The sequence below is a fragment of the Sturnira hondurensis genome, unplaced genomic scaffold (assembly GCF_014824575.4).
Source record: "Sturnira hondurensis isolate 20B ecotype Veracruz unplaced genomic scaffold, ASM1482457v3 Scaffold0004136, whole genome shotgun sequence".
In the NCBI taxonomy this organism is placed as follows: domain Eukaryota; kingdom Metazoa; phylum Chordata; class Mammalia; order Chiroptera; family Phyllostomidae; genus Sturnira; species Sturnira hondurensis.
The window spans coordinates 31,624,942-31,695,395 of NW_028076767.1; the positions used below are offsets into that span (position 1 = coordinate 31,624,942).

General features: G+C 51.3%; 1 protein-coding gene across 2 annotated transcripts; it reads left to right on the plus strand.

Annotated features, from left to right (window-relative positions):
• Positions 1-4,494: 4,494 nt before the first annotated feature.
• Positions 4,495-46,701, plus strand: STK35 (serine/threonine kinase 35). 2 transcript variants are annotated; one of them, XM_037044300.1, is made up of 4 exons: positions 4,495-4,921; positions 5,507-6,107; positions 18,768-19,517; positions 42,162-46,701. In XM_037044300.1, exons 1-3 carry the CDS (start codon positions 4,658-4,660, stop codon positions 19,478-19,480), a joined length of 1,578 nt encoding a protein of 525 aa, XP_036900195.1. In that variant the 5' UTR covers positions 4,495-4,657; the 3' UTR covers positions 19,481-19,517; positions 42,162-46,701. The 2 variants fall into 2 exon arrangements, with proteins under 2 accessions (XP_036900195.1, XP_036900196.1); XM_037044301.1 differs by lacking the exon at positions 4,495-4,921 and adding an exon at positions 4,962-5,238.
• Positions 46,702-70,454: the final 23,753 nt, after the last annotated feature.

The following is a 70,454-nucleotide window of genomic DNA, read 5'->3' on the forward strand; positions in this document are numbered from 1 at the left end:
CATCTCTCCCTTGTAGTTGTTACGAGCTGCATGGTGCCAGGCAGCACGACATGCTCATTGTTTCTGGAGATGGCCCCTCGAGGCATCTACCTCAAGCTTCTGCCCTTCAGAACCTCCACGGCCCTCTGAAGTCCTCCTCCTAGACCCCTGTGTCAGCTTCTCTTCCCTTTACCCTCCGCCCCCCACCCCTCTCAGCTCCCCGGCTGCCCCTGCCATTTCACATGGCACAGCCACATGCCACCACCAGCCCTGCCTCCTCATTTCCTGCCAACCTTTCACTCTGCGCATCGGAGCTGTCCCAGTCCCCTCTCCCAGTGTCTCTCCTTCTGCAGTCCCCCCCTGCTTTCCCGGGGAACCATCCCCAAGGCTGTCCTCACCCCCTGAATTAGGAGGATGGGAAGGAGCATTACCATTCTGCCTTCTCCCTCTGTGACAATCCTTAAGATAGTGTCCTACTTGAGTGTCACCTCTCACCAAATACACCGCTGACCACGGTGCTTGAAATATTGCAAATGGTGGGCAAATCCAAAGTCCTCCCCGTGGCCCACAAGTCCCTGCCTCTTGACGGTCAGTCCCCCATGCTCCCATCTCTTTCCTCATTTCCCACGGCTCCTCCCCATTCCCTGTCTCCAGCCACATTGGCCTCCTCGCAGACTCCCATCTCAGGGCCTTTGCACTTGCTCTCTCCTCTGACGCGAACTGCTCTTCTGGTAAATCTGCCTTTGGCTGATTCTTTTACTTCGTCAGGTCTTCTGCTCAAAGATCACCTTCTTAGCGAGGTTTTCCAAACCATTCTAAAACAGACACAGTCCCTTGCTATCTGTCCCTTAACCCGCTTTATCGTCTCTTATGACACTAATGTGATTTGGAACCCTATAATCTCATTCTGTCTTATCGTCTCTGTCCGTCCCTCCGAGGCAGGGGCCTACTGGAAGGGCCTCAAACCTCACTGCTGCCCTTCCCTTTTTCCTCCTCCTTCTGTCACGAAATATCGAGTTCCAGCCAAGCGCCCAGCACGTTTGAGATGCCAGGGATACGGAGGCAGGCAGGTTGTTGAAAACGCTTCTCTCGGGAAGGGCTGAGCAGGGTGAGGAGGTGTGGAACGCCTGGGGGTGGGGAGGGGTCTCAGTTCAAACTCCATCTGTGTAAGCTCCCTGTACCCTGGAGCTAACACAGTAACTACATCCCAGGGTTGGCATGGGAATTCTTTGTTCCTTTCTGTGCCGGACAGACAAAAAACCTGAGTAAAAGTTGGCGATTAGCCATAATAAGAAAAACAGGTTACTGCTAGAATTTAAGAAAAAACAAAACCAAAAAACAAAATCCGCCAAGCCGTCAACAGATTTTGCAGTAACCTGGTCCTTCGGGCAGCACACAGGAACATTACCACACCTTGGGTTCTCCTGGGACTTCAGACCCATCTCTCTTAAAATCTCAAGTCAGGAAACTAACGGGAACAGAGACCCTACTGGCCTTGCTCTACCCGCAGGGCCAGCGATTAGACTGTGGCCAGCTCTACCTGCGCGCCACGCAGCCTCTGGTCCTTCAAAGCTCCAAGTGAAGAGATGGGTGTCCCCCAGCAGCAGGGTTATGCTTTTCCGCCTTTTCAATCGAGTTGATTGCAGTATAATTTACATGCAATAAAATCCCATCACCCAGAAAATTCCCTTGTGTCCCTTGGTGGCCAATTCTCACCCCAAAGACAACCCTTCCTGTGATTTCTGCCACCACGATCAGTGTTGCTTCACTTTGTAATAGCAGACTTGTATGTGCTCTTTTTCTCCCTTTTTTTTACTTTTCTTGTGGTAAAGCTGTAAAATGAATGTACTAAACTACACCTGTATAATGTATACAATTTAATGTGTTTTATCATATGCCCCCCCTTGAAACTGTTAGCACAAGATGATTTCTAGATGATGAGCGTATCTATCACCCCGAAAAATTCCCTCCTGTACCTCTACATCCCACCTTCCACCAACTACTGCCGTGCTCCATGTCACTACAAGCTGGTTTGCATTTTCAAGAATTGTTTGCAAGAATGAACACTTCTATGCCTGACTTACTTCATTCAGCGTAATTATTTTGACTGATCTGTGTTGTTGCTTGGATGCTTTATTCCCCCACAGCCCCTACCCCGCCCCAAGCAGCATTTCATAGTATAAGGAATACCACAACCTGGTTATCCACTTATTGTTGATAAACATGGGCGTGGTTCCAGTTGGGGACTCTTGCGGGAGAAGCCACTATGAGCATTGTTATGCAAGTGTACTTGTGAATGTAAGTTTTCATTTCTCTGGGGTAAATACCAAGGCATGGAATTGCTGGGCTCTGGTAGCTGCATAAAAAACTGCCAAACTCTTTTCCTCAAAGTGGTTGTACAATTTTACACTCTCATCAACTGGCTGAAGCTTCGCATCTGTCTTGTTCCTGTCTCTCAGTTTCTGTGCTCATTCTCTTTCTGAAATGCCTTTCTACCAGTTTTGGCGTGGCTGGCTTCAGGTCTTAGCCTGGACGTCATATTCCAAAGAGACTGTTAAGACTGAATTGTGACTGTCCCCGCCCTGCTTCTACCCAAATTTGCATGTTGAATTCACCCGCCTTGTGTGCCTTAGAATGTAACATACTTGGAGACAAGATCTTTAAAGAGATTAAGTTCAAATAAGCCCATTAGGGTGGGCTCCTAATCCAATATGACTTTGTACTTCAAGAGGAAAAGATATCCCAGGAAAGGTCTCGTGAGGACAGTCAGCAGGCAGGACATCTGAAGGCCAAGGAGAGCGGTCTCAGGAGACACCAAACCTACCAACACTTTGATCTGGGGCATCTAGTCCCCAGAACTGTGAGACTGGATGTCTCACCAGTCTGCAGTATTTTCTTATGGCAGCCGTAACAGACTAATACAGAGGCCTTTCAATCACCATTTTTCAACCATAATATAATAATAATTGATTCAGGCAAGAATCATCAATAAATGCTAAAACCAATGGGTAAGACTCTGGTGAAGAACATGATAGTCTCAAAATATTTTCCTACAAGATGCTAAATTACAAGGAAAAAATAACTTTTCTGTGGTGTACCATGGCAGACACCACCTTAATCCAATGATCCAAGTTAACCTCACTGACCTTGGGGCAAACCAATGCCATGGGGGCTCCCACTGAGAGGCATTTACAACACAACGTTTTGTGGTATCTGTGACAAAATGCATAACCTAATATAATCTAATATAACCTTTCCTCATAATCTAATCAAGAGAAAAGATCAGAGATCCAAATTTAGGGACATCTGCAAAACAACTCTCCAGTACTCTTCAAAAATATCAAGGTCATGAAAGACAAAGAAGGGCTAAGGAACTAAGTTCCTTTCCATATTAATGGAAGCTAAAGAGACAGGTGATCCCAATTTGGGTCTAAATGCAGCAAGTGATCACAAATTGGGTCTTTGGGACATTGTTGGAACAACGAGTAAACTTTAAATATGGAAGCTATATTAAATAAAAGAATCATATCATTATTAAAGGCCTTGATTTTGATCGTTTTACTGAGGTTAGCCACAAGAATGTCCTTGTTCCCAGGAAATATACACAGAATATATGGTGAGAAAGAGATATGTCTGAAACTCACTCTAAAATGATTGAGAAAACAAATTCCTGTCTTACTCTTTCACACACAGGACATGATAATGAAATTGCAGCAAAATAGAACAACGTTATTCTGGTTGAAAAGTATATGAGAATTCTTCACCATTCTTGCAATTTACACATATTCAAGAATAAGTAAAATTCTTGCAATTTTACATATAAAAAGAGTTACAGTCTTTAAGTGACCACACTACCAGAAGTGTCCTGTCCCCAACCCCTAGGCACTCTCTAGTTCACTTCTCCATTGTCTTCTCTTATTGTCAAAAGTTATCCTGTATTTTTAATCATATCTAACTTGTGTGCAAAACCCTGCCCTACTTTAAGTGCCTTAACTATGGAACCTCAGTGAATCCAACTCAAGTTTATTACCACGCTCAAGGTGACCTACAGGATTTAACTCCCGTGGCACCGAACCTCAACTAAGGTAAAAAACAAACAAACAAACAAAAAAACTGTTGTTCGCTGCTCTTTCCCCAGCAACGTAGCAGGGCGCCCAACACGTAGGAATTCAGTAAGTATCTGCAGATTCAGTTAACAAATACTGGGCATTTATTTATTAGGCATTGGGGTACAAAGGAATGAACTAAATATTTTTTTAAAAACCCATGCAACCCTGGGAGGTAAGGCTCAGTCTATCTATTTTGCAGAAGTGGAAAATGAGGCTTGGATCTGAGAAATATTTACCCAACGTCCAGGGGCTAATTGGAGGCAGGGTGTTAATCCGGGCGGTTCCCAGGAACGAGCTTGGAATCAATCAAACCGACAATCCGTTTAACCAATCAGTATTTATTGGGCACCAAGTGCGTGCAGTTCCCCTCACGCAGCACAGAGGAGGAGAGGAGAGGAGGCTGCGGAGCGTAGGCGGCAGTGGAGACCCGCGGTCGCAGCGGATCGAGGGAATTTGGCGCCTACTTTTTGTACTTTGGGTGTTCTCGCCTGTGATTGGGCGCGGTCTGCGGCTGCTCCGTCGACCTGGGCAGAACCCTGGCGATTCGGTCCTCGACCCGCCTCCGGGGAATGGGCCACCAGGAGCCCCCGCTGGCCCGAGTGCCCGCGGGAGGTGCCGTTTATATAAAGAGGTTATGTAAAGGGACCAGCTGGCGCGAACACGCGGAGAGCCGCGGGTGTCTGGACGCCGGGTTCGGCCCGGCGCGCGCAGCTGCTACGTCCTGTGAAGCGGCAAGTTCCGGCACACGCCGGGCGCGGGCCACGGCCGCTCGCGCTGCGCCATACCGAAGGCTGCCCAGTCCCGGCGCCCGGAAGTGGAGGGGCTCAGGCCAGGTAGGTACGGGTGCTGTCTGCGGCTTAAAAGTAAGCGCCGAAGCTACAGCTACCCCTCCCGCGTCGGGCCCTTGGGAAGGGCGGCTGGGCCGAGGGTTTGGCGCGCCCTGGAACGCCGAGGCTTTAAGCGAACTCTCCACACGCCACCCTCGGGGACTTGGGTCCTTCCGCTGTGCTTCGCTCGGACTTACTTCAACGGACGGTTTACACGCTGGAAAACGCTAGGCGGGACGCAGAGAGGGGGAATCCCTGCAGGACCCAGGCGGGAAAAAAGATTTCCACAGGCAGATTGCGTCTTAGGGAGATTTTCATAAATGGTGAAGATGGTAGTCCCTGTTTTTACAAGTCCTGTACGATAATTTAACTGGGAAGGTGTGTGGGGGGTGTTACTTTTCTTTCCGGTTCCCCTCAGAGCCACCGTCTGTGGTTTCGTCTTTCCCGCTTTCCCCTCCCCTCCCTGTGTTTCAGCAGCGGTAGCTTCGGTCTTAAAGGGGCCGCGGAGGCCGGAGGAGGTGGGGCGCTCTGGCCGGCGCTCCTGGCCTGCCCGCCTCGGCCTGGTCGTTTAACCGATTCTTTCACTCGCAGATCACAATTCAAGCTCCCGCTCCTCCGCGTCCCGGGGCTGGACGGAGGGATGAGGCAGGGGGGGCCCGGGCAGCGCCGTTGCTGCTCCCCCCACCGCCCGCAGCCATGGAAACGGGGAAGGAGGACGGCGCCCGCAGAGGTACACAAAGCCACGAGCGGAAAAGGCGAAGCCCAGTGCCGCGGGCGCCCGGCGCGAAGCTGAGGCCGGCGGCTGCGGCCCAGGCCATGGATCCGGTGGCGGCCGAGGCCCCCGGCGAGGCCTACCTGGCGCGGCGGCGGCCAGAGGACGGCGGCGAGTCCGCGCCGCCGCGCTACAGCCTGTTGGCGGAGATCGGGCGCGGCAGCTACGGCGTGGTTTACGAGGCAGTGGCCGGGCGAAGCGGGGCCCGGGTGGCGGTCAAGAAGATCCGCTGCGACGCCCCAGAAAACGTGGAGCTGGCCCTGGCGGAATTCTGGGCCCTGACTAGCCTCAAGCGGCGCCACCAGAACGTGGTGCAGTTTGAGGAGTGTGTCCTGCAGCGCAACGGGCTAGCCCAGCGCATGAGCCACGGCAACAAGAGCTCTCAGCTTTACCTGCGCCTGGTAGAGACTTCGCTCAAAGGTAGGACCCCCGCGGGCCATTCCACTCGCGCGTAGGGCCTTAACCACTGCTGTGGACTGCTCGACCCAAAGTGGTCGCGGGACCGCTAGGCCCTGGTCCTGTCACCTTGGGCCCAGACACACCCTCCTTTCCGAAGCCCAGGCATTGGGGCCCTGGTCTCAGTTTTGGACCTAGGATGAGTCCTTAGCAAACGTTACCTGGTATTTTCATACCAAGCGCTCGCTAAATTCTAACTATTGTCTTATTAATTGCTCAATATGTGTGAGCCATTATTAACGAACTAAAATTGGTCGAGGAGAGGAGGGGGTTGGGTTCTGGGTTGGTGGAAGCCCCCTCACTCTCTAGGGCCTCTTTCCTTTCCCTCCCAAAGCAAACAAAAAGAAAAAAACAACTTTACTGGACCTACCCGGTCTCCCTCCCTGTCTGGTTCCAAATATCCTCACAGCCCCCTCCCCCAACTCCACCCGCCAGACTCTTGCTTCCTAGTCTTTTCTCCTGAGACCACCAGCGCTTCATCCCGGGGCAGTCAAGCAAACTGTCGGTTTTCTGGCTGCCTCCTCTGGGGCCTGCCGAATAATAACCCCACAGGTGGGCCCGGAGCTGTCACATAACAATACCTAACATCTTTTCCCTCCACTTTACATTCTTTATCTCTTAATCCTCTGAGGCTGGCATGGAAGTGGTTTTATTTATGGGAAATAAAACCAGAGAGCCCAGGGGGGCTTTGCGGTCCTCGGCACTGCTAACCCTAGTTTCCCAGTTTTCATCGCAGTTACAGAGTGTGTTCGTCCTGAGTCTTCAGGTCTCACGTATCTTGTACCTGCTGAAGGAAGCCAAGGATTTGTTCAGAGAGGAGAGGGCCAGTGGCCTGGGAGGGTCTGAGTGGACTTTTTCAGGGGAGGGGCTGTTAATATGAGTCCCAGCTATGTCATAGATGTCTTCCAGAAGTGACTTCAGGTAATAATTTTAAAAGTCAGTTCTCCCCTCTGTAAATGGAGAAATTAAGGATTCAATGTGAACAAATATAATTCGATGAAAGTTAATCACCTTATAAAGGAAGTTGTGTTGTACTCCTGGTTTCCTTACACTTTTTATAGATCAAGTGATACGAACCCAAATTTGTCTTGATTCGAGGCCTAGGTCCTTTCCAGTGGGGTAATGGTGCCTTTCCTACCCCCGGATGAACTAGAGCTGACCTTTAAGAATGGTAGGATTTGGGGTGGAGTTGGAAAAGGCATTTTGTTTGGAGCTTTTGCCTGACTTGAAGAGCCGGCAAACAGCCTAAGAGAACCCCCTGTCCCATTTCAAGTCAGTGTTCCACAGTGAGTTGGGGAACATGATGAATATTATCTAGAGTCCTTTTTGCTTCTTATGCCCACCCCTACCCCATCTATCCTGAAAAGCTCACCCTCCCCGCAGTGTTTTGTTTTGAAAAGACTTTCTGGTAGATATTCTTTTTTAGCTCACCTGTATTTTACAAGCTCTTCACTTCTTTCTCAGACTGTCCTGCACTGACCTCGACTGTGGTTAATGAATGGTCTGGACCTCAGTGTACCTGACTGCCTCGGGATGTGAGAATTTGCTTTGCTCAGCAATCCCCTTCTGCTCTCAGTTCATTGATGCCAGCCTTGAAACTACAACCTGGGTGTGAAGTTTTTTCTCTCCCTTCGTATAAATACAATTGACCCTTGAACAACGCAGGGAATGGGGGCACTGACCTCACCCCCACAACACAGCCTAAAATCTGCGTGTAGCTTTTGACCCTCCCCAAACTTAACTACTAATAGCTTGCTGCTGACCAGAAGCCCTGCTGATAACATAGTCGCTTGACGTGTATTTTGTATGCGTATTATATATGGTGTGATTACAGTAAGGTCAGCTAGAGAAAAGAAAATGTTAAGAAAATCTACATTTCTCCCAGGGTAAGGAAGGAAAAGTACATTTACAGTATGTGTTGAAAAAAATCAGTGTGTGAGTGGGCCTGTGCAGTTCTAGCCCTTGTTCAACAGTCAATAATACTGTTAAAACTTTCCCCACCTGTGGGATTTGTTCCAACTCCACAGGAAACAGTGGGCTTTGGAGTTAGACTCAATTTTAGTCCTGGCTTGTCTAAACTGACTGCGTGAGCCTGGGACAAGCAGTTTCAAACCTGTGGGAGCATTGCTTTATCCCCAAGACAAGGGCACCTGTGTCGGCCTGCGAGTGCCAGTGAAGGCTCCAGATGAGGAGGAACTCACAGCCTCAGTACGTTCAGGCTCTATTCCGAGTCTTCTACCATCATCTCCTTTGAGATTCACAGTGCTCTTGTTCGAGTTTCCCAGACGGGTTCAACCATGGAACACATCCTATTTCCTGTGTTGTCAGGACACCAAGTTGACAGAAACATTGGTATTTTCTTCCTTCCTTTGTGCACTAAAACAGGCCTAGAGAACTAAAGGTTTTGCTTTAGGTCACATACTTGAATATGTCCTTTTCGGTAGTTTAGAGTCTTAAATATTTTACCCTCTGTTACGGGTCAGGCAATGTTCTGGGCTGGGGAGGTGGAGGTGATGGCTTTACTCTTTAGTGCTCCACTTATGAAACTAACATTGAAATGTACATGTCAAGTGTGACTTTAGAAAGTGGTAAATAGGCATGGGTGGGTTGCCATTAATATTAAAGTGGAAAACTATTTTTTTTGCTATGAATATTAAAGTAGAGAACAAAGACCCAAATTACTCCTTTTTCTGGGCTTCAGCTTCCAGAGTTTAGCGGTCTTAATCTGCCCCCAGGGTGCTGACTTTACAGCGTACTGATATGATTCGGAAACGTTAGAGCTGGAGGGAATCTTAGAGATAATCCGATTCAGCCCTGTTATTAAATAGATCCTTTGTAGCCACCTCCCCCCTCCCCCCATCTTGGGCAAATTAGGATAATCTTGAAACAGACCAAAAGTGTTAATCTGCCTTAAAGTCACAATTGAATCAGATCCACCTATAGGCATACCTTGGAGATACTGCAGGTTTGGTTCCAGACCACCACAATAAAGTCAGTCAAAATCTTTTTTGCTAGTGGAGGGCCTTCAGTTGGTTTAAAAAAAAAAAGTCTGTGAAGCGCGATAAAATGAGGTAGGCCTATACTTTTACTGAAGCCCAATAGCTCTCCTGTATTTTGTAAGCACTTCACTTTATTCTCAGACTGTCTTCTCGCCGTTGGTAATGAATGGTTTGGAAAAGTTTGAGGACCTGTAGAAGACTGAAATGCTAATCAAGGTCACAGGAGGAAAAAGCAAATTGGCTCATTAACAAGGGCTTTGTACTGAATTAACAGGAATCAGAAGTTGGCAGAGGAGATGGGCTTGAAAGAAGGCAGTCTAGGACCGAGTTGGATGGGTAGGGAAGACAGAAAAAGGTGGAATAATTTATTTCACAGTTGGGCCAAATAGGAAGTAGTGTTTTTCCCTCCATCATCGTCAGCTCTGTAGTGAATTCTCCAAGGCGTTTTCATAGACTTCACAGATTATTTGACATATAAATAATCCAATATCCAAGAGAAAGGGGAAACTTCTTAGTGCGGTTCTTGGTCTTCTGCGACTGCATTTAATAGACGTGACTGCATTTAATAGACGTCCGTCTCTGTCCTTTCTTTCTCTCTGAACACACACCAGACAGGTCCTACCCAGAGCATCATGCAGACCACAGGAGCTCCAGAGTCAGTAGCTCCGGAGTCAGGTCTTTGCTGTCTGATCTGGCCCTCTGTTTCCCAGGGAAGGAAGCGAAAGCCCATACAAGGCACCGGACTTGCCCCGAAGGAGTTAGGGGTAGCATTCAGACCAGCCCCCAGGCTCTTTAAAACCAGCAATCCTGTAAATTATTTGGTTGATGAGTTGGTGTCTATTGAACTTTAAATACTTTTTGCAAAAAGGAGTTAAGGCATCAGCAGTTCATTTTTACCTCTTTGTTTCCATTGCGAACGGACTCTGTCCTGACAGCACCTAAAACTAAAGTTCAAGATTACTGCCTCTTAGGAGACAGCTGGCGAGCCTGAGCTCATTGTCAAACTCAGAAATTCTGGTTCCCTCTCTAAATCCCACACTGATCCTAAGGAACAAACAGACAAACAGACGGAACCAGAACAAACTCTCAAGGCTCATGAAACCAGCCTGGAAAGCTGGGAACCTGGCTTACTGAACTTGGTAACCACTAGATCTGCTTTACCAGTTATTTGATGTTTGTTGTTCTCGGGTTACCTTTAGGTGGCTTGACATGGGTAGGAATCTGGGCCTTTGGGTGACAGTCTTGTCTGCACCAATGCCTAGTGATGACTGTGAACTAGGCACTGTATTATAAGAGGCCATGCAGAGGCTCATTTGGGCAGAAAAGATGTGCCCACATGACCACAGCCCAGGGTCACGAGTGATGGGTGTTCTAGAAAACAGTAGAAGTTTCCTCTGGGAGTGTAGAGGCAAGGGGAGACGGGGATGGAGGTACACTTGGTCAGCTGGGTGTGGAGTGGTGGGGGTCTGAGCAGTGGGTTGCTCGACAGCCTGCAGACTGCCCCCAGCCCCTTGAATGCCTCGGAAGACCTTAGTCTCGGCACCAGACCACCCCTGCACAGGCCTCTGGAAAGCAGCTCGAATGCTCTGCTGTCGCCTGGTGCCTCGGAGTTTAGCGATCTCCTAGAGAAAGGTAGAGGACTAGATGGCAATTGTTGGCTATGGTGACAGTGACATAGATAAAAGGTGGCATTAGGGGCCTTAGAAGTTAATGGGAAACGGTGCAGCACTGGTACCAACTTGGAGTCAGGAGGTTTTAGTCCCAGTGTCACCCTGCTAATAAGAGCTAAAACTTACTGATTGTGATGTGCCAGGGCTGTCCTGAAGGTTCTGTGCCTGTTAACTGACTCAGTCCCCAAAAGCTTTGGAAGGCAGGACTGTGATTAGCCCTGTTTCACAGGTGAAGCACTGAGGCTGGCGAAATGGCCCAGGGTGAAAGTGCTAGCCCAGCCGGGAACCAAGGCCCACATTCTAGATTGAGTCCAAGTTCCTTAACAGCTGTGCTGTACTCTTGGGCCGGGGGGCTTAGGTTCTGAATGGTTCTGTTTTTCTGGGTTGTTAAATGATTGTAATTATATTTTACACAGAAGCTGATGGCTACTATTTCTTTTTAATCATATATTAATCAGCATTTGTGGCACTGTTGATTTCTCTTGGTGCCTTCACTAAATGTCTCAGCTGCCAGGGACCTTTATCTCCTCCTTTCTGATTTTCTCTTGAATGCCTTGGGACAACCAGCAGACTTCTCTCCTGCTAACAACTGCCTTCTTTCTGTGCATTGGGGAGTTTAGATACCAACAGCCGTTACTTAATTGAGAGCTTTGGCTAATTGGCATTACCTTTGGGTAGGACTTTTGTAGCATAAACTTGCAAGAAGAGCTTAGCTTCTTCATAGACATCAGTTTATTTTCAGCTCATTTGGCCTTTAGGGTCCTTGGGGACACCAAAAGACTTTCAAATTTGGGTGCCTTTAATTTACATATACTGCAGTCCCTGTTCTGGAACTGTCTCTCCTCCTTTTTTAAGCCCCCCAGCTCACAACTCTCACCTTGGTTCATTCCACCCAGTTGAGTGCTGCATGTCAGGTACACTGTGGGAAGCCCAGAGGCATCCTTTCCATTCTGGGCACCCCGACTGCTGGAGGAGATGGACACATCACACCAGATGGTACTTCACTGTCCCCTGTGAGAGGTGCTCTGGGGGGAACAGCTGCAAGGAATGCGGACTAAGTTTAGGTCAGGGAAGGATGAGCTGTAAGAAGGTGAATCAGGACTGATCCTGGCTAGAAAGTCGAGGACTAAGGTACATGGGAAGGCCTGTTGAGTACGGAGAGAGAAATGAGCCAGGACTGCCATGGGCTACTCCCCACTCTGCCTGGCCGGTGGAAGTTGCATTTTGACAAGATCCCTGGAATGTTCAAGTATTAATTGCTAACCTTTCATAGTATTTTCATATTTATTCTCTCCTTTAACCCATTCCACTTTAAGTTGGTGCTTGTGTAACCTGCTCTTATGCATGAGAAAGTAAAGATCCATCCAAATCAAACAACTTGTACCACACTGGTGGAGGGTCAGGCTCTGGATTTACATCCAGATGCACTGTATAGTTTCCTTGTTCTTGACATGCTGCCTTCTGACCGTATTGGACAGCTGCCAGTGGTGTCAGACACATCGCCATCATTCGCACTCAGCAGGGGCCTGCTGTGGTGCTCAGGTGCTGTGCGAGATGCTTCCTGTCAGTCAGGCCTGACGACAGCCCGGGGAGGTGGGAGTCTCATCCCAGTGTATGGAAGATGAAGCAGATCCATAGGGTCTGGGGACATTTGCCCAGGGCCACCTAGCCGTGGAGGTGGAAGCGTGGGGATGGTGTTGACCCCAGGCCTGGCGGCTGCCTCCCTATCCTTTCTGCTAGGCCTGCAGATTTTGAACTGGCCAACTGGCTTCCGCAGAACACTGTATATTGCCCTGGCAGTGACCCCGAGGGGTCCATTTCTAGTGCACAATGACATTTGACTAATCTTAGGAAGTACATTGAACACACCCTGCTGTTGACACTGGGCCCAGCCTCTTGTGGTGACAGCCCAAGATCATTGAGGCCCGGCCCAGTGTCTGGTCTGTGTGCTCATCCCCCCCACCCCCAAGACAGGCTGAGATGGTCCTCGTCTTCAGCAGCTTCTGGGGACTGACCCTCAGCTGAGCCACTTTGAAATGTATCGATGTGTGTATGCTCTTAAAACCAACCCAAACCAGGGATGGCTGCAGTCGACCAATTCAGACTTCATTTTTCTAGTTTCCTTTCCAGTTCTTTTCCCTCAGCAGCATAATTTTATATTCTTTTTTTAAACTTCACATTAAATTTGCTTATGAAGTGTTTTTTAACCTAAATAAATTTTATGGAAGTAAAATATGGCCTTCTAAAGCATTCAACCAAGTAGTAATCGTAAAATGAACTTTAGCTCCTCCTGGACAGTTGTTTCCAGCTCTTTGCTTGTACCATGCCAAATGGAATACCTGCCCTTTCTGGTTGTTGCTGCTTGGTGTGCCTTTGCTGTTGGTGGTGGGAGTTTTTGTTTTTGTTTTCTTTCTGGTTCTCTTCGCTTAGAACAAGTTGCTTGAGGGGGATTTGTTGTTGTTGTCAAATGGAGTGAGCGTTTCTGAGATTGGTGAGCCATATCCCCTGAACTAGCATCCCCACATATTTAAATCAAAATCATAATTAGTGTTCTCCTGAAAAATGAATCTGATCGCTGTGTGGCTGGACCATCAGCACAGGGGGCTTGGGTGAGCATTAAATTCCTTGAGAGTATCCTGTACATAAGAGTGGACTTAAGGAGCTTAGGACAAAGTGGAAGTAAAACATCTCGGGCAGGGGGAGGGTTGAGTTCTGCTGCTGGCACTCAGAGGCAATATCCCAGTTAGGAATCCAGGCTGCGGAGACTCTGGGTCCTGCTCCTAACCGGCTGTGAGGCCTTAAGCAAGTTATTTAATCATCTGAGGCTCAATTTCCTCACCTGTGAAAGGGGATAGAATTATCATCTAATTAGACAGGGGTTGGGGTAAGAAAAGAGTACTGGCTGGAGTACCCTCTGGATTCTGCCTCTCTGTCACACAGGACATGTGATAAGTTACTAAGTTCTGTGGATTCCAACCCTCCAAGACCTCTTCCTCCCATCTCCTTCTCACCCCCTCCCTTGCCAGTCTGACTCTGGCTTTCTAACCCTCCTGATGAGTCTCTTGGCCACCAGTCCGTCTTCCATCCCCAACTCCTCGTGCCTCCAGGGGGCTCTTGTTTCATCAATTCTCAGACATGCTCTTTCACATAACGTCTCTGAAGTCAGAACTGAACTTAGTCAATGGCATACCGTGGTGTTGTCAGCAGCCTGTAGATCTTACTTAAATGGTTATGTCTTAAAATCGATGGCTTAGGTTCGATGAGCAGTATATCTTTCTAAAATAGATCAAGAACTTCAGTTACTTCCAGTTTCTTAGAGTTGAACTTCCAATCCTTGTGTCTGCCAGACACCATTTCTTATGACCTGACTTCAGCGTCCTCGTCCCCAGCCTCACATGTGCCTCTCCCCGACTGCCTGTGCCCTGTGATTACCCCAGATGGTTTGGGTCCTTTGCTGGAAGCTCACATCCCTCTGTACTCTGTGCTCACACGCTTCACCCTGGGAGACGCAGCTCAAGGACCATGCTTGCCGTGGCGCTCCGCCTGCTTTGCTCTCATCCTTGCCTCCTTTCTCTGTTCCTCAGGCAGGACAGCACGCTGTTGCTTGTTCTCAAAGCTGTGGCCAGTCTGCTTTAATGACCATAGACCTTTACAAGGCAGGGACCACCTCTTAAGTCATCGCATATCTGGTATCTGACAAGCACTGTGTTCTCAGGAAGTGTTTTGGTGGAATGCACTGGAGCATGGAAATCCCTTGGGAGTAGGTTTACAAAATCCTGGATGTTTCAAATCCCTTTCTCAGAGGTGCCTGCCTTTCTATATAGCGCATACTGACTTACTCTTATGCTGAGTGTGCTGGCCTCGAGTTTCTACATAGAGAGGCCACATTTTGGGGAGACTTCAACATTTATTATCCACATGAGTAATGAGATCTCATCATTGTGAGACACCTATTTGGTTCCCCGCCCCCAATTTCCTCTTTCTCCCCATGAAGTTTGGCATAGGGTATGTTTTATTTGCTTTTTATTTTCCTTTGGCATAGGATATGTTTTGAAGTCCAGAGTTCATTTCATGGTCTCCTGGCTATGGGACTTGGGGGAAAGGTGATAAAACCATCCTGAAGGTGGATCTGCCTCTCTTTAAGTGAAGTGCATTTCTTAGCCCCTGTGACCTGGGAAGAGAGCGCAGTCTGGTGGAAGAGATTTGGCTGTGGAGGCTCATGTCCTACGGTACCGTTCACTCATGGCAGTGGTCTTGGGCAAGTCGCTTAATCTTTCTAAACAGTGTCCAGTGAGAGGAGACAGCGCACGTAATGGGCCTTTAAAATCGTGCCCGGAACTCAGGAGCTCTCAAAGGTTAATCTGCCTCAACTCCTCACCCTCAACTCCTCCAAGTAACATCCTCACTGTTTTCTACCCCTCCGGGAAGCCAGATTTTTAACTCAGTAATCTTTTAGAACTGTCAGTATACCGAACAAGGTAATTTTAGACCCTAAGTAAAGTTTATTTTTTTTTTCTATCAGTTCAAAAAACTGTACATTTCTTTTGGGGATTCTGCATGAGTCTATTCCGGTTATAGATCCTGAAACTGGGGGAATCACCTCAGGCCAGCTCAGGGACCCACCGGGTCCGCTGAGATGGACTGGAGCCAAGGCTTCATGGGCCCCTGGGAGCCCCTGAGAGCCCCTACTTGGACTGATGAGCCCAAGTGACATTTAGGGTCTCTAGGAATTAGTATCATTTCAGAACCAGTGTTTGGTAATCCCTAAAAGTCCGGCCATTTTCCCTTCTCCAGTGCAGTTACCTTGGTAAAGTGTAAGACTAGTGCCTCCGCTGCTCAGAAGAAGGGAGGTCCCTGGGTGGCCCGGCAGGGTTAGTAGGCCGGCATTCAAGCTGAGCACTAAAGTACACATTCAGATTTGGGGAGGGGTGTTTTTTAGATAGGGATCACCCAAACAAACAAAATAAAAGAGAGCAGCCCGGCCTGGGGGCAACATGGGTTTTGTCTATGACAGCCTGAGAAATGGGACGTGTAATCATCCACCTTCACTTTCTGATCTGTTTCACCTTTTGCTTATTAATACATGGCCTGCAGCACTGGGGTTCTTAACTCAGTGCCATCCTAGGACTCGGCTGCGGTCCAGTAGGAACAGTGATATGAGTAACAGTCAGAATGTGATGCCCTCAAAGTATCTTGCACTTGGTAAAACGTATTTCATGCCTGTGACCTAACTCACAGAAATATGTGGGGCAGGTGTCATTCTCCTTTGGTAGATTACAAGACTGAGGCTCAGAGAGGGTCAAGGACTTGCCCAGAGTTCCAGCCACTATGCCTCAGTCTCCCAGTGTTCCCTTTGAACTAGGAAACCATTCAGTAAGCCCATGGGACTCCTTGCCTTCTTGTCTGTGCTCCTCCTGTTCTTCAGTTTGGCCTGCTTCTCAAGAGAAGTCAGTCGAGTACCAAATCCCCTTCCTCCATCTCCCTGCGAGTAAGTCAAAGGCCCAGGTAGGCAGTCTGCTTGAAGGAAAGGACTAGAATTCTGACGTGCTGCTCAGGTTTCTTAGTGGGCAGCTGAGGGTTCCCGTGAACACCTGCCGCAGCTTCTCGTGAAATACACCTGTGCAAAGAAATCCTTTTTATCTCCAGGACAAGTAGGCACACCCGCAGTTTTCCATTCTGTCTTGCTCACGGATGCGCTGTCTGGTTCTGAGAATGGCGTTTCCTCGCAATAAACAGCCCCCTCCTGTAGTGTCCCCCGAGCTTAGCTCACTTCCCCAGAGCCAGCTCTTCAGTCCCGAGGTCCATCTGCCCCACCCACTCACTGACATGGGGCGCTTTTTTACCCGGTTTCTTTCCCTGTATTCTCATAACCTGGACTTACATTGTCGTCTGTTTTGCAGACTTGTTTTCATTTTACTTCAGTTGCCATAGTTCCCAACTTTGTACATAAAGTAGTCATCATTCCCCACCCTCTCTTTCCCCGCTGTTGCAGCGAAAAAGTTGCACTGTTTGCTGATGTACCCTTTGCAGACGGGATCTGATGGCTTTTTAATCGTTTCCTTTCTGGCTCTACCACCAGCAGACATTTCTTGGTCTCCTGTTTATGAGTCTTTGTTCTGGAGTCTAGATTGATTCCGGATTCACATCACCACTTCATTTTGTAGTGTTTTAGACAAAGAACCTCAGCCCGCCGGAGCTGATGACCTAGAAAGAAGAACATTATGAGATGGGGAATGACTGATTAAAAAAAAAATCTGCCCTAAACTGGTTCTACCTGTATTGCTTTGATTGTGAGTAATACAGATGAACAAATTATATAATGACAGGGGAAATGAGGCCTGTTGGGTCATGGTCAGAAACCTAAGGGTTTTGTCTCGTCCATGTTACTGCCTTAACCTCGAACTCTCAGACCACCACTGGGTTTGGTAGACTCTGTGCCTTGGTAATTTCAGGGCCATGCAGGTTGGAAGTGGGGGGCATCTGGATCACCAGTTTTCTTTATAATAAAGTAGAGAAAATGACAGGTAAAAAAAAGAACCCTCCAGGAGTGGGTGTATGAGGATGCTCAGCCCTCAATTTTGGTAGGATGGAGACACCATAATGGCAATCAGAGGACTTGTCTCTGGGCCCTGGCGTAGTCACGAATGATCCATGTGACCACCTAGGGTGGGCCCAGCCATCAACTAGGCAAGACCTCTGTCTCCCTGGGTGGAGCCTTTGGGGGCAGTGGTAGTCACCAAATAACTTCACATAGGCATGCAGTATGCCATGAATTGCTCTCTGAAGAATGTAGATGCCAGTCCCCTGCTTTCCTGGAGCTTCTGTGGTTCAAAGGGAAAGACTTAGAAAGATAGAGCTAGAGTTTCAAGGCAACACAGTTTGATTCCACCTATACATTTATCTCCCTTGGACCCCACTGTTCCCACCAGACTTGTATTTACACGTCCCGTCTGTTTGTTCCTTTGTTCCGTTAATCCATCCCATCTCAGCCTAGAGTTCCCTTCTTTCTTCTCCCTGCCAACGTGTACTGCCTGTCCTTTATTGGTAACCTAAGTCCTTTCCCTTCTGATTTCTTTAGATCTGGCAACTCCTACCCACCTTTCACTGTTCATAAAATGACCTCGATGTAGATACACAGCTTCCATAGTTGCTATTGTAGATACCAGTTATCTCCTCTAAATTAAGCTTCATAGAGATGGGCGTGTTGTGCCCTCACTGTGCTAGGCATACAGTGGGCTAACAGAAAACACCGATGAATTGGAATGTGCCTCTGGAATAAACAAATTTGTAGTGTTGTTCTAGATGCATTGACCAGAATCATCATGCAGGTCAGGAAAGAAAGAGAGGAGGGAAGGTCATTTGTTCAGCATGGAGCAAGAGACATTCGACAGGCTTCTTGGGTGCTTTGCCTTGTCTCAGCCGCAGCCCTGAGAGATACGGGAGGTGTGGTTCTGCCTATTTGGAGACAGTGTACAGAGTGCAGTGGTTCCACGGTCAAACTTAAGTTTGCGTGAGCCTCAGGTTCTTCATTGTGTAAGTCGGGGATGTTTCCTCCCGTCTCCTTAGGTGGTGAATATTAAGTTGAATGTCATGTGCCAGTGCAGGCGCCCTGTAGGTGGTTACACATGGCCATTTACAGGTAAAGAAGAAGTTGAAACTTGTAAAGGCAAACTAAGTTGCCTCCTGGCTGTCCACCTAGTCAGCAGTAAACCAGAGTTGGAACCCAGGCACCCTAAGCCATCGTGCTGTGTCTTGTTATCTTCCGACTTCCCTGTGCGAGTAGAGATGGGCTGGCCTGTGTAGAGTTGGCTTGTGCTAATGGTGCCGATCCTCTTGGATTGGACCAGTTGTCACCACTGTCACTCTTAACTTGAATGTACTGCATTCCTGTAGCCTAAAGGTGGTGTGAATGTGCCCCGCTCACTCAAGCTCTTTCCGGTCTTCCTTTGATTTAGGAGAAAGGATCCTGGGTTATGCCGAGGAGCCCTGTTATCTCTGGTTTGTCATGGAGTTCTGTGAAGGTGGAGACCTGAATCAGTACGTCCTGTCCCGGAGGCCCGACCAAGCCACCAACAAAAGCTTCATGCTACAGCTCACGAGCGCCATTGCCTTCCTGCACAAAAACCACATCGTGCACAGGGACCTAAAGCCAGACAACATCCTTATCACGGAAAGGTCTGGCACCCCCATCCTCAAGGTGGCAGACTTTGGACTAAGCAAGGTCTGTGCTGGGCTGGCCCCCCGAGGCAAAGAGGGCAATCAAGACAACAAAAATGTGAATGTGAATAAGTACTGGCTGTCCTCAGCCTGCGGCTCAGACTTCTACATGGCCCCTGAAGTCTGGGAGGGACACTACACAGCCAAGGCTGACATCTTTGCCCTGGGCATTATCATCTGGGCAATGATAGAAAGAATCACTTTCATTGACTCTGAGACCAAGAAGGAGCTCCTGGGGACCTATATCAAACAGGGCACTGAGATCGTCCCTGTTGGCGAGGCGCTGCTAGAAAACCCAAAGATGGAGTTGCACATCCCCCAGAAACGCAGGACTTCCATGTCTGAGGGGATCAAGCAGCTCTTGAAAGATATGTTAGCTGCTAACCCACAGGACCGGCCTGATGCCTTTGAACTTGAAACCAGAATGGACCGGGTCACATGTGCTGCTTAAAATTCAGGGCAAAGCATCTTGGGTGTTTTTGAACTAGGTGAGTGTACTCTTTTTGTTGTGCATGCAGTCTTCCTGGACTGGATTTCTCCCCCTGGGCCCTGGGGTGGGCCCCACGGAGTTGGGAAATGCAGGATTAAAGAGAACCAAGTTATCAAAGAGTCCCCACATCCTAAGCTGGAGATGCGCGGGATTATTTGAGGAAGGGTTGGAATGTCTAGAGAAGTTTGCTGAGTGCAGTTGCATTTGGGCTGAGTAGTCTGGAAACGCATTTTCTCATCAATTAATTAATGCTTGCTGTAGCAAGTGTGCGGAAAAGGCACGGGCAGTTGTTTCAGAGGATAAACACTGTCCCTGATGGTATCCCCCGCACTCGCACATCCAGTTCTACGTAGTCAGATCATGCCGTAGTCAGGCGCAGTTTTGTTTCCAGCCCTAACATGAGCATTTCCTCGTGTCATACTTTGAAAGTATGGCTTTCAGTAATCGGCATTCGAGTATATGAATCACAATGTAGCCATTTTCCTACTTTAGATATCGGATTGTTTCGCCATTTTTAGACACTATAAACAGTGTGTGAGTGAATATTCTTATTTGAAAGTCTTTGCTTGTTTAAATTAGTGCCCAGGTTTGTTGCAGGCTTTCACTTGTCAGGTATTGTGCTTGGCTCTGGGGTAACAATGGTAAGCAATATCAGAAACTTGCCCCATCCTCGCAAATTCTGCAGCTTAGTTGGGGAGAGAAACATTGCTCTGTATTTATCATAGTTGCTTTGCAGCAAAGGAGAAGGAATATTAAGGAAAAATACCTTTCAAGGGGTGGTGCCCAGAGATGTGAGTAGGGAAGTGGAGACGAGGAGCATTCCAGGTCTAGCCTCTGACCTGAAGCCAGATGGACCCTAGCACAGTTGAGAGACTTCACCAATTTGGGCTAGTGAAGAATGTAGTCAGGCAGAACAGGGACCAGACAGGACAGTGAGGGCAGAGCTGAGGCAGGAAATCCAAAATGCATACCAGGAACGGCGAGTTCAAGTTGCACAGAGCCTCAGGCGTGAGCCAGGGAAATGAGGTCAGAATTTAGGTGAAACCTGGGGCCCTGGAATTTGACCTTGACTTAGCAACTTTGGGAGCCATCTGTGGACCAGAGCAGAACATTGCAGCATTAAGAACTTCAGCGTGTACAAATTGAATTGAACAAAAGACTGGAGACTTGGAGACCAGTTAGATCGATTTTATTCACACTAGTAAGGGATGCTGTTGAACCTGAAACTGAGCATCACTGAGGATAGAGGAGTGCCTTGATCGTCGGGGCAGAGAATTGGCAAGACAACTGACTGGATGTGGGCGTAGAAGAAAGTAATAGATACGGAGACTAGTGGCAGTGGATACAAAGGCTGGCCAGTGTGCTGGTCAGGTTTGAGTTCTTTTTCTTGACAGAAATCTCCAGCCTTGTTTTGTGGGTGGTGGGGATGGGGGAGAGAACATTGATCACCATATTTGCTAGGTATTTTCACCATTTTATTTCTCCTTTCTAACCCTGTGTCATTAAGTCATTTACTCAATATCCTTCTAAATTAGAGGCAGGTGCATCTCACTCATGCCCTTCCCTCCTCTCCCCTTTTTTCTTAATAATATGGCAAGCTGGAAATAAGCTGCTCTTACATGTCGCTAAAGCCTTGAGATGAGGAGAGGGAAGTGGGCCTGGTCCCAATGGTCACTCACAAGGAAGCGGCCTCAGCACATCACATACACCACCCTAGATCACCTGGGTGGGTTCTTGGTCCCTGCCTTTCCTGTCATCACCCTCAGATTTCTGGTTGGAGTTGGTTCATGCTGAGTTGAGCCTGGTTACATCTGGAGTGTTCTCAGCGAATTTATTCTAGAGTGGCCCGCTTGGTTTGTTTCTCCCATTGCCCAAACGTTTATTGAGTACCTTCCAGATGCCAGGCCAGTTGGGCATCCTACTACCCAATGGGTAAGAGAATGGTATTTCCTAGAGCTAGGTTTGGGCTAATAACCACATTAGAGTCTCCAGAAGGGATGGCTAGAGAGTGTTTTCGTTGTATCTCATGCTCCATTTCCCATCTCATCTTTTCCATCTTTTCTCATTTGGCTGGGGGCGGGGGGATGGGGGCGGCAGAGGCGGGGGAGAGAACCTCTTAGAATTTTAGTTTGCCCCAGAGTTGGAAGAAGGTGGTCATTGGCAGAGGGACCTGAACTTGGGTTAGGATTCTTAATGAGTTGTCACAACGAACTGAGACCACAGCTTGCATTTGGACACCCACCATTGGAATGGGTACGGTTTTGCAGGACAGAGTTTTAGCTAACCAGGAGTGATTCCTGCAGGGGGAACTAGGTGCCCTTGAGAGGAGGAGAGGTTAGCGACATCGTGTCCGAGGCTCTGACTGCTAGCAAGGATGGTACCACACTTGGTCTTTTGGTGCCTATTTGGCTGCAGCCCCTCCTGCCCTGGCCCAGCCCGAAACCTAGAATTCTGGGCCTGGGCCCAGGTCTGTGTGACCAGGAGCTGAGCCTGTGCTGGAAGTTTGTAGTCAGTTGTGGTGTAAGTGAACTCTCTGCCTGGCTGATGTCGGGAGGACCCATGGAGTCCAAGCACCTTCCCTCCCACCAGGCTTTATAGATAGAAAGTCTGATTCCATATATTGATTCAGCATATTTATTGGGAAACTCTTTGGCAGGGACCGTTTTAGACACACAAGATACATTGGTGAACCAGATAGGCAAAAATTCTTGCAGTTGTGGAAACATCTTACTAGGGAGACAGACAAACATAGGCAATAGGTTAGAAAGTGCTAAGTGCTGGGAGGGGTGTAGACCAGGGTAAGGGAGATCAAAATGCTGCGGGTGGGGGTGTGTTTTTAAGCAAAAGAGATCAGGGTGGGTCTCCTTCAGACAGTGACACTTGCGCAGAGGTTAGGGGGGGAGGGAGCAAGGCAAAGGGATTTTCGGGGGAAGCATTCTAGACTGAGGGAGCAGCCAGCGGGAAGGCTCGAAGGCTCTACAGAGAGCAGAGCGGAAAGTGTAGGGAGAAAGGCTAGAGAGGTAACTCAGTGTCGACTAGAATAGGCCAGATAGGCCATCGGAAGGATCTAGGCTCTTATTCTTGGGAAAGACGAAAGACATGGGTGTGTATTCAGTTATGTGATTATCTGATATTTCAAAGGGGTCAACGATTTCCACGCTAAAAGTAAATCATGGGGGCTGAGATGAGAGGCCCCTGTAGTAACCCAGCTGAGAGGTAATGGCTGTGAGCAACGGAGCAGGGGACATGGTGATTGAATTTGGGGTGAATTTTGAAGTCAGCCAACAGGATTCCCAGTAGGATTGAGTATAAGAGAGGACTTAAGGATAATGTGCAGGTTTTGGCCTTGGAAACCATTGGAAGGTTTGTTGCCATTAAATGAGATGGCGGAAACGTTAGCAGGAACAGGTCCGATTGGAGGAAGTTGGGTTTTCGTCATCCGGAAGTTTGGAGGGGCTACTTAGAATCAACGTACAGGGGTGGGGCTCAGGGGAGAGACCTGGCCTGATGATGCAAGTTGAGAGGTGGCCAAGCACCGACCGCTGTGAGTGTAGAGATTTCAAAGAAAGACTGAGCCCTGGGCCATCTAACATTGGGGTTGGGGGAAGAAAAGGATCAGATTGGAGAGCTGGTCAGTGTCCTCGGCAGGTGAAGAGAAGACCGAAGGGGGGAGGTGATCGGCTCTGGCATACCTGCCAGTGGGTCAGTGAGTGCTGAGGATGGGCCTGGGCCGTTGGGCTTAACTGGGAAGTCCTTGGTGCCTGTGAGCAGTTTTGGTGGCACACAGTGGGGAGAACCGTTCACTCGAGTAGGTTTGAGAGGGAGTGAAAGACTTGGAGACAGTGAGAGAATAGACCAGTGGTTCTTAGTTCTCGGTCTGAAGACTGTGTTACATACACCCTTGAAACCAGGGATTCCAGAGAGCTTTTGTGTTAGGTTTTATCTGTGGGTGCTTGCAGTGTTAGAAGTTTAAACCTGAGAAGTGTTTTAAGTGTTCCTTTCAAGTGACTATCAATAATAGTAGGTTGTCTACATGCCCACATAACCATCATAATTTATGAAAAATTTATTTTCAGAAACAAGTATTTAGCAAGTAGAATGGCACTATTTTATAGTTTTGCAAGTCTCTGTAATATCTGCGTTAATATCCAGCTGGATTCTCATATTCGCTTCTGCATGATAACCTGGTGCCACCTTCCCCTCTGCGGAACTTCTGGAAAGCTCCACAGCACACTTCCGAGAGAATGGAAGAGGAAAAGACAGATAACGTCCTAGTGTTATGAACGGTTCAGCTCCATGGACCCCCGAGCTCCAGAGCATACTTTGAGAGCCGGGGTGGTGTGGATGACCGTCCTGGGGATCCTGCTGGGGAGGGGAGCCGAGAAGTGTAGGCGGCAACTGGGGGCCCAGGAAGGAGGGAGTTCTTCAGGCTCCCTTCCTGTGTGTCCTGATTCCTCGGCAGCTTTTCCGTTAGACCTGCTGTCGTGGCTCTGACTCTAGCTGTAGGCAGTGAACACGTGGGTCCCCAGCACCATGAAGGAACGCCCCAGCGATCTGGGCTGTAGGTTTCAGAGCAGTGGTTGAATCGAGGCTGGGTGGTCTCGGTGGTTTGCGACAATGAATGGAAATGCACTGGGATTCCCCTGAAAGGGATGGTACCTTGTGGACTGTCTCGGATTGAGTCCCTTTTCTGTGTTTTACTGGCTATGTGACCTCAGGCAGGTTATGTTCCCTCTCTGGGTTTTATTAGCCATAAAATAGAAAGTATCATCTTTATCTTACTGAGGTTTTTGGGAATTACAAGGGGTTGTGAAAGTGCCCTATAAAAACTGCCTAAACGAAATGTAAGACAGTAGAATTTAGACACACACTTCGACTTGAGGTAGAAGGCAATAGCCTTCTGATTTTTTCAGGAGACAGTGGTCTTTAGTAGGGGCCTTGGTTCTGATGGCTACCAAATAGCTCTTTTCTTATTTCCAAACAAAGCTGTACTCCAAGCAACTCTGTCCAATTGCTTGTTTCAGAAAAATTATCTAATATTAAAGATTCCTCGGTGATGGATTCTAGCTTTGCTTTGTCAGTTTTTGAAGATGCTTGATAATTCCTAATAGTTCCTACCAGCCAGCCACAAGTCATACCCTGAGTGGGAGCCCAGCCGAACTCATGTTCCAGGTGCCACCACCCCTGTGTTTCCAGAGAGGGTGTTATGGGATGAGGGAATCTGCATTCATGGCCAGCTTTGCTGTCAAGTATACAAACCTTAGTTACTAGGGCCTTTGGAGGCCAGGATGTTTGTTTGGAATGACGTTTATTTGGAGAGGCAGCCCAAGCCTGCTGAAGGAAATCAGATGTTGGCATGACCTGAGGGGTCACAGAAAGCCTTTGCTCCCTGTGGATTTGGTAGCTGCTTAACATCAGAGAAAGGAATTGGGCCTAATATCTTGCTGAAGTGATAAGTGATATACTTACCCTTGGCCTGGAACCCAAAGATGTGTTAGCCCAGGTTGTGGGCTGACAAGCCAGGTGGATGACCTGGGTTGAGCCCTTGACCTGGGCTTCAGATTTTGTGTGTTTTACAAGAGTTGAGGTTTCCTAACATGGGGGTCCCCACACCTCCAGTCGGGCCCCTGACAGTTGCACACCGGTGAGTCACACAATTTTCGTCTCCTCCAACAGGCAGGGCACGTTCGCTCTCGCGGAGCTGCAGCGCCGTCGGCTCGTCGGCCCCCTCAGGCTGGAACCGCACCCCCAGTGTCCGTTATCGGCATCCAGTGACACAAAAACTGGAAAAGGAAAAGAATTGCCTAACTGCTGTGGTTTATTTTGTCTAATTATTTTTAAGTTTTCATTTTTGAAGGATCTCTAATCATTTATTTTCCAATTACAGCTGACATACAATATGTATTAGTTTCACGTGTACACCCCAGTGATCAGATGTATAACTTACTATTTATATATCCCAGTAAATCTCATACCCATCTTATACCATATGTCGTTATTACAATATTATTGATTATATTTTCTATGCTGAACTTTACATCCCCATGACTATAACTGATGTGGTTTGTTTTAAACAGCAGAGTCTTCAAAACAGAGTTACAGGGGGTAGGTTAAAGGGGGGAGGGCTAGGCGAGAAATTGGGAACCCAGAACTAGGTAGGTTTCCAGGTCCGTTTTCTGTTGAGTGTGACTTTCTAGTCCAGCCAGCAGGAGGGCCTAACACGTGGACACACCCCCTTCACTGGACTGCCCCCCAACCCCCGCAGGTGGGCGGGGAAGTGGCAGTGAGATGGCTTCGTATCTTGCAGCCTTGCCTCTTGAATGTGGGGGACTGAGGGGTTAGGCTCTGGAGGAAGGCAGCAGTGCTGGAGATGACCAGAGGTGATGATAATTATTGGTCATCCCTGGGCTAAGTGCTTTGTGACCATTATCTCGTTAACTTCTTGAGGAACTTCCCCGAAGGTCACAGAGATGGTAAGGAGCAAAGCCATGGGTGGCTTTACTCAACGTGGTGTATTACCTCATTGGATCACCTTTAAGACTCAAATGTTTTTATAACTGAATTCAACAAACAATTGAGCACCAACTAGATTGAGCGTCCTGCCCTCCTAGCACCCACTCATTCTGGGATGAGTCGAGTGGATAGGAGGTGCCTGGCCCTGAGTAGGTTTCCAGCTGGGAGATGGTTTTTCTCCTCTGAGAAAGCTCAGAGTGTGCTGGTGAACAACTAGGTGGGTAGCCCACAGGAACATGTAAGCAAGGAAGGCTTTATGGAAGAGGTGACTGCCAAAGGGGCGAAAGTTAGAGATTTGATTCTTATACCCCAGAGGCTTGTTCCACTTACTGTCTGGTGGAGCCAAGGACAAAGGGAGGGAAACTCCAGCCTTACCCTGAAGTGGATGATTAGATCCTTAAACAATGGGGGTTTTACTTCAAGTGGAGAGATCATGGGGCGGGGGAGTGTTTAGCCAGCGATCGTGACTGCTTTGATCCAAGCAGACCTGGAACCTCTGAGCCTCCCAGTTCCTGTCTGTAGAATGGACGTCCTGGCCTTGCCTTACCCTTTCTCACCAGACCTCACGCAGCTGTACCTGAGGGGCCGGTTGTGAGTGAAGATCCAGAGGGTTTGCCTCCCCGTCCCCGGGAATGTAGAGCTCAGCCTCCATTGTGGAGACCTGGAAGCCCTAGGAACTAGCATACAGGACGTCTTGCGGGGCCTGGTCTGTGTACCGGTGTCTTCTGGGAGTTGGCCCAGGTCGGGAAGGCCAGTGTTCGTAAGGTCAGGCAGCTCTCCCGAGCAGCTTTCGCCCCTGCTGTTGCCATTTCTGGTCTGCTCCTGCTGCATCAACAGAAGGAAGCTGAGCTGTAGGTTATGTAATGTGGCTGGTGGCCCCCAGGGAGAATCTGTCCCTTGCAGCCCAGCAGGACATCAAAGCATCTGTAGAGGGACAGGACTGCCCCAGGGCTGCTGCTGCTCACACCTTCCATCTCCCGGGCACCTTTGGCTCCTTCCAGCCTAGACAGGCTCCCTCTGGACAAACCAAAATAGCTCTTGTAATCATCCGTGAGCAAAGCTGCCTGATGGTTGGGTCCTTCCAACTCCCATTTCCTCTTACCCCAGGGACACACGGAAACTCCCACCAACCATATCAGCTCCTGGTGTGAAAACCTGCTTTGAGGCACCCCCTGACTTGTGCAGGGCAAAGGTCCTGCCCTTTCTATCTCCAGCCGTGAATTAAGTACGTTACACACATTATTGTCACAGCCATCTGTGTAACCGCCCTGGTACCTGCCATCATTCTGCTGCTGGGAAAGCTGAGAATCACTTTCCTATGGTTTTGAGAGTCGGGATTTGAGACAAGGTACCTGGCTGGAAATTCTACTGTTCATTCTGCCTCTTGCAGCCTCTTTAAAAGCAGCTTTTGATGGGTTTATATTTTGAGGCAGACTCTGAGCTCCCCTCCAAATGGCATTGCAGAGGTGGCCCCCTACGTGTTAGTGGGCAGTGCTGCCCCATGGGCGTCCTTTGGGGTCTGACAGCTGATCTCAGCACCCCACAGCAGGGCCACCATCTGCTTTTTTGGGTGAGGTCGCCTATGTGTCCATTCCTCCGCTGTCACATGGATGCAGCCTCAAGCATGGGCAGGGGAGGCAAGGCTGGGATAACCAAGAGTCAGGCAACAATCAGCAGAAGCCACATACGCAGGCAGACGTCAGAATTGCCAAGACAAGACTGGGCAGTGGGAGACTCAGACCACACCCCATGTGGTGGCAGGCAGTATGGCACTGGCACCAGCGATCCTGACAGCAGACTGTGGCCTTTGTACAGGAAGGGCCTCTGGTGTGGCCCAAAGGCATCCTGATGTCTCTCTCTGTCCCCCAGTGTCTTAGCCGAGGTCCGTGCCAGGTGAACATGACCTGGGTGTTTGAGGTTGGTGAGGTCTCAAAGCAAAATGGCAGGGTTGTCGGGTTTCTCCTGACACGTCTGGCTTATGTATTGAATCTTGACTAAAGCGAGGGATTTCCTCATTTGTGCCTGTTGCTGGGGCTGCTGCCTCCAGCCCGGTGGTGAAAGACGGGGGGCCCAGGCGGGTCTGGCGAGCAGGAGCCCTCCTGGCCATGGCAGGCACTTGCCCGGTGCAGGCACTGACCGTGCAGAGCGCAGCATGCCCTCTCAGAGCTCAGGGTGGCAGTGCGGGCGGGATGTGGACACTTCGTTGCAGTAGGTGTGACTTGGAGGCGTACAGGAAGCCTGGCAAGAGTGCAGGGAAAGCTTCTGGAGGAGGCGGGCTAGTTCTTGAAGGTGGGTTTAAGGGCACCTTTGTGGCCAAGTAAGTGAAGAGGGCACATCTCAGTTTCTATCAGAAACTCGCCTTGGCACACTGAGGTTCTGTGGGTACAGGACTCAGACAGCAACGGGGAAAGGTCCTGTTCTCATGGGGACATTCCCAGCCAGAGATGCATTCTAGGCCCAGGACATGGGGAGACTCCCCGGGGCTCTGTCTTGAAAAACGAAGGCAGCAATAGATAAGCTCCCAGCCCCTCATTCCATTGCCACCAGCAAGTCCTCAGTGGTGTTACAGAATCGGAGGAACGGAGACCTCCTGCAGCATTTCTAGGATTCAGAGGCATGGTGGCGGGCCTTAAGACTGCCAGCTACATTTACACTTATGATAAATCAATACCATGAAGTACTGCCATGAATTTCCCAACTTAAAGGAATTTCACTTTGTGTTAGAGGTGCCAGGGGAGAGCTATAACTCGGCCTGCGTCACACACCGGTCAGAATCTATATTTTGTTTCTTTGGAAAAGAAAGTGTTGTCGAGAGACTCTGGAGGTACAGAGCAGACCCACCCAGGCACCCCATAGAGCCTGGCGAGGAACATGGAGATGCTTCTGTACCCTCTGGCTGGCTGCACAGAGGAGCTGGACATGGTCCCAGGCAGGTGATCTTAGGAATGATGGCCTTGATTCCTTGATTCCGAATGATGGTTGTGATTCCGAGGCGTGGTGCGGTAGTAGGAGTGGAAGGCAGGTGGGCTTTGGTGCGTCTTGTTGGAGTTTAGTATTGACCGTCTGTTCCCTGAGGCAAGTCTCAGATGATGTGAGCCAGTTGGCTCGTTCTGCATTTACTTCTGTCATTTTGGGAAAAGGAAACCCTGACATATCATGTGGAGTACCCTTGTGTTTTTGCCTTTCTGGTTTTTTAGACATGTCTAAGACATGTCCTCCGGAAAGCTCCAGTCCAGGGCAGATCTGAGGCGTGGACTGCGAGCGTGGCGCTGTCAGGCCTTGGCAGAACACACGGGCCTTTTCAGCACGGCTCAGCCCCGTACCAGACAAAGGAGGCTGGAGTCATAGTAAAGACTCATTTGTTGTTAGTAACCAGATTGTCTGCTTGGGTTTGATGAATGTTTGGAAGGAGCCCTTGGTTTGCATGGGGCGGCACAAATGAGCATGAGTATACCACACCCCAGACAAACAGCAGGGTGACTTTTGCCTTTTAAAAAAAATGACTTGGGCGTTCAGGCCAGTACCCCTAAACTGAAATCCAGATGTCACCACCGACGCAGACAGAGCCTTTGGAGGGGAGTCACTCCAGCCCTGTGTTTCAGAAGACCTCTGGCTGTGGGGGACAGCTGTCCCCAGAACTCCAGTTTCCCACCCGCCCTGAGATTTTACTGAGTTCGGCTGTTACGCCGTGGGCAGACCCAGAGGTGAGCCTTCAGGGTCTGCAGTCAGGTTTAACCCTGGTTAGAAAGATTGCTTCCGTTTCATCAGACGTCATGAGTAAGAAGGGTTCTGCTTAACAGATCTGGTTCTGTGCTGTGAACTTGAAGGTACTGACACGCTATTGCCACACTCCTCCTGGCTCCTCCTCACTAGCTCCCACCCCTCACACATGCACAGTGCCAGTGACAAACCTTAGCACAAAGTGTGGTCCCCAGGCTGGCAGTGCCCCCCGGGACCTGGTTAGAAATGCCTGTTTCCAGGGAGGGGTGTGCAACGACCTCAGTGATGTCGCTGCATGCCGGTCTGAAACTGGCAGAGGGTAAAGGCACCACCCGCCCCCTTATCCACTGTTAGACTCACGGTCCATGACCTTGCCTCTTACCCTTTTGCCCTCAAAGAGCTTGGATCTAGGCCTAAGAGCTGGGAGCCCATGAGGTTCTAATCCTGGCTCCGTCTTCTGTAGTTACCTAGCATTGGGACTTTGGGCAAGTCACTCCTCAGCCATGGTTTTCTCATCCAGAAAACCTGAGTACCCAAAGGACCACTTTTGGCCCCCTCTTCCCCAGTCCCTGAGCCCTGGCACATGCGCAGTTCCACGGTGGATGTGGTTCTAGGAGGGGGACTCCTGGCTTTCACCTAGTTTCTCCCTTAGTGCGGATGAGGGGAGGCCCTGTGGCCGCCAGCTCCCGAAAAAAGGTGGAAGAGACCATCAGACTTCTCGTGGACTCCCCTGGCCCTGGGGCAGTGGGCTTTGACTGTAGTAACAGTGAGCATCTCAGGCGAGTACCATCAGGAGTAGCAGGTCCCCTTGTGAACCCCTGTGGTAGGAAGGGATGTTTGCGGGGCAGCAAGGCATAGGGCAGGGGGCAGCCACAGGACACACAGAGAGGGCCCAGGTCTCCACATGGAGTCTTAGACATGGCTTTGAAGCAGACTGGAAAACTTGCTTGTTCGTTCCACAGGCAGGTATTGAGCACCTGCTGCATGTCTGGCATGGGCCATGAGAGGAAGCTAACTCCTGACCTCACTCCATTCAACCCTTAGGCATCTCTCTGAACCTGGGAGTCCTCATTTATCAGATGGGTTGCTGACACTTACCAATAGGATTTTCATGAAGAGTCAGGAGAAAATGAACGTAAAGCCAGCCTAGGAGCGCAGTAGGCGCTCCACAGCAGTTGACTCCCGCTGTCCTTTCTACCAGTTTCTGCCATGCTGTTACTAAGCTGGAAGTGTTGTCTCAGAATGGGTGCGGGTTTGTGTGCTTTCCACCCCAGGCCCCCTGATGAACACCTCTCCCAGAGGGGCGTGTTAATTTTGCATTGATTATGTTGTAGGTGCTAGCAGTGTGTCAGTGAAATACCAGACAGGGTACCTGTCTTTGAGGCATGTATTTGTTTATCTTTAGCGAGGGGAAGGGAGGGAGAGAGGGAAAGAAACATCAATGTGTGGTTGCCTCTCATACACTCCCTACTGGGGACCTGGCCCACAACCTAGGCATGTGCCCTGACTGGGAACAGAACTGGCAACCCTGTGGTTCACAGGCCAGCGCTCAGTCCATTCATCCACACCAGCCAAGGCTCCTGTAGGCATTTACACTTCAGTTCATGTCATACAGGAAAACTACAGCTCCAATTTCAGGTGTGTATGGATGGAGGAAATAGAAAGTAGGGGCCTGCCCAAGATGGTCAGGGGAAGTCTTTCCAAGGAAGGGCCATTGGAACTAAGGCCTGAAGGATGCGGCTTCTGCCAAGGAGAGGGGCAAGGAACTGGCAAGAGCAAGGGCAGCAGGCACCCACTAATGCCGAGCTTTATAGATCATGGTAAGTCATTGAACAGCGGCTTTCCCACCCAATTTTCACCCATGCAGATCACTGCGGCTCTGGTCAGTAGGATGGGGAGAGGTGAGCCTGGAAGCCAGAGGCCCAGTCAGAGCTGCAGTTTTCCAGGTCAGGGTGGATGGTACAGCAGAGAGAGGGAGTTGAATGCATGGTGTGGCTTGGAGACTTCTAAAGGGCTCGCCAGTGGACTGTTAGGAGGGTAAGGAAGGGGGGACGCAGGGGTACCTCCCTTCTTTGTGGCTTGAGTCACTGGGCAGCAGGGCAGAGCTGTTGGAGAGAGTGGACACTGCAGAAGGAGGCTTTTGGAAGGCGTTTGGTGAGTTGTAGGTGATTGAGCCCTCTTGAAGGGCCCTTGAGTCCCAAATTTGGAGCTGAATATAGGGTGCGTTCCTGGACTCCGAGTGACCTCCTGAGACCCAGGGCTGCATTCACGGCCTTCATTTGATGGTAGATCTGTCTGTGTTTTGTTCTTCCCCTTGTAATTAGCTTCTCATTAGGTGACTGATGTCTCTAGCTCTCTGTCTCCATTTGCATATGCTATAATTATGTCTCAAGAACATAGCATGTTGCCGTTTGGTGTTTACTTTTGCTTCTTAGAGCTGCGAGCCCGTGCAGTGTGGCTTGTCACGTGGGCAGGCTGCTGGCTCTGCCAAAGAGCAGCTTCCTAGCACCAGCATCCACTCTGTTTTTTTTTAACTGGTTATGTAACATCAGGACCACAATTACTGGTTATAGAATTGATTCTGAGAGCCGCTTTAATTTATAAATTGAGAAGTACTTTTTAATTTTGGATTAAGGAAAGGAGGTCAGGGGCAGGGCGCAGACCTCTGGTTCCAGATGCCTTTGAATTTCTAAGCACAAGTACCAGGGGCCCCATATCCTGCACTCGATGTTTAACTAGTGGAGTAGGGACTTCAAAGTCAGCCCTTCAGTTCAGCTCTCCTTCCACCCTTGGTTTGAATTATACATAGGGCACAGGGTGGCCGCCGGCCCTGCCTGCCTGTTCACCACGTCTGCTTCCCTGGCACCCAGGAGAGTTGGGGTCTTTCTTGCACTGGGTTAGCGAATGCTCAGTGAGAGCTTCTGCAGCTTGCTGGTGGTCTCCTGTGCGCTCTTTTGGTTTTGGGATGGGACTAAGCCTGCACAGCCTGGAGTCTTTGTGCACGTGGTATGGGGAGGGATGGACACCTCTCTCTCACTTGAAGTCACTGAGCCTGCGTTATTTGCCAGACTTCATACTCTCCCCTGTTTGTTAGCTTGTTGAATCCTCATTTGTGTGCTGGGTGTGGCGTCCTCCCCACTCCAGAGAGGACGTGGTTTGTCCCCCTGGGGACCTGGCTGGAGCCCTCTGGCGCTGTGGCCATTTCATGAGCATCTGACAATAGGTCTCGCTGGCAAGTCCATGGGGGCTCAGGACTGTCTCTGCACTCCCACGAGCTCACAGAAGGGAATGTGGGCTTTTTGCTGAAGAAGGAAGTGGTGGCAATGTGGAGGACGTGTGGCTTAAGATGGCCCCGAAGAGAGGAGAACAGATGAGGGGACGCAGCACGAGCAAAGGCAGACATTGGGAGTTTGTGGAAAGAGCGGGGTGTGGAAGGCCGTTTGGGTTGGTTCCCGCAGAAGCTGAAGTGGGAGAGCAGAATAGCACGAAGTTGCCAAGAGCCTTGAATGTCAGCCTAAGGGGAGTAAACTTCATCCTGTAAAAAGGTGGGGGTGGATGGGTGGGGTGGGGTGGAAAGCTATATTTTCGGCAGATGAGTCAGTTGCAGTGCCGGGAGAACTGTCAGCCCCTTGGTCGGGGGCTGGAGAGACGTGATGCCAGCCTGACGCCAAACTGACGGCACCAGCCTTCAGGAGGTGTGAGGCTGCACCGGCACCTTCCGGCCCGCGGAGGGAGAAAGGGCACAACTGACTGGGGCACTTAGAAACCCTCTGTCTCCATGTTTGTGCCAGGACGTTGAGAGACTTGCTTTTGTACCTGATGTGCTGAGAAACCTAGGTTTACATCACAGCTTTCAGTCACTTACTATCTGGGTGACTTAAGTCACCCAACTTCTGGGGTCATTTCCATGGCCGATACCTGACACTCACTTAACACTGAAGCTCACTGTTGCGAGGATGGAATGTACAAGAAATACAAAGGCCCCCCCCCCCCCCGGAGTCCCTGCGTGCAGGGAGAGAGAGCAGTCGTGGTGGCTCTGTGTGTTGCCCTCATCCTGTTTGTTTTTGCCAAATCCTCACAGGCCAATCATCCATTTTCCCTTCAGTTCTCTTGAGTAATTCTCCACGCCCTTCTTTTTCCTAAGAGAGCTCCAAGCCCCTTAGCTAGTGCCCCCAGCTGAGTTCCCCTCAGCGTGGGGGGCTTTGGGCTGGTTGCTCTAACCAGAAGTCCATATGGTCTCCTTTGGCCCAGACCGCTTGGGGCATGACCTTGTGTGAGTCTTTCCTTTTCTAACCACAAATTGTCCTGTCCCCGGATGGAAGAGTGACTTCTCCCCTTTAGCAGTAGCTGCACCATAGACATTCTCCTCCTGGCAAGGGCCCACAGGAGAACTCCTTCGGGAGCCCAGCCTCTGCTGGGAGCCCTTTCTCTGCTGATCGCAGAAGCTGCAGCTGAACCTCCGGTCTCTTTGGAGGCCAGTTGAGACAGTTGGCAGCTTTCATTTCATCCCCACTCTTAACAGGTTGAGGAAGGGAATTAGTAAAGATATCCCTGTAGCCTCCTGCTAATTACTAGGGCTGCTGCTAGAGACAAAACCGTTCCCCCTTAGTTTGTTTTGAGTGAGTCCCACCCTTACCTGTTTACCAGCCACGGTGCTTGGGGAAAGCACCAACCCCAGTGCCCTAAGGGCCTCTGTGTGGGGCTTCCAAGGCCAGAAAAACCAGCTTTCAATGCCTTTCAGTAGGTGTGATGACTAGGGGTGCGTCCTGCTGGTTGTGGGTCACCAGCGAGACCTCCAAGTCTCTAAATCTTAGGTTTTGCCCTGCGATTCTTATTTTTGTGCATTTGGCAAACTTTTCAATCCTAGCATTTTGGCAGCGCGCTCCAAGGAACTGAAAAGTTTAAAACAATATTAAGCAAGTTAGCAGTGGTGACAACATGATCACCGTTGGCTCCAGTTCCTGCAGAGCCACTCACGACCCTGACTGGGCTGCCAGTTGCACTTGGGGTAAAGCTGGCATCTGTGTGCGTGGCTTTGAGCTCCACTTGCTCCCTTCCCCTCAGCCCGTCACTGCTGTCCACTGGACCTGCCCCTTGTTTCCACAAGAGTGTCCTCATTGTGGTAAGTGGGTCAAGCTCAGCTGACACAGAGAGGCCAGCTCCTCTCAGTGGCCTTCGTCTGCTTTAAGGGGGGTCTCAGGGGGAAGGAGGTCACCCTCCCACTGCTGAGAAGGGCTGTGGTGCAGGGGGTTGAAGTCGCCTGCCCTGCAGCACTTCCCCCACCACCCTGGCCCCAGCCCCACGGGTGCTGCTGCCACCCCTTTGTCAGGGCCCTTTTGTGCTGATTCTGGTAGGAGTTGTTGGTAAGGAGCCCACAGGTATCCTCTTAGTCCTCAGTATTCCTTGTGTCATGGGCCGTTCTCAGAATCTGAATTTTGGGGGTATTCTCAAAAAAAACCTCATGGGACTTACACTCTGTGCTTCTTCGTGTGCCTTCAGGGGGTTGCAGACTGTGTGACCTTGGAAGGACCCCAGGTGGAGGACCTCCGCCCTGGTCCTAAGCCTCTGCTTGGCACAGGAAGAAATGCTGTCCCCGGGGAGCCAGGTTCCCCACCCCCTGCTGTCACCACCAGGCAAATCCCTTGTCATTCTCTGCATTGCACCTCACTGGCTCATAGTAGGGTGCTGCCCTTGTGTTTGTGCTGTCACAGCCTGGGCGACAGGCCCCCTCTCTGGGAAGTCTGGACACACCCCAGCAGGTGAAGAGGGTGTGGAAGGTGGGAGGGCTGGCTTCTTAGGCAGGGGCTGGACCTCCCTCTGGCTGCAGGGGCTGGAGCTCAGTTCTTCTCAGGGTTGCCCCACCCCCATCGCCTGTCACACTCAGGTTTTAAGTGTGAGTGTGGGAGCCTGCCTGCCTGACACCACCGTCTCGTGAGCCACTTGGCAGCCAAGGAGAGTTGGTGGGCATTTTTACTACCTTGCAGGGGCCTGGCAGGAGGCCGCCATGGTGGGTCTGTAAGATCTGGGTGAGTCCGCCGAGCTGAGGCCGAACCCTTGTCTTCCACTCCTAACTGCCCTCATTAAGCTCTTACTCTGACTGACTGAGGCTCAGGGACATCTCGGAGGCCAGGTCAGCTCCAACTGGCCACACCAGTATTTCAGGCTCCACGTGAAGCTGACAGCTTTCCCCTTGAGAGCGGCCCGGATGGAAAGAAAGTGAGGGAAGGAGTAGTGGAGAGAGCTGGAATGGAGAGGGAGCCTCCTGGTTCTCCAGCTGCTGCTCCTAGGAAAGCCCGTCACCCCTCGGGCCTCAAGTCTCCCTCCCAGCTCTGAAGGTGACAAGGGGGCGTGGTGCGGTGTAGGGTGGGAGAAAAATACCGACCGCTGCTGAAGCCTGGAGAAACGGCCTGGCCCTCCCTGCCCCTGAAGCAAAAGCAGGGATTTTCATAACCATATTTTTTATGTTAAAATTCTGTTGTGCTGATTGAATGATGCTGTGAAGTTCATAAATTTTTTATTTCCGTGTCCCAGCTCCCGGTTCCTAGCGATCACCCAGTATTGGAGCCCCTGTGCTTAGCACCCTGAAGCGAGGCAGCAGACTGTCCCTGGCCTTCAGGAAGCTTGCGGTTAGGGGGTAGTTAGTGGGGGGCCTGTGGCCATTCTGTGCCTGCTCACTGGAGCCTGGCTCCTCAGGGACTGCTTCCTGCGGGGAGGTGCGTGCGACCTGAGCAGACAGTCAGGGACAGGTTTGGGGACTGGGACGGGTGGGGTGCATGTCCAGATCAGTGGCTGGTGCCAAAGCAGAAAGGCTGCCACCTCGAGAGAAGGCCGGCTTGTGGCCGAGTTGTCTTGTCTGGAATTTTTGCCTGAGCCCAAGATGATTGTGAGGTCTGGTTTTGGTTTTGGTTTTTTGGGTGTCATATAAAGCTGCCATCACAACTTTTAAGTCCAGTAACCCTGTGTGCGTCATTATGCTGACTGTAAATGCTGCCACTGGGCTGAACACCCTGCGAGGCAGGTATTGCCTCATGTTGAGTTGAGAAAGCGGGCTTGGGGGCCCTGGCTTGGTAACAAGGTCAAAGCTAGTGATTGGTAGAACTGGGATGTGAACTTTAGCTCTCCCTACTCCAAAGCGCATGTCCTTGACAGAGCACCCCCTCTCTGCCGTTCTGTGACACATGCTCTCTGAAAGATGCTCCCCTCATCCCCAGTTTAGGACCTGCTCCTAGATTTCTACCTGGGTTTTTGGTCTCTTGACAGGGCTCAGAGACCATAGTGCCCCCGGCCTTGCAGAGCACGTGGCTGCCTTGAAGCGCCTGGTGGGTGTGCTTTAATAACCTGTGAGCTTCTGTTTCTTGTTCCCTCACATCGTGCCTCTTCTGTAGACCTGAAGACGGAAAGCGCTGTGACCCCATTTGTCTCCTCTACCTCCATGTTTCTTACCCCAACAGCAGGGCCCCCGTATGCCGTGCCAGGGGCTGCTCACAGCACAGGCCCTGGTTTGCCCTGTTCCTAGCACCTCTGCCGCGAGCTCAGCCCGAGAGGAAGGATGCATTGGAAAGCTTGGCTTGGGTCCCTCTGACAGATTGGAATTGACAGTGGTGCTGGGGCCACTGCACTGCCCAAGGGCTGGCATGTTGATAGCTGAGTAGGAAAAGCCAGCTGCTTTGTTCGGTGTGTTAAACAAGTGAAGAATGACTTATTTTGAAGCTAATCCTATTTATTCGGAGACCTGCCCTCTGTGACCTGGGGATTACCTTTGCCTCTGTGCCTCCACAGCATGGTAGGCTGAAAATGAATACCTGAGCCTCAGTTTGTTTGTCAGTAGAATGGAGAGAATTCCTATGTGGTCCTTTGTTTGGACAAAGGAAGCGTAAGGAAGCATTGCATATTAAGTCTTGCCTGGTGTCTGGCACATCAAATGTATCAGTAGCTGCAGCGATGATGCACCACACAGGGCTGCGGGGAGAATTTAGGTAAGGGTGAGTTCTCGGCTGCCCACCCAGCAGTGCCGCAGTTGGAGTCCGTGCTGTGCTTTGGTCTATGAGCACACCAGCCAGACGGCTTCATTTTGGTGTGAGCTCACTGGCCCCCAGCCCCATCACCGCTTGCTCCCACCGCAGCTCTCCCCAGCTTGTGGTCTCCACACTGTCAGTGGCCTTTCCGGGAGCCCTCTTCCTTGTGTGTCTGTAAATGAAAGGCTTACATGGATTTTAAACTCTGAGTAAGCTCTTCTTGTCTCGGTGGGAGGGGATTTTACCTTAAAAGTTACATGTTAAAAGCAGGAGCTTTGGACTGAGACAGACCCAGCAGACCCAGGTTCAAACCCTTTCCTCTCCCACTTACTAGCCTTGCAGGTCTCTCTGAGCTCCCATTTCCTCATCGCCAAACCTGGAATGCCTGCGGCTCCTCCCTCCGAGGTTTGTGGGGTGAAGTGAGGCGGTAGGTGTAAAACACTTGGTCCATTTTGCACCACAGTGAGTGGAAAGCAGCGTAGGAGAGTTGACGGTAGAGTTCACGGGAGCATGCCTCCTGCTCCCGTAGGAGGCATGACTGAGTTGTCACATGTGAAGCATTCTATCTACATAGAACATGCCTGGCACATGTGAAATGCTTGGCAAGTGATTGCTGTTGATTGGTGATGATTACAGAGGAATAAGGCGGTCAGATGTGCTGAGGGAATTGGTCCGAGAGCTGACATGAGAAAGGGCAGAATGGGCCAGCACACCTTCCCTGATCGCTGACACCATTGCCATCTCAAGACCATCTGAAGTGCAGGCTGTTTAAACCACTGGCTGAGCCGGCTTCGAAAGCACAGACAGACACCCATAGTGGGAAGACTTTGGGTGGTGAAGTGGCTGCAGCAGTTGGATTTGGTGCCGGTTCTGCTGCTCAGCAGCTCTGTGATGTGGCCGCACTGCTCCACCTCTCCAGGCCTCCTCCTCAAAATGGGCAAATCCACCCGCATCAGATGCAACGGTCGGGAAAGTGAAAGATCGTGCTGCCAGTGCCACCTCTAGGTTTATCACGCTGCCATTTGTGCCCAGTGGGTGCGGCTTTGCCCTCTAGGGAGGACTCTGGTCAGAGCGGGGTGGGGGGGCGGTTCCACTGAAAGACCAGTCAAGCCCTGGCTGGTGGAACCTGGTAAGGGAGCAGTGAAGACCAGCCGGGGCAGTTAGGGAGCTGAGGCACGGCCTTTCTGGGCTGAGGTGCGAACACCCTCCAAGTGCCTGGGAGGGCCTGCTGCTGCTTCAGCCTGAGTATTCCTGTTCATGGCCGTGGAAAGGGCCCCCACCATCTTCCAGTGAGGTTTCTGCCACTGGCTCCCTGGAAGGCTGTGCCTTCTCTAAAGGGAGACGGGGGAGAGACTCAAAGTCCAGGTTGACTCCGTGGAAGAGAGTACCCTCTCCTTTCCCTGTCCCTGCCCACAGAGTGAGGCCAGCAGACCTTCTGGGAGGGCCAGAGCCAGTGCCAAAGCTGGAGGGAGGGCGGAAGAGCCTGCGGGAAGTGTCAGCCTTGATGCCTGACAGGGGACCTGGTGATTACAGTGGTCATTACACGCTGGTGTCTCAGGAGCTCTTGCAGAGGACCGTGCTGTTGGTTTGACTTTCTGCTGTCACACTCCGTTCTGCCAGTTCAGTGTGTAAAAGGTACTCTGGTCTGAGTCTCTCTGCCTCCTAGGTCACACTGCCTCTGCTACCAGTGGCCACCCTCCTGAGGAGGTATCTTAGCTTGGGTTCTACCTGGGGAGGGAGCAGAGCAGTGTTGAAAGGTCTTACCTGGTCCCAGAGATTATCTGAGCAGATCACACACGACCATACAGTCCAATGGACTTTTCTTATCATAGCGCACAAGGACTTAAAGGGTCTTAGGTCCCTTCCCCTCGTCTCCTTGGTGCTCTGCTTTGTCCATTGAAAGCACAGGGCGAAGGATGCTGAGCAAAGCCGGAAGTGAGGAGTCTGCTGGGTCATCACGGGACATGCGTGTGATGATTTTTTTTTTTTGAGTCAAAAACTGAGGTGCAAGGCCACCATTGGGTTTTGTTGACAGGCAGGGACACAGAAGCAGCAGAGGAAAAGGTTGGGCCTGAGAAATCCAGGGTTTTCTTTCCAGATCAAACACCTTTCCGGTGCCTTCATCATTTGTCCCTATTTACCCCACACAGACGCAGGTCACCTCGCCTGTGCAGCTGAGGAGGGGGTCACAGTCTCACCTCTGAGGTCTGACTGGTGGGGTGTTCCCGTGTCCACTGTGTGTGGAAGAGCCCAGAGAAGCCCCGGGGCTGGTTCCCTGGACTGCTCGCTGCTCCCGGACCTTGTGTCGCAGCTGCCGGCCACCCCTGTGGACTGGAGTGCTTGGTTTTGTCCCTTATAGAGTCAGACATCTTATCCTGACATGTGCCCAGTACTGAAACTACAGAGGAAAACGGGACAGGGGAAGAAACACACCCCTGACCAGTGCGACAGTGTGGTGTGCTGTGGCTGGACTCCCCTATATTTGGAGGTTTTGTGTTGTACGTGGTTAGGGCCGTGCTGTGAGCCGCAGAGCGTGCAGCCTGCGTTTTCCCCGCTGTGCCCAGTGGAGTGCCTCGGCCGCAGCGCAGTTTGGAATGCCACGCAGCCTTCTCACTTCCCCCGTGACTGTCATCGAGTGGATGGGTCATTCGCTTACATCCCTTGTTTTCAGATTTGTGGGTGGTCGCCTCGTAATTTAAACACACCTCAGCGAACATCTTCATGGAGTCTTCCTTGTGTTTGGGGGCCCTGGTCAGGCTGCACTTCCAGAAGTGGAATCACGGGGTCTGCAGGTCCAAGCACGGCCGAGGCTCTGGAAGCACGCTGGCAGGCTGCTCTCCAGAGGCTTCGCTGTGCTCCCCCAGTGAAGGACGCGCCCTTCTCGTGACACCCCAGCCCGCCGTAGGCGGTGTTGGCGGCCTGTTTGAATCTAACAGCATTTTTATTTCCGGTGGGCACGGATGGCTGGCAGAGGATGGGCACATCCAGTACTTCAGTCCCTGCTCTGGGCCAGGTCCTTTTTAGTTCCTCCCACTGTTTCTCAGGCGGAAACTGAGGCTGACAGGACATACACTGTTAGATCTCACTGTACCCCACTGCTGCTCATAAGGACTGGCCAGGACCAGAGGACGACAGCCAGTGTTGGCAGAGGGCACGGGGGACGGCAGTGGTGGGAAGGGCTGGGCTGGAAGGACGCACCCCCCACACAGCAAAGAACTTACAGAGCATTGAAGCCAGTGGGGGGATGTCATGCACACGATGAAAGGCTTGTCTGATGCGGTTGTCCAGGGGAGAGTGGGCACCTTGAAGCCCTTAGATGACTTACGAGACTCTGGGATGGGACGTTGCTGCCCTGGCGCCACCCTGCCTGGGATAGGGCTGCACTTGGCGCTGACCAGGCTCAGACTGGGAAAGCTGGGCCAGCGTGCGGGTCGCCCGGGGGTACTTTCTGCAGGGGTGTGCTGTCTAGGCCTCCACTCGGACCGGTCCCTGAAGGGCAGGTGGCTTGTCTTGTTCCTGAGGCCCAGTGCCAAGGCCACTGATTCCCAAATAATAGCCAATAATAACAGAGCTAGGCGCACTGTTCTAAGTTTTACATGTGTTCGTTCATTTGGTCCTCATAATAACCTATGATTTAGGTACAGGCGACGAGACCAGGAAACAGAGGACCAGGACTTAAATTTGTCCACAGTCCAGTGGCAGAACCCGGTAGGCTCAGCCTCAGGTTCTAGCTTCAGAACCTTGGTCCTCACCACGGCAGTGAGGGACCCACCCGGCACATGGCTCTGGGTCCAGCAGTGCTTCTGGCCGTGGGACCCTGGCCTCTCCTAAGACAGAAGGACCTTAGCTGTCCACCCTAGTAGAGGTTCTCAGAGGCCTGAGCCTCACTTTTCCTGCCTCTCAAAGTGGGTTAACTCACGAGAGTTGCTTTGAAGTTTCAGGGTAGCACAGTTAGAGGAGGGGGAGGAAGTATGAGGGGAACCAGGGCCTCCGAGTCCTGTGAGGACAGACAGCTAGGGTCTGGGGGCTCTTTCTTTCTTTCTTTTTTTTTTTTAAGCAGTGCAAGTAGCCATTAGGCACAGGATTCATGATCAGAGTTGTATGTGTGGGCTCCCAGCCAGGGGTGCCCCTCAGTCCATATGACCTTGGGCATGCTACTTCGCCTGCACCTCCGTTTCCTTCTCTGAGTAGTAAGGACGTGTGGCTGCAGCAGGGTGGCGACAGTGAAGCTCACCTGGCTTCAGATAAAGTGTTTAGAAACCCCAGTGCCCAGCATATGACAAACCCAAGCTCGCCCAGGTTGGGTGCTGGCACCTGGCGGGAGACCTGGAGCTTGGAGGCACCCCAAGCCCACTGACCCAACGTCCACTCATTCCTTGCCTTCTGTCTTCCAGGTTGATCCTCGGGACCCACAGTCTCACCCAGTCTCTTCACCGAGGACGGCAGAGGGTACAGGCGGCGGCTCGGCCTTGGCGACCTCCGGCAGCCGGGTCTCCAGCAATGTGAAGCTTTCATTTGGGTTTTTCCCCCTTCTTCCGTTGTGCTTAACTTGTTGTGTTTTTTGTCTTTCTCTTTTACTTCTCCTTTCTATTTCTTTTTTAATTTAAACGATTTGAGATTTCAACGGAGCAGAAGCTCTGCTGCGGACAGGCACCAATTTCTTTAAAGAAATGTAATATGGACAAAGCATATGTATAAGTTTCATTTTTAATTTTTTAAGGGGTTGGGGAGCTATTTTGTTTTTTGTCCTTTATTTTCCCCGTTACCCATTTCTCAAGTTCCATTTACAATACCTCCCTTCCCCTGGAGAAGGCCTGCCTCTCCATGGAGAATGGGGGGATTTCTCCTGGAATCGGGCGTGAAGACGGAAGGAGCCTCTGGGCCACCCCTCCACCAGATGCCAGGCTCCCTGGGGGGCTGCTCCTGGCCGGCCCTCGGGCCTTGGAAACAGAACTACCTGGAACAGACGACACCAGGGTTTGGCCCAGAGAACTCGAGAAGCTCTAAAACTGAGGGCGTGTTCCCTTTAAGCTGTTGGAAACCCCAGGCCACACTAGGACCTACAGTGGTGGGAATCCATTCCCTCCGCTGCCCGTTACCATCCGGGGCTCTGGTGGGCAGCAGGGGTCAGGGGAATGGGACAGAAGGTGACCATCCCCACTTCCCGGCAGTCGAGTGGTCATCCCACCCCAGCTCTACAAGCCTACCTTTCTGTTAGTGGTCTTCCTCCCAGAAAAAGGTCCCCAGGAAAAAACTGCCGTGCCAAACCCCTGCCTGGGACACCGCTGGGTCTTCAGCAGGCGCCTGTAGCTCAGCCCCTCACCTCTTGGCTCCTGCATCATCATCTTCTCACACATGCCCATCAGACATCCAGGTCGTCCCTGGCTGCTTGAGTCCCTGGGATCCAGTTGTGACTATCACTATAAGAAGTGGGTGGCCTAGACTGGCTGTCACTGCAGCACAGGGCATGCCCTGTGTGCTGAGTATCGTGGTATCACTCACGGTGCCAGCGTCAGGTGCCATTTCCCTCACCCCGGGAACGTACTGCTAGGTGCTCGCTTTCAGTGTCAGTGTGTCTGATGGGCAAAGGAGGTGACGGGCCATCACCTGTGGCTTGTAGTGCCCAGTTGTGGGTTGGCCACCCCAGTGCTTCCTCAGCTGTGAGCCCTCGGACCCCACGAACAGTGTCTGTCAGTGTGGCTTAGCTTCTGCTCTCCACGACGCTCACAGCCTCCCCCACTGCGGCTTCCAAGCCCCGCATCCACTGCTCTGTGCAAGGACAAGGACAGGAGCCCGTCCCGTGCCATCCCTCCTCACCTGGGCACACTACTTGGGCTGCTCCAGGAAAGGGTCTCTGGGGAGGGGGAGTTCTTTGTGTTTATTTTTGTTTCTTGTTTTCTCAAACCCAGCATAGGATCAATAGGGGAGATAGCTGGAGGGCATAGAAGTTTGTGTGTGGTTGAGGTATGGGGGTCTCCCCCACAGCAGCAGTCCCTGTCCTGCAGCTTGGGGGGGCGGGGGGGCGGTTGGGAGCAGTGAGCACCACATTAGCGCTCACACTCAGCCTTTTCTCAAGCCCCTCAGATGCCAAGGCTTCCTCCTGGGCAGACGATTGGCTGTGGTTGGCAAGATGCAGCGGGGCTGCAGATGGTAACCGGGCCCTGCCCTTCCCCGGCTGAAATCCTTGGTGGTCACCTGTCTCTCAGTTCTTCTGACTTCTGTGTGTACTCAGCCACAGCTGGGAGGTTGGGAGCACAGCGTCCCCTAATTTCAGAGCACACTCCTCGACCCCGCCACCCCGCCTTCCCTTGGGCCCAGCTCTCTCTCCTCTCGTGAGCAAAAGGGAAAAACAGTCCCCAAACTCCACACCCTCAGCTCTCCCTGGCTGTGGTTTGTGCTCTGTCTTTAGTGGGGGCTTGAGCCTAACTAGTTACTTACCGTTTGCTTCTCTTTTTCTTCTGCCCTCCCCAGGCTTCTCTGCTCTGCCTGAATGAGGTCTGGGAGCACGATGCTCCCTCTTGGTTACTTCTCCTGGCACCAGAGTATCCCCTGTAGGTCCCAGGATGCCCGTACCTCTTGTATGAGGTGGGCAGCCTGCGAGTAGCCAGCTTCCACACCCCTTTACCTTGTAGGACTCACAGCCCTCCTTCCCTAGCTCCTGAGGGCTGGCTCCGTAGCCCCCAAGTGCCTGTCTCTCCCCCTCCCCTCTCCCCTCCCACTCTTCACTCTGGGGCCCGGAAGCACCCAGGAAGCTCAGTGGGAGGCCGCCTGGCAAGTGCTGGCTCTGCCCAATCAGTGGATTAGGCCTGGGTGGCTCCTGTCGTCCTTCTCAGCCACTTGCCACCTGTTCCCACTGGGGTCACCTTCCACACTTCTGTCTGCCTTTTCACCCTCTCCACCCGGGTCTTGGGCCTGGCAGCAGCTCTGTGGTGCATCATCTCAGTGCCACCAAGTTCTAGAAGTTTCCACACCTTAAAGTGAAGTCAGTTATTCTCTCCTTCAGTCTGTGAAAAGAGTAGCCTGTTGGAGCGAGGTGCTGGGCCTCAGTCCCATGGCTCTGAGCTCGGTTTCCCCTAAGTGAGAGGAATCAGCAAGACAGATCATAGTGCCTTATTCCATTGCCTTCCCTGACCAGACCCCTGGCCCCTGGGACTACGTTTCTTCCTCCTCACTTGTGTCCATCTGTCTCCGACTCTCACAGATAGCCGCACAGGGAGGGTCACGCCCCCAGCATCCCCCCGCCTGAGGGCTGCAGCCAGGCACGCCTCTCCGCACCCACCACCAGGGCACTCTAGAAGCTTTAGCCGAGGATGGAGAAACTGCTTCCGACAGGTGCACTCTGCCTCTTACTTACTACCTAGCAGATCCCTGCCTCTTACCTCTAGCCAGGAGGATGTCACAGTTGGTTCATCCCAGACCGGTTCCATCTGGCCCGCTCCTGGGCACTGGGAACTAAACTAAGGTCGAGGGCCTCAGCCTTGTCTCACCCCAGAGGCGCTGGGACAGGAGTGTGGGAATTCTCTCTGCCCAGATGTGGTTTGCCCTTCGCGGCTGCCTTCCCGAGGGAGTGTATCGTGTTTACTTGAGAAATAACCCTGTTTACAGCCAGAGGATAACCGTGCCCAACACTAGGTGGAGGTTGGCTCTTGGGACAGCCCAGGCCTGGCCTCCGTCATGGCACTGCCCATGGTGGCCCCGGAGTGAACAAAGGCAGAGATGGTGGGGACGCTCCCCGCACTCCCTCTGCTCCCTGACCCAGCGGTGCTAGGACCACCCGCCATCTTCCTCACGGCCGTCTGGCCCCTGGACATTCTCCACCTCTCATTCCTTTCCTTAAGATTCTCTATTCCTTAACATATCAGTCACCTCCTAGAGAACCAGTGTTGGAGCAATAAGATGATTTTTTTTTTTTTTTGCTGGAGTCTGTTTATAAGAAAAGGAAAAGAGCTGATGTTGTGGGACTCCTCTCCATGCTGTAGGCTGTTTGCCGCCTTAGGAAATGGATGGCTGTCTGGGTTTCGGCATCAGGGTGTCTTGGAAGCCTGGGGAAACCGGAGTCTGACTCTGCCCTCACCACGTTCCATGTCCCCTGGGCCTCCAGCCCCGCCCTCCAAGTGTGCCTCCCACCCTGGGTCCTGCTGTGCCCACGCTCACACTGAGGACACAACTGAGGACTCAAGTGGGGCCCTCAGGTTACTGCCTTGCATAATTCCTTTCCCCTCCCTCGGTCTGTCTGGTGGCCCCTGGACAGGCAGCTGCTGGAGTCTCCTGGGAACTGGCAACCTGACCCCAGCTGAGCTCGAGCTATTCAGGGCTTCAGATGGTTGGGCCCGGGCCCAGGGCTGAGGCACAACCTTGCAGACCACACGGGCGAGCTCCGATCCTGCCCACTTCAGCTTGGAGAGGCGCCCTCCCGAGGGGCACTGGGAGATGTGATGGGAGGCTTGATGTATCTACAGCCATCAGGAGACAAACCCACTGTTGGCTGCCTGAAGCACACACCCCCCAAGATTATAGGGGGTCACAGGAGGGAGTTCATTTAGGGACATTTTAAAGATGAGTGCCCCAGGGGCTTCTTGCTGTCAGAGCAGGGAGTACGTCACCGTGATTTAACAGCCATGGGGCCATCCCCGGGGCGGGGGAAACTTTAACCCAGGCTCAACGTTCGTTTCAAATACTAGTTAGGTCTATTTTCCTTTATTTTCTTTCTTTTTTTGCACAGAAGCTGGTAATCTAGGACCTATGTGTGAACAACTTTATATAAATATTTTTTGTACTTGGTTTACTTGGGTTGGTATGAAACATTATATTTAAGTTCCTTGAACACTGTGGATCCCCCTAATGTGTATGAATGACTGAGACTTTGTAAATTAAGGGACGGTTGTGTGAATAAAGTTATTTGACGGGGTCAAAGAGCCATATGTGATTTGAAAACGAGTGTTTGTGGTTTTATCGTCACCTCTTTGGGAAAGAGGAGAAACCAACCCGTGTGACAGCTCTCCTGTCCCCCATCTCTGGTCCCAGTCGGTGAGCAACAGGAGAGAAAAAGACCTCGGGCGCTTGACGAGAAAACCCCCTGATGTCCTTCCCCTGATTTTCCACCCCGCATCTGGGAGCAGGTGTGCAGACCAGGAACCTCCCCCCCCTGGGGGGGAGGGGCAGGATCCATGCGACGCCTGGTGTGACCTGCAGGGGTCCAGACCCTCAGCCAGCATGGTGGGCCCCTCCTCCTGACACCTCAAAGCCCTTTCAGCCCCAGCACTGCTGCTGCCAGTTCTGCCCTTGGGTTTTTGATGGAGAGATGAGAAGGGTCTCCAGAATTTTGCAGCAGCAAGGAGTTGAGCACTCAGGAGCTAGGCTGGGATGGGATAGCTCTGGGCTGTGAAGTAGCCAGGCCTAGAGAGCAGAGGGCTCTAATTAAGGGGGGCCATAGTGGTGGGTCTGGGGTGAGAGAAAGTACATAGGGCCCATCTCTCTGCCTGGCCGCCAGAAGCCACATTCCCTGAGGAAGGAAGACTGGCACTCATTAAAAGTCAGACACTTCCGATACCACCGCCGGGCCTGTGTGGTAGATGTGGTGTGAGCCCCTGTGCAGAGGGAAAACAAGCCCAGGGAAGTCCAGACCACTGGGTGAGTGGGTGCTCGGTGCTCTGGAAGAATGGGGACTTGCGCCACCTGCCACCGAGCTGGGGGTCCAGTCTGCTGCGCATCCGCTTCCTCGACCAAAATGGAGGTGAGAGCTACCTTCAGTGCGGCTAAAGGTTAAATAAGAGCCTCGTATTGGGCCCAGCACTTAGTAGGCTCACAGTGAATGATTCTATAGTTTCCTTTCCCCAAACAGGCAGGTTTGGGATTGTCCCAGTCTGCCAAACGCTGAGCCCTGGTTCCTGGCATCCCACAGCCTCGGGGAAAGCTCATCAATCTGTAATAGTAAGAGTTGATGTCTGACATGGGACCACTGAGGCCTTTTCTCAGGAGACCTGGTAAACCCAGGAATCAAAACTGCAGAAGGACAATCAGGGCTTTGGATTATGTGTTAGAGAAAAAGATGACAGGCTTCCTGCCTGATCTGAGCGAACGAGCTGCATCCCAGGCCCAGGCTGGGGTGTCCAGTGCCTGCGGGGGTGAAGCCTCTGCAGAGGGTGCGTCTGTGCTCAGCCTGTGCACAGCCTGGGGCTCGGAGGAGGGTAGCCCACACGTCTGCTCTTTTAGCAACTTTGTTGAGGTAGTTCATCTTTTCAAAGTGTTTAAGTTCATCTTTTCAAAGTGTTTATGCCTGTTGCTTTTAGTTTATGTAGAGTTGTACAATCATCACCACCACTTAATTCCAGAACTTTTAAGACTTTTTTTTAAAGATTTCATTTTATTGTTTAGGGAAAGAAGCGAAGGAGAAAGAGAGGGAGAGAAACATCATTGTGTGGTTGCCTCTCATGCATCCCCCACTGGGGACCTGGCCCGCAACCCAGGCATGTGCCGTGACTGGGAACCGAACCGGCCATCTTTTGGTTCACAGCCGGCGCTCAGTCCACTGAGCCACACCAGACCCCAGAACACTTCTTATCACTTCAAAAAGAAACTCATGCCCATCAGCAGCAACTCCTCGTCCCCTCCCAAATGTGCACCCCCAGACCCTGGCAGCCACTGATACACCTTTCGTCCCTGTGGGTTTGCCCATTCTGGACATTCCACAGATGTGGAGTCACACGGGACCGGCCTTTCGTGTCTGGCCACTTTCACTTGACAGTGTTCTCAAGGCTCACCCATGTCACAGCAGGTATCGCCGCTTCGTTCCTTTTTATTGCCGAATAGCATTCCATTGTGTGGAAATACCAGATATTTATTCATCCGTCAACTGAGAGACCTCTGTTTTTCTCCCCATTTTGGTCTAGTATGAATAATGCTGCTATAACATGTATATACAAGTTTTTGCATAGATTTATGGGTGTTTATTGTGTTTTTCCATTACAGCTCACATTTCACGTTTGGCATTAATTGCGGATTGGACCAATGTCTTGAACACCCTTGGGCACAGTGGAACTGCTGGGTCAGTCGTGTAACTGTAATTGTTTGAGGAACAGCCCCGTTGTTTTCCCAAGAGTCAGCACCATTTCCTGTTCCCGCCAAGAATGTGTGAGAGTTCCACTTGCTCCGTGTCCTTGCCGACCCCTGTTACTGCCTTTTTTATAGCCACCCTGGTGGGTGTGACATGTCTGCGTCCTTCTATATTGATAGCAGGTAACGGGAGAATAAGGCCGTGCCTGTGTAGCCCAGTTGATGAGAGCATCGTCCCGAGACTGCAAGGGTTTGATCCCCAGTCAGGGCCCATACAGCAGTCAACCAAGGAATGCATAAACGAATGGCAAAACGAATTTGGTTCTCGCTCTCTCTTTAAAAATAAATGTTCAAAAAAAGACTTCAACAAGGTAGGGAGGATAACAGCTTGGTGCTTTAAACGCTTGATCCAGTCAGTGTCCCAGCAAGTATCGGGCACCTACAGAGAGAGCTCAGAGAACACGGACCAGCCCTGCTGTTTACTGGCTCTTTGACCTTGAGGCAGGTCACCCTTCTGACTTCCTTTTCTCATCTGCAAAGTAGTAAACATCCACCTCATAGGACGGTTGTCAGGACTAAGGATTTTCATGTACAACCTGTGGTGGGCACACCAGTGAGTGTGCCTCCCGTGCCCTGGGCACCATGGAGTTAATGAGGGCAGGGTTCAGAAAGGGAGGGGCTTTGAGGAGCTCTGTGTTGGTTTTGGGCATGGGTGATGAGGCGCTAGGGCCGCATCCCTGTAACAGGGTCCATTAAGTGCCAGACTCAACACAGATGAGAGAGGTGTGTCACCCAGGCCCTGCAGGGAAGGATCCAGCGTGCCTGGAGCAGACCGGTGTCCATTCCATTGGAAGGAGACATCCAGACCCTCCCCTCCTCACCTGCTGCCATCTGCCCATCCAGCCTCTGGCTTTGTGGGTAAATGCACGCTCCCAGCCAATCCCAGGGCTTGTGAACCAGACAGACCCTGCCGGAAGGAGCTCCAGGTCCAGAGGAGGAAGGACTCAGAAAAGGCAGGGATGTCGTCATGACCTGCTGGGCCTGGGAGGGCATCTCCAGCAGCTGTGGAGCAAGGGTGTAGCAGAGACTTACTGGAGGAGTGAGTCCTGAGACCCTCGCTCCGTTCAGCCCGCTGCCTGGCCTGGGCCCTGGCCCTCTCCAGGCTACGCTGCCGCCCCTCAGTCTGCAGTGCCTTGCCAGACTGCAGTGGGCTGGGCACACTTGTTTTCTGCTAGGCTTTCCATTCATCGAGTGACAGCATCTCCCTGCCTCCTGGGGGGTCTTCACCTGTGGCATTGAGACCCCCATCTCCTGGCCCTAATTCAGCCCCCACACAACAGATTTCCTCTTAAATCATTAGAACAGATTATGGTGCTAAACTCTCTATAGATTTCCATTGCACTTAGGATATCACCTGGATCCTCTCCTTGGTAAGACCCCATTCTCCACCTTCCTTATTTCTTAGGCTCTCCCCTCCAGCCACTGTGGCCTTGTTGCTGTCCTTCATGCACACATAAGACATTTCCATCGCAGGGCCTTTGCACTGGCTGTTCCCTCTGCCTGGAATGCATTACTTCATTGCTTCATATAGGTGTCTGCTCATACACCAGAGAGGTCTTACCTGGCCCCCTTATTTAAAGAAATACCTCATCACCATTGCTGTCTCTTTAACATGCTTTCTTTTCCTCTTAGTTTTATTTTGTATTGGTTTCAGGTGTACGGCTTAATNTGGAGGAGTGAGTCCTGAGCCCCGTGCTCTGTTCAGCCCGCTGCCTGGCCTGGGCCCTGGCCCTCTCCAGGCTACGCTGCCGCCCCTCAGCCTGCAGTGCCCTGCCAGACTGGCTGCCTTTGCACTGGCTGTTCCCTCTGCCTGGAATGCATTACTTCATTGCTTCATATAGGTGTCTGCTCATACACCAGAGAGGTCTTACCTGGCCCCCTTATTTAAAGAAATACCTCATCACCATTGCTGTCTCTTTAACATGCTTTCTTTTCCTCTTAGTTTTATTTTGTATTGGTTTCAGGTGTATGGCTTAATGGTTAGAAAATAATATACTTTAGTTCCCTAACTGGTACCTTACATAGTTATTGCAATATCATTGACTATATTTCCTATGCTTTACTTGCATCCCCACGACCATTTTGTCTACCAGTTGGTGCTTCATAGTTCCTTCCCCTGGGTTCTTTCACCCCGTCCCCAAGCCCCCTCTGGCAACTACTAATTTGCTCTGTGTGTCTACAGGTCTGTTTCAGTTTTTCTTTATTTTATTCTTTAGATTCACATCTAAGTGAAATCGTATGGTAGTATTTGTCTTTCTCTGCCTTATTTCACGGAGCACAGTACCTTCTAGGTCCATCCATGTTGTCACAAATGGTTAAGATTTCCTCCTTTTTATGGCCAAGCAATTTTCCGCTGTGTAAAAGTAGCACAGCTTTTTATACCCACTCATCTACTTCGGGCACCTGGGCTTCTTCCGTAGCTCGGCTACTGTAAATAACACTGCAGTGAACATAGGGGTGCACATGTTTTTTTTCAAATTAGTGTTTCAAGTTTCTTCAGATAAATCACCAGAAATGGGATTGCTGGGTCATGAGGCAGATCCGCTTTTAATGTTCTAAGGAAACTCCACACTGTTTTCCACAGTGGCTGCACCAGTCTGCATTCCCACCAACAGTGCACGAGGGTCCCCTTTTCTCCACATTCTCACCAGCACTTGCTTGTTGATTTATTGATAATAGCCATTCTGACAGGTGTGAGATGATAGCTCATTGTGGTTTTAATCTGCATTTCTCTGATACTTAGTGACACTGAGCATCTCTTTCATGTCTATTATTCTCTATATCCTCTTTAGAGAAGTGTCAGTTGGGGTTCTCTGCCCATTTTTTAATTGGATTTTTTAGGGGGTGTTGAGTAGTATGAGTTCTTTATAAATTTTGGGTGTTAACTCCTTATCAGATGTATCATTTGAGAATATAAGATGCTTTCTTTTCCTTTTCTTTTTTTAAAGATTTTATGTTTAGAAAGAGAGGGAGGGAGGAAGAAAGAGGGAGAGAAACATCAGTACGTGCAAGAGGTGGCCTCTCACGTGCCACCAACCGGTTCCACAACCCAGGCCTGTGCCCTGACCAGAACTTGAACCAGTGCCCTTTCTGTTCGAAGGCAGGAGATCAATCCACTGAGCAACACCAGCCGGGCACCTTATTTTTCTTTATAGTACTTATCACTAGCGGGAAGTTTTACATATTGCATACATATATATATATAATACATGTATAAGTGTGTGTATGTATACAGGTACTCCTTGATTTACAACGGGGCACATATAGATAAACCCACCATGAGTTTAAAACATCTTAGGTTGAAAATGCATTTACCACACCTAACCTACTGAACAGCCCAGCTTAGCCTAGCCTGCCTTAGACAGGCTCAGAACACTTACATTAGCCTACAGTTGGGCAAAATCCTCTAACACAAAGCCTATTTCATAATAAAGCGTTAAATATCTCATGCATTTCATTGAATTCTGCACTGAAAGGGAATAATAGAGTGGGTCCATGGGGATTGATTTTGCACCACAGTATAGTCAAAAACTCCGAAGCCGAGATGTCATACATGGGAAATTGTCTGTGTTTGAATCATCTCCATATCCTTGCACAGTGCCTGACAGGGCTCATAGTAGGCATTATATATATATATGTATTAAGTAGATGGATGAGAACACATTTTATCAGTTGGAAAAACAGCCCCTGTGGAAGGAACTTGCTCGGGAGCCTTCAGTGGGTTCCTTCAGACAGGAACCCAGGGCCCCCGAGCCCAGCCCTGCCCGCCCTCGTGGTGGGGCCTGCGGCGTCTCTCCATTCCTGGGGGTTAGCCACGGCCCTCCTTCCCGTCAGCCCCCGAGAGGTGGGAATGAAACCAGCTCCTTGGGAAGGAGTCACCAGATGTGGACGAAGATGCTGTTGGGCTTTGCTTTCTTTCATCTGGCACAGGGATGCTCAAACTTGTTCTGTTAAGGGCCCAAAAGCACATACTCCACTGTGGGCCCTGGCCGCGGCTTCTCCACTCAGCCGTCGTGACACCCAAACAGCCGTAGACAGTGCGTAAGCAGACGATCGTGGCTGGGCGCCAGGAGAACTTTAATTTAGGGACACGGAAATTTGGACTTCACGTAACTTTCACCAAAGGGTCACACAACATTGTTTTTCTTCGACCGTTTAAAAATGTGAAAGCATCATACCCAGAGCGGTCTTGGGCTTGCTCCTGTGAGCTGGGCCTGTGGTGGACAGCATGGCCCATAACCAGTGGGTCCAGTTCAGGGAGGTGTCCCTGTGCCGTATGGCAGGTCCATAAAGGTGAGTGAGAGGTCACTGCGGGGTGCGGCTGGTGAAACAAGGACCAGAGGTTGTGCTTCATCTCCAGCTGGTCTCTCGCTCGCAGCTCCAAGAGACATACGTTCACAACGCTGGAAGCAGCAAAGCACGAACAAAGGAAAGAACATCGTAACAGGAGTCAAGAAACTAGAATCCAGACCCAGCACGGCCTCCTGCCCCCTGTGAGGGATGTGGCACATTCTCCGCTCCATGGGCCAAACAGCACGGGGTGTTCTGGAATCAGACGGCAGGTTTGGGTGGCTGCTTTACCACGTACGGTCTTGTGCCTTCGGCCCGTTACTCTCTGAGCCTCCGTTTCTTACCTATAAAGTGGCAACAGCACCAGTACCCACTTCTCAGGTTTTTCTGGGAATTAATGAGATAGTGCGTGTGTAGTATAATCCATAGCACAGTGCCTGGCACGAAGCAAATTACCCACAAAGGGTATCTATTGATAATATTTTTTTAAATCCTCACCGGAGGATGTTTAGAGAGAAAGGAGGAGGAGGAGGAGAGAGAGATGTGAAAAACATTGATTGATTGCCTCACACACACACCCCGACTGGGCTCAAACCCGCAACCTAGGTATGTGCCCCGACCGGGTCAATCCCATAACCTTTTGGTGCACGGGATGGCGCGCCAACCAACTGAGCCACTGGCCAGGGCTAGATAATATTTTTTAAAGGGGAAAAACGTCCTTTGAAATACTTCTCAACGCCACGAAACAAAAAGGACTCAAAATTTAAATACTGTGAAGAAATGCTGTGTATTTCATTCCCCTCCAGGGGTGTCCTGATGCACAAAAAGCTCTTAGAAGTCGCGTGGTGAGTTCTGTTTCCCAAGCCTCCTGGACCGCCCGTGCCTCCACACTGAACGCCAGTTCACATCTCCCGATGCTCCTGTTCTGTGGCAATCGCTTTGGGAGGGCCCGCGTTGGGAGATGCTGAATGAGACCATCCCTGCAGCTCTCAGACCCTAAATCCCTGTCAGAGGGCTTCGGCCACCCCGTCCTGTTCCACATGGGGCTGGAATCACTTTCCTGTTGCCAAGCTTCCAGTAATTTCCTCTGCGTGGTCTACGGGTTCCTTGAGGGCAGATCAGAATAGGAGGAATTTAATAACTGTGGACTGGTCCCCGGCCAAAATGCCGTGGGGCCCTGGCCCAGACGACTGCAGTGCGGTGAGAACACAGAAAACCGTTGCCCCCGCCAGCAGCCCAAGGCCACTGCCAAAACCCTCAGATTCCTGGTTCCCTCATTGGCAGAGCACAGCTACCCTCTCGCTCCTGTTTACCCAGTGCAGTGAGCAATTAGCGTTCTGCTGAGAAGCACCTGTAGTTAGCGGTTCTGCACACGGGCCCGCTGCGAGGCTGCCTGGGCTCAGATCAGCTTTGTCATGTGTGCAACAGGGATAACAACTGCACCTGTGTCTGTGACAGTTCGGTATGGCTGCTAAACAAGAAACCCTACGTAACACCAGGTGGAACATGAAAAAAGGAGGTTTCTCTCTCCCAGAAAAGGGGGAATGAGGGGGTAGTGCTATTTGGAGGAGGTCATCAGGACCCCATCTCCTCTGCCTTCCGGCTCCAGCCTTGTCAGCAAGTAGCTTCCATCTTCAAGGTCACCTCCTGGTCCAGGATGGCTTCCGGCATGTTCTCCTCATCCCGGGCAATAGCACAAAGGCAGAGGAAGGAAGAGAGCTTACTCCTCTTTTTTTGGAACCTTCCCCGCAGTCCCACAGCCCCCTTCTACGTACGTCTCCTTGGCTAGAACTTAGCACATGGCCACGCCCGATGCCAAAGCACTGGGGAAACAGGGCAGTGGTCACTAAGGTTGCAGGGAGACTTGGTGTTGGGTAAGGCAGGTAGCCACTCTGCCCCACAAGTGTGCTTCTGGCTCATTCTAATACAGCTTAGGTATTATTGTTATTAATAATAGCTCTGCAGACCTGGGCTTAAAAAAAGAAAGAAAGAAGCAAATTAGCCAGAGGGGATCCGGGGCACCTTATTCAGAGCTGGGACAATGGCAGCTATGTGGTGCAACCAGCAGAGCTACCCGATGCTGGGAGCGTTGTGGGCTTGGGTTCTTGTCTACTGGCATGCCGTGTGTGTGTGTACACACACACGCACACAAATATCTATATGTGCATCTGTGTGCCACGACCTTCTGTGGCTGGAGATAGAGAAGAGATGGGGAAAGAGCTGTTTTGTGGTGGCTGAATGGGGTCTGAAATACAGTGCCTGGGTTAGAATCCCAGGTCTGCCACTTGCTGTGTGATCCTGGGCAATTGACTCAACCTCTCTGAGCTTCATCGTCTTCATCCCTGAGGTGGAGAAGACGATAACCGGTGTCACAGGACTATTCTGAGGGTTAAATGAATGACTGCAAACACAGTGCTTTCAACACTGAAAAGCCAGTGTCTCTTCCATAGGCCGATGGAGCTCCTTGATACCTACTTTGCTTCCTTCCTGCCCATCCTGAGCATTCACTGAGCACCTGCTATGCTGGGCACTGGAGATTCAAGGACGAAATACATCTAGATGTGATTCCTTCATCGGGATATTTCCTGAACCCCTACTGTGTGCCAAGCTCCATGTCACAAGCTGGGGGTCCTGAAGGAGACTAGGCAGAGGTGTGCGGTTGGAAGTGGGGCACACAGAGGATGTACCCCGAGAACTTCAGCTCAGGGGAGATGGGACTAAGGGGCTAAGAGACATGGGGTCTGGTCCCAGCTCGGTGGGCGGGATGCAGCCTGTGGGCATCCGTGTCCCACAATTCTAGACAGGCAGCCAGGCCAGGCCTGTGGACGGGTCCTGGGAGAGGAGGCCACCCAATTCCAGCACAGGGAGATCATCGTTTCTTCTCCTGGGTGATCAGATGAGTGGTAATCTGGGGACAAAAGACATTCAGCCACGGATGCCTGGGTGGTTGCCCTCACCCCAGAGCCCAGCCAGTTCTCTGCTCTCAGAGCCCCAGCCTTGCTTCCCTGGGCCGACCCTTTGATCCCTTTCCTATCCCTATCCTGCTGTTGAGACCCTCACACTCCCTTCCCAGCCACCTTTGCAGAGTGGGCTCAAGTGGTAAGTCCTACCCTCCTGTTGTTAATTTACTGCCTCAGTTCCAAGGGCTCCTTCAATATGTGCTCTATGATGAGCAACAGAATTCCTTGAAGCACTTCTTTCAAGTGAGCACGATATTAAGCTCTCGACAGAGGACCCTGGAGGGATGCTGCGGGAGGAAAAGGCTTCCTGCAATTTCCAGCTCTGGGTGAGGGGTTTGCAGTGGCTTCTCACCTCCGTCACAGGTGCAAAACACCCTCAGTCTCAGCCCAGGGATGACATTTCTGCAGGTCTTCCGACACAAAGCCCTTCAGGGCTTGCACACAGTTGCCTGTGTTCTGAAGAGTCTCACATAGCCAGCAGTTCTCCCTGTGTAAGTCCATGTGTGACCCTGGAAGCCTGAAGGCCACCGACCGGGCTAGTGCCCATTCTCCCACAGCCCATGACACTGTTATCTGAGGGCCGGCTGCTCCCATTAACAGGCACTCTGGAAGGCTGCCTATTGCTTGCCCAGAAACTCCAGCCTGGCTGAACCCTCAAACTTCTCTGCTATCCATTGGCTGAATTGCACCTTTCCCAAGGGTCTTAGATCCCTTCTAAGTTTGTCCTTCTTTGTATGAAAAACTACAGCTAACATCATACTCAATGACAATAGACTTTGCCCTCATATCAGGAACATTGCACTAGAGTTACCAGCCAGTGCAAGCAGGTAAAAATGGAAGAAATTAAAGGCATGAGATTAGAAGGAAGTAAAACTGACTTTATTTGCAGATGACATGATCATCTGTGTAGAAAACCCAATGAATCCACCAAGAAAAACTGCTAGAAATGATTGAGTTTAGCAATGTTACTAGATACAAGATCAATATACAATTGTAGTTCCATATGTTAGCAACAAATAACTTGGAATTAAAATAGAAAAAAAACCCATTTACAAGACCATCAAAAATAACTACTTAGGAATAAATCTTGCAATTTACAAAAAAAGTTGTACAGTGTAAACTATAAAATATTGCTGGGAGAAAAGAAAGCAATGAAAGAAAAGGAGTTATTTGTGGATTCTGCATTTGTGAATTCACGTACTAGCTAAAAGTAATGTGCACACCACAGATCAGTAACAGCAGTACTGGTGCAGTCACTTGCAGACAGGCATGGGGCAGCAAGACATCTGGGGAGCCTGGTGCCCACAGTCCCAGCGAGGTCACACAAGGGGTGGACTTCTGCCTTCCTGTCTCAGCTCTCGTACCATAAGCAAGTGCCTTTTCTGCAGTCTATCTAGTGCCACACTTTTCACGTTTGTATTTGTGTCGATGATTTTACAATGGCCCCCAAGCATGGTGCTGACGTGCTGGATAGTGTTCCTTTGAGCCAGAAGGCAGTGATGCACTTTAATGAGAAAAATCTGTGTGTCAGATAAACTTCATTCGGGCATGAGTTACAGTGCCATGGGCCGTGAGCTTTATGTTCATGAAGCAACAACTGATATTGCACCGTGTGACTTTAAACAGAAACACATATAAAACAAAATTATGTCTCGATCTATTGATGAAAGTGTTGGGACTAGAGGCTCACAGGAACCTAACCCTCTATTTCCTGTAGGAGCGGTGGTTCAGAACTCATCAATTTCATGTCCACGAAGACTTTCTAGACCACAACTACCAGAAATTGTGAGAATCGACTGCCTTGTTCATGGGTCAGAAACCTCAATATTGCTGAGATTGCATTCTCCCCAAATTTATGTATAGATTCAATGCAATCCCAATAAAAAAAAAATCCCAGCAGACATTTTTCGTAGAAATGGACAAGCTGATTTTAAAATTCATATAGAAATATAAAGAACCTAAAATGGTCAACACAGCTCTGAAAAAGACTAAAAGTGGAGGGCTAACACTATCTGCTTTCAGTAATTCTGTGAAGCTGCAGTCCTGAGAAGAGCCCAGCGTGATGATAGACACACAGACCAACAGAGTCAACTACAGGATAGAATAGAGTCCAAAATACAACTCACGTGTTTGGACAACCAATCCTTTACAAATTATGAACACAGTGCAGTGAATGAAGACCAGATTTAAAAAAAAAAAATGGTGCCGGGAAAACTGGATAAACACATGAGAGAATCTTTTTTTAAAAAATATTTTATTTATTTTTAGAGAGAGGGGAAGAGAAGGAGAAAGAGTGGGAGAGAAACATCAATGTGTGGTTGCCTTTCATGTGTCCCCTACTAGGCACCTGGCCTGCAACCCAGGCATGTGCCCTGACTGGGAACCGAACCAGCGACCCTTTGCTTCACAGGCCTGTGCTCAATCCACTGAGCTACACCAGCCAGGGTTACATGAGAGAATCTTTAGAAACTTCAATTTATGTTTCACACTGTATACAAAAATTAACTCGACATGGATTATAAGCCTAAGTGTAAAATCTACAATAATAAAACTTCTAGGTGAAAATACCTCTTAGATCTGCTACCAAAAATACAGTTCATAAAAGAATGAGTGGATAAATAGAACTGTATCAAAAGCTAAAATTTCTGGACTTCGAGAGACACTTAAGAAAATGAACTTCCGCCAAGATGGAGGCATAGGTGGAAACACTGTGCCTTCTCCCACAACCAAGTTTGGATACAACAAAAGTTTTGGAGAACTAAGACACACCCAGAGACCAGAAAACCGAGTTATACTGAAGTCCAACAGCTACGAACCGTTCAACGGGGACGGTAAGAGAGGCAGAGCCAGCAGCGGAGCAGGGTCGGGAAGGACAGACCTAGGAGCGCAGGCAGCCCGGACCTAGTCGGGGTGCGGGGCAGACTGACCAAGGTCGCACATTCGTGCTCAGTGAGACGGACCACGCAGGCCCCAGGGGGCGAACCCAGTGGTGGAGGGCTGACAGCGGTGGCACACCCGCGTGCAGTGGAGCGGGGCGGGTGGCCCTGGTGACGCTCGTGGCTGCGGTGCTGGTGGGGATTGCGGAGGCAGGCGCCGGAGGGAAGCCATTGTCCCTCTTTGACCCCGCCCCCACATACAACGTCACAACCCAGCGACTGAGTTGCCCTGCTCTGGTGAAAACCTAGGGCTCCATTCCTGCTACTTAACAGGCACGAACAGCCCAAAAGATGGTGCAAGAACTCAAAGTCCCAGAGCCAATAACTCTAAGCGACCAACAGATTGCCAGCCTCTCAGAAGCCCAATTTAAAACACTATTTATCAGGATGCTCACAGAATTGGTAGAGTACAGTCACAAATTAGAGGAACTTAGTCACAAATTAGAGGAACATATGAAGGCTAAACTAATTGAAATGAAGGGAGATGTCCAGGAAACCAATAGCGATGGAAAGGAAAATGGGACTCAAATCAAGGGAGTGGACCAGAAGGAAGAACGAAACATCCAACCAGAAAATAGTAAAGAAACAAGAATTCAAAAAAATGAGGAGAGGCTTAGGAACCTCCAGGACATCTTTAAACGTTCCAACATCCGGATTATAGGGGTACCAGAAGGGGGAAAGAAACAGCCACGAGTGGAAAATGTATTTGAACAAATAATAAAGGAGAACTTCCCCAGTCTGGCAAAGGAAATAGACTTCCAGGAAATCCAGGAAGCTCAGAGAGTGCCAAAGAAGTTGGACCCAAGAAGGAACACACCAAGGCACATCATAATTACATTAGCCAAGACTAAAATGAAGGAGAGAATCCTAGAAGCAGCAAGGGATAAGGGGACAGTCACCTACAAAGGAGTACCCATCAGACTGTCAGCGGATTTCTCAAAAGAGACCTTACAGGCAAGAAGGGGCTGGAAAGAAGTATTCCAAGTCATGAAATCCAAAGACCTACAGCCAAGATTGCTTTATCCAGCAAAACTTTCATTTAGAATGGAAGGACAGATAAAGTGCTTCTCAGATAAGGTCAAGTTCAAGGAGTTCATCATCACCAAGCCCTTATTATATGAAATGCTAAAGGGACTTATATAAGAAAAAGAAGATGAAAAATATGAACAGTGAAAGGACAGCAAACACACAGTTATTAACAACCACACCTAAAACAAAAGCAAACCAAGAGGACAGCTAGATCAGGAGTGGAACCATAGAAATGAAGAACACATGGAGGGTTAGAAACAGGGGGGTGGGAGGAGGAGAAGGCGGGAGAAGGCACAGAAAATAGCATAGATGGTAGGTAGAAAATAGATAGGGGGAGGGCGAGAATAACGGGGGAAATATAGAATCTAAAGAAATTGAGACATGTGGTTATAAACTAAAGGGGGGAGAATGGTGGGGGAGGGAGTGTGCGGGTGGAGGGGAATGAAGGGGGGAATAGAACAACTGTAATGGTATAATCAATAAACTATATTTAAAAAAAAAGAAAATGAAAAGACAAAACAGACTGGAAGAAAATGTTTACAATGTGTGTATTTAACAAAGGACTTGTATCCAGAGCACTTAGAGAACTCTTAAAACTGAACAATAAGAAGACAATCCGATAAAAAATTGGCAGGAGATTTGAATAGGTAGGTGTCGCCAGAGAAAATAAACATGTGGCAAAGAGCACATGAAAAGATGCTCAACATTATTTATCATTAAGAAAAAGTAAATTTTAAAAATGCTTTCACTTAAATCAAAATGTCAAAACACCAATGAGATACCACTACACACCTAGTAGAATGGCTGAAATTGAAGACTGACCGTGACAAGCTCGGGGAGGGCGTGGAGGAACTTGGGCTCTCACACCCTCCACTGGTGGGAATGGAAATGACGCAGCCATCACGGAAACACCTCGACAGTTTTTTATAATGAAACACACACCTCCCACGTGGTCCAGCCGTTCCACGCCTAGGTATTTACCCAAGAGAAAAAGAAATACTCGTATGTCCAGCCCCGGCCAGTGGGACTCGGTTGGTTGGAGCATCGTCCTGGACACTGAAAGGTCACAGGTTTGATATCAGGTCAGGGCACATACCTAGGGTGCGGGTCGGATCCCCGGCAGGGCACATATGGGAGGCAGCTGATAGAGTTTTCTCTCTCACATCGATGTTTCTCTTCCTCGAGTGAGGATTTAAAAAGAAGAAATATTGTTCACGGCAGCTTTATTTGTAATAGCCCTAAACTGGGAATAATCCAGATGTCCATCAACATGTCAACACAGGGATAAGCAAATCGTGATATATCCACACAATAAAATGCCACTCGGCAACAGAAAAGGATGATGTACACACAATAACGTGCATGAATCTCAAACTCATTCTGCTGAGTGCGAAGAACTAGACATGAAGGAGACCAGAGAGGCTGCCTGGAGCTGGGAAAGGGCTAGAAAGGAGGACAACACGATGCAAGCGAAAGCGCACGGGGAGCCTTCATGGGGACGGACCTGTGCACCGCGCTGAATGTGGGGATGCGTCACGGGGATGCGCATACATCCAAAAGTATTAAATGGCGCACTTCAAATATGTGCAACTGAATGTCCACGAGGCATTGATAAAACTGTTCCATAAAAAGTAGGGGACAGGAGAGTCAGTTTGAAGGGACTCCCACAGGCCAAACTTGGAACAATTTGAACGTCAAAAATAACAATGACAATGGATTTTTACACTTTGACTGGCAGTAACAATAAATGACTCCATGGAAGGAGAGGACAATAGAATTAGGAAATTCTCCATTTTGCAGCCACCAACGAAATAATTTGGAAAAGGCATCGATAGCTGTTAAAATCACTGAGTGACCATTTGCGAGGGAACTCACGCAGGACGGCCACACAGTCCCGAGCAGACAATCCACGCCACACGTGGCTTGTCATTTACAAAGGGGAGATGAGCTTCACAATGGAGAGATCTGCTGGAACCACTGTAACCAAACGGTCACCTTCAGCTTCAGTGGTGATGGGACGAGCTGGCGTGGTGCCCTCCTTATGTAATTCGCTGTCAAGGCCACGACCTCACCCCTGCGGTGTTATTGCCCCAAATGTTCCACCCGAATCTAACCAGGAGGGAACAATCAGATACGCCTGGATGGAGGCCCATTCAACAAGACAACTGGGCTGTCTCAAAAAAACGCCCGAGTCACGAAAGACAAAAAGGCAGCGCAGTGCACGCTGGTTGTCCCAGGTCAGGCACCAGAGGAACGCCTTGGCCCATGAAGGATCTGCTGCCTGGTGAAATCAAGGCTGGGAAAGAAGTTAAAACATTTATAAAATGGTGTTATACTTCTGGGGAACCCCGAATCTGGGATAGCTGAGAATAGACTATATGCTGATTGAATTATAACCCTGTTAAACATTTTGGTTATTTCAGTGTTTGCTGTTTTGTGGTATGGAAGGATGCTCTTGTTTGGGGATGACGCGTGGGTACGTACTGAAATATTTAGGGGTGAAGTGGCCTCATATCTAAATCTATATACCTCTATTCATTCTCTCTCTCCACCCCTCCGTGCATCCCTCCTTCCTTTCCTCCTCCCACCTGTCTCTCTCTCCCTAGAGAGAGGCTGGAAGAGAGAGAGAAAGGGAGAATGTAGGGGAAGGGTATGTGGGGTGTTCATCACAAGATTCTTTTAACTTTTGTATTGGTATAAAAAGACCCCAGTTAAAAGCTGGGGGAGAACAGGTGTGGGCAGCTGGCTCGGAACGGCCTTTCCAGCTTGGAGAGCCAGCTTAAGGCTTGACCTTCCACCCCCAGGCAGCACTTGGGCCCCTCCCCACCTACTTACTGCCTGCCCAGTGACTCCTTTCTCCTTTCAGCAGCCACAGCCCTGTGAGGCCTGGGCTCCCATAGCAGGCAGAGGGTCCTCCTCAGTCCCCTCCTGCCCCTCTCGCATGGGCCCCAAGGTGTGCGAGGCCCCCAGCTCCCCGCGTAGATGAGTGAGATGGTACAGGCTCACAGGGCGGGGTCCCTGTTGCTGAGCACAACTGCAGTCCTACTATGGATGACGGCATAGAGGCCGCTAGTCTGCCACTGACCCCTCCCCGACTCGTCTACTCTCCGAGCCCCGCTCACACTGTTCCAGCCCCACCAGCTTCTGTGTTTGGGGAACAACATCACAGCACCGGCAGCCTCCGGGCTTCTGCATCATTCGCTCTCCTGAAATGCTTCTCCCACTTCTGCCCCCTCCCGTACCTCCCGATATTTACCCAGCTCCCTCCCTCTCCCCTTGTCTTCCTTGCTGGCTTTATTTTTATCCTCCTCCTGAGCACACACCCTCATCTCTTGTGCCACCTCCTTGTCCTGGTTACTGTCCATAGTGCCCACCGGAATGCCAGTTCCCCAAGGGCAGTCACGTCTGTCCATCCTGTCCGTACTGTATTCCCAGCACTGAGAAGAGTGCCTGGCACGTAGTAGGTGCTCAGTAAAGATCTCTTGCGTGACTGACTCTGAAGCCAAGTGTCCGCCTTCCTTTGGACAGTGGCATGCATGCGTGCGTGCGTGCGTGCGCGCGTGTGTTGCACAGGCTGGGGCAAGGGGAGGGGAGCCCGCCGGGCCCCCCTCCTGAGACTCATTTCCTGGAGTGTGGGCAGAGTTCTCGGGGAGTTGGGTGGAGGCAGTTCGAGGCATCAACATGTTACGTAACCTGGCACCAGGCAGGGGTGAGAGGGGCTGGCAGGGCCTTCATTCTGTTTGCCCAGAGAAGCGTCCCCAGGCCGCACCTCGAGCTGCCAGCCCTTCAGCTTTGTGCTCCCTAATCGCCCCGACAGACCCCACGGCCCATTCACTCAGCCCACTGGCTGTGAAAGAAGCTGCACGCATGGGCATCCAGGGCCTGGGAGGAGCTAGGGCACTGGTATGTCGTGGGCACTGCCTGTTCCCTGGGGCCTTGGCCCCACCTGGGCATCGGTGACCCTGGGAGCCTGCACCACCTGTCCACCTGCCCACACATGCCTGGGGTGCCAGGTGTTCTTGAGCATCTGCCTCTCGCCCACCGACTTTGCTGTCCTGGAACTGGTGGCCTGAGCTGCCGCGAGGGGCACAGCTGGGTGCCTCAGACCTCCTCTCGCCCTCAGAGAGACCATAGCAGGTCACGGGGCTCTGCCGGCCTCACGGGGGCATATTGGTGAGTGGCCTCACATAGGTATGAGATGTAACACATACTGCATGTCAGGCTCCCTCCCAGAGGTCAGCAAGTGAGGAGGGCCACTCTGAGGTGGGGCCAGGCTGGCTGCTGGGGATCCAGAGTCAGGCACTCATTATACTCCTGCTTTCTCGGCCCTTATGGCTCGGTGCTGGGACACAGATATAAACACACAAAGGTGTGCAGCAGGCAGCGAGCGCTTCGAAGGAGAGAAACCAGGGCAGTGGGATAGAGAGGGTCAAGGTGGCAGGGCGGGCCTCCCTGCAGAGGTGGCACTTGAGCGGGGGCCTGACTGAAGTGGGGTGAGCCTGGTGGGCACCTGGGAGGGGGAGCAGCAAGTGCAAAGGCCCCGAGTGGAGGGTCTCGACGGGCTGGAGGCAGGGTGGGCTCAGCGGAGTAAGAGAGCAGGGGAGAGGAGGTTGGAGGGGTCAGGTGACGCAGGGCCTGGATCCCACCACGAGGCCTTCGCTGGGCTGTGAGCCCAGGGAGCAGATCCAGCTTCCATTTTCAAAGGGTCTCCTGGCCTCCACGTAGGGAATAGATTTGGGGTGGGGGGCTTCTCCAGTGGAGTTGGAGAAGCAGGAAGGGGGCCAGAAGGCCGGCACCAGAACCTTGGGAGAGGTGGCCGTGCTGGGCTAGGCTGGCAGCGGTGGAGGTGTGAGAAGTGGCTGGAGTCGGAGAGCTTCTGAAGGCAGAGCCGCTGGGATTGGCAGACAGGTTGGCAGTGGTGGAGGAGAGCGGAGTGTCAGGGCAGGTGCAAGAGTCACAACCGTGAACTTAACACCTTCCCCGGCGATCGCTGAGGACCACAGCACCCTGAGAGCCGTACATTTCTGTCCTCATTTTAAAGATGGAGGAACTGGGCCTTGATGAGAGACGACAGCTCGAACCAGAGCTGGCTGGCTCAGCCTAGGTATGGACGCAGGGTTATTATTACCTTTCCCAGAGAGAGTCCTTTTATGGAGAGGTCGTGGCCCAGGCCGGGTGTCCTACCACCTGCAACTCAAACTCTTCCTCCCAGATGCACACGGCGCTTCCTTCTGAGAGATCGCTGCCAGACCCGCATTCCCCATCACCTGGCTTGCAGGTGAAACCCCCATGCCTTCTAGCCATTTGGGCCATGGCCACCTGCCTTGGGCTTCACCCCTGTATCCAGTGCGCCTGTGTCTCCATTCACCCATTCAAAGGCTCCTCCTCAAGGTCAACAGGCTGGAGGTAGTTCTGAACATCCCTCCCCACCCAGCCTCCTTCACACTCTTCCTCCCATGTTCGGGGGTGAGGACACCACACACCTCCCCCAGGCCTCAGCAGGCTCTGCTCGGCGAGGCAGGCACCACGGATAGCCCTTTGTACAGGTGAGAAAACCAAGGTACAGAGGTATGAAGGGACCCGCCTGAGTCGGCCAGCTGATGAGTGGTGGAGCTGGGGTTTGAACCCAGGCAGTCCTTCTCCGGAGCCTGTCACCACCCTCGGCTGCCCAGCAGTCAGGGCTATGGGGAGGCTGAGGCCTAAGGAACCCAGACAGTACTCGACACACATCCACTCCCTCACCTCTGCCTGCATGGAACTGCCACCTGGAACGATGCCGTTGTACCCAACTCAGTGACAGCCTGCCCTGTGCCCATCTCACAGATGGGAAAATCAAGTCGCAAGCTGTTGCATCATGAGCCAATTTTGCACAATTAGAAGCGGCAGAAAGGGATTGCACTCGGGTTTGTCTGACACCAGAGCTCGCGCCAGCCTGGAGGAACACCATTTCTTCCATGCCTCGCTCGCCTACGTGACCAGGAAGCATGCGTGGGAGGGGAAACCGGGTGGATGGCAGACCAGGCAGTGGGAGGAGAAACGGAATCTAAGGCTTACGTTACACTTCGGGGTTTTCTTCTGGGTGGAAAAGGAGTTCATTATTGAGATAGCCACTGTCTTCCACCTTGCGACCGCCTGAGCCGTCAATAGCCAGGTAATTGGGGGCCTCTGTCTGGCTGCTTAGTCCCTGAAAAGAATTTCCAGGTGGATTTCAGCCGGGAGCATTGAATTCTACTTAAAATGTAAAATGCATGTGTGAAGTGTTTTCTCTGAAGAGGGAATAGGTAATTGATTTTTTTTTAAAGGAGGCAACCTTTCTGGGTTCTGGAAAATGCGTTCAGGTCCCTTTCTTATTTTTCTGTGCATACAGGCAATTATCCCCGGTCAGCACTCCACGCAGGGAATGGGACGTGCTCATTCGGCCCAACAAATGTTTCACTGCAGCTTTGTCTGGTTGCAGGAAGGATTATTCTATCAACTTGATTCACAGCAGAGCGAGAAACCAGGCCCTGCCCTCAGCAGCGGGCTGAGGTGGGAGGTTCCAGAAGGTTTGGGGAGCCCCTCTCCACCTGTGCCAAGTGTGCTACTGCGAAGGTCACTTTCCCTCTCTGTGCCCGTTTCCTGTCTGGACAAAAGCAACCATCACAGCCCCCACGTCTAAAAATACCTGCGGTGGAGATGGTGAGAACGGCCACACAGTAGCCCCTCCCTCCACCCGGGGCCCTTTGGCTGTCCCCCACCCCTGCCCCCGCACCGTGACTCTGAGTGCAGCCATGTGACTTGCTTTGACCAACAGCACAATAGCAAATGCGACACACACAGAGGCTCACAAAGCACTGGCTGCTCTTTGGGACCCTGGGGCCACCACGCGAATGAGCCTGAGCTAGCCCGCTGGAGGCCAGGAGGCTGCCTGAGACGGAAACGGGCCCCTGGACCAACCGGCCCGTCCACTGCCAGGTGCGAGGCCACCCTAGACCCTGCAGCCCCGATGAGCTGGTCCAGGCCCGAAGAACTTCCCGGCAGACCCACGGGACTGTGAGAAATAACTGCACGTTGTTTTAATCCACTAATTTGGGGGAATATGTTGTTCTATAGCAGCAGCTCACTGATGCGTCCTCTCCTCACCTTGTATCCATCAGGTTCTTCGGTGTTTGGGTAAAAGGAGAGCTTATCAGGAGATGATGGGAGATCACAGAACTGAGGGGAGAGCTACGAAACAGGCAGGAACCAGAAGAGCGGCTGCCAGACCGTGCGGGCCCTGCCTCCCTCCTTGCACCGCTCGAGAAGAGAGTTCACGGCCCATGTGGCCGCCCAAGGTCCTGTGTCCTGCCTCAGGGGTGCCAGTGTGCTACGAAGCAGGCCTCAAGGAAAAGACCCCCCCACAGGGCAGTGAGAGAGCATGACACCCCCAAGCTGGCCTGTCTCAGCTGAAGTCCCAGCCTGCCGCACGCAGGCGAGGCCACCTCGAGCCGGCTCTGGCCCTGCGTGAATGCACAGGGAGCCGCGTCGTGTTCTGGGTTTGCTGAGAAGATGAATGAGGTGATACATGTGAAGCCCTGAGAACAGTACCTGGCGTTCAGAAAGCACTCAATACATATTAATTAGGTTTAATATTATTATTATTACTTATATTCTGCAGTGGGCAGGGGGGAACTACAGAAATTACCTTGTGAAACTTGTCGGATCGCTCAGATGCAGTGTGGGAAAGGTCACTCCCCCAGAGGAAGCCAGGCTGCCGCTGGGAAGGCTGGATACTACACGACCAAAAGTGACCAGCGGCCCCGCTGAGGGTGCTGTGAGGACCCGGCTTTGTCATGCCTGTGCCTGAGCCATGCCTCGTTCCGGGAGACCGAGAGACGGCTAAGATGGACCCAGTCCCTGCTCGCACGGCTGCCGTCTAGTCGGAGGGCGACTGGCATGCAGTGGGTGAGTCCCTGAAGCTCGAGGATTCCTGACAGCACCGTGTGCAAAGAGGGACGGCGAAGAGAGGGCCAGGGTGCTGCTCAGGTGGTGCGACGGGATGAGAGAATGGTCACGGCACCCGTGTAAAAGAGGGGATTTAGCATCTCATTGACCGTAGTTGCTGCTTGATATACTCAAAGGCCCTCCGTCCTCCATTCATGTTATTTCTCACCCCCACCCCGTCCCCCAGGGAAGCCCCTGGGTGGGGGTCAGGAGCCCTGGCTCCAAGTCCTTGCTGTGCTCCTTGCACAAGTCCCCTCTTCTCTGTGAGCCTCACTTTCCATGTTGATGCAGTTAAGGTACTGAACTGGTCAGCAACCTTTCAAAAACAGTTTGGCCTTCCTTCCTTCCCTGTGAGACCCGAATACAATGGCTGACATTGAGGAGGAGTATCAGAGTCCCACCTGTGAGCCCAGCTTCTGTCTCCTGCCCTGCGAGTTCCCTGAGGCTCTTCTGCAGTTCCCTGAGGCTCTAAGGAGTCCCACCTGCTAATCACAAGCATAAATGATGTCTTGGAATAGACAGAGGTGGCCAGAATCCTCACTTTGCCTCATGCTTGCTGTGTGACCTTGGGTCAGTCACTTGCCCTCTCTGATCTGTCTGCATCATCTCTCCAGTTCTCACTGCTTTGCTCTGTTTTGGCAAGTCCCTTTCCTTCGCTGGGCTCCAAACCTGGTGACAGATTGGGATTCCTCAGATGGCAGATCACGGAGTCCCCAAAACACACTTGCCCCCTCCTTCCTACCAGACTCTATGGAGGAGAGAAATCTAGGAGGCCACTAGCAGCTCCCACAGCCCAGAAATAGCAGGCCAGCTGGTAGGCCGCTGACAATGGGGGCTCAGGGTCTGAGCTGAGGCCTGTTGCCTAGCAACAGGTACCACGGCACACCGTGGGTGATCAAAGGTACCAGTGTGGACCACATCACCAGCTTGAACTAGATCTGCCTGGGTGCTGCACAGTGCAGGCAGAGAGCCCTTAGAGGCTTGGAAGAAAGTTTCCCTGTTCCCAGGGGCCTGGGCATGGGGTCCTCCCTGCCTCCAGCCCTCCAGCGCCTCCTGGAAGTACCCAGGTACTCCTGGCTGTTATCTTTAATCCTCGCTGAACTCACCAAATAGGGACCATCATCCCCCTGCACAGGTGAGGAAACCGTAACTCAGCCTGGCCCAGTGCCTGGCTCAAGAGACAGCCCTTCAACCTCTGCCTGAAGGGAGGAAGGGCGGAGGGGCCCGAGGTCCTGGGTAGGTTTTAGAAGGGGTTTGGTGAGACAGGTGGAAGATAAGAAGGCAGAGAAAGGTGGGCGATTCCTCCTAAGTCCTAGTGACATAAGGTCAAGGTTATAACTACGGTGGAGGGGGCAGTCCCAGAGGTGAAGGGGTCAAGGCCCTGAGAGATGTGGGGCGGGACAGGCCTGTGGGCACCCAGGCCATGGCTCCCAGAGCCAGTCCCTCCACGGACACACTCAGGACCGAGGCCCCAGAGGCACTGAGCCTCTGGGTACCGACCAGCATCTTCAGATCCCACCGAGCCCCTTCCTTGGCCAAGCCAGATGGGACCTCTAGGGGGCGCTTCAGGCTGTGGGGACAGAGGCCCCTGCACTGCGCCTTGCACAAGCCTGGTTCAGAGTCCCACCTGTGAGCCCAGCACAAGCCCCCAGGTCTCTGCTTGCTGTCTGCGGATCCTTCACAAGGACGTCCACCCCTCTGAGTGTTACTGGGATTTCTCCTGAGGGGTCCTCACGATGGGCACCATCACCCTGATCCCACGGTTGATCTTAGACTGAGACGCAGGGAGGTTAGGCAGCTGACCCAGGCTCACGCCACCAGTAAGGGCAGAGCAGGAATTCAGGGTGATTTATTCCCGTTGTCTATCAGTGCGTAACAAACTAGCCCGCAACACGATGACCTCCAGCAGCAGCCTTTGCGGTGTGTCAGAATGTGCAGTTTGGGCAGGGCTTGGCAGGGACGGCTCACCCCTGCTCCTGTTGGCACGAGCAGGGGCAGCTCGGAGGCCGGGGCTGGAGCCTCCGGAAGGCTTCTTCCCTCGTGTGTTGGGGGTTGGCACTGGCTGTCTGCTGAGACTCCCACTGCCTGGCGGCCGGCTCTGCATGGAGCCTAAGCTTCCCCACAACACGGTACTGGATTCTAAGAGCCAGAGCCCTGAGACAGTCTGTCTCCAGAGCCCGTGCTCTCCCCCAGGAAGGACTGAATGAGGGAGAGTAAAGCTTGGCTGTGAGGGAGTTGCCCGGAGATGACAGGACCCGAGCAGAATGTTCTGCCCATGAACTCTGGGCAGGCCTGGAGGGCAGGGCTGAAGGCACTGCTCCAGAACCCCTCTCCCAAAGGAGGGGGGGGGGCAGGGCAGGACTGACTCTCAGAGCTCTGAGCTGGTCTGACAGGCCAG

Excerpts from the sequence above, each read along its gene's own strand:
- STK35 (XM_037044300.1), top strand. The coding sequence starts at position 4,658 with ATGGGCCACCAGGAGCCCCCGCTGGCCCGAGTGCCCGCGGGAGGTGCC. Across the intron at positions 4,922-5,506 it reads AGTGGAGGGGCTCAGGCCAG|ATCACAATTCAAGCTCCCGC; the intron begins GTAGGTACGGGT and ends TTTCACTCGCAG. Across the intron at positions 6,108-18,767 it reads GGTAGAGACTTCGCTCAAAG|GAGAAAGGATCCTGGGTTAT; the intron begins GTAGGACCCCCG and ends CCTTTGATTTAG.